The sequence below is a fragment of the Medicago sativa genome, chromosome 7 (assembly GCF_051527215.1).
Source record: "Medicago sativa cultivar Bolivia chromosome 7, Bolivia_mono, whole genome shotgun sequence".
Classification (NCBI taxonomy): domain Eukaryota; kingdom Viridiplantae; phylum Streptophyta; class Magnoliopsida; order Fabales; family Fabaceae; genus Medicago; species Medicago sativa.
In genome coordinates this window covers 4,846,394-4,918,089 of record NC_140755.1, presented here as the reverse complement: position 1 = coordinate 4,918,089, position 71,696 = coordinate 4,846,394, and the positions used below count along the sequence as shown (strand labels likewise).

At 34.5% G+C, this 71,696-nt stretch overlaps 8 protein-coding genes, 1 long non-coding RNA gene and 2 pseudogenes across 12 annotated transcripts in view; 8 read left to right on the top strand and 3 right to left on the bottom strand.

Moving 5' to 3' along the window:
• The window catches only part of LOC146903703 (uncharacterized), a 402-nt gene extending 359 nt beyond the window's left edge, over positions 1–43 (top strand). The window contains exon 1 of the mRNA XM_085725231.1: positions 1–43. This exon is cut by the window's left edge and continues 359 nt beyond it. Coding sequence (XP_085581357.1) covers positions 1–43 — 43 coding nt within the window.
• A 1,062-nt stretch (positions 44–1,105) lies between these two features.
• Positions 1,106–2,572, top strand: LOC146903702 (uncharacterized). The gene is made up of 3 exons (XM_085724797.1): positions 1,106–1,295; positions 1,497–2,074; positions 2,189–2,572. Exons 1-3 carry the CDS (start codon positions 1,244–1,246, stop codon positions 2,303–2,305), a joined length of 747 nt encoding a protein of 248 aa, XP_085580923.1. The 5' UTR covers positions 1,106–1,243; the 3' UTR covers positions 2,306–2,572.
• Positions 2,573–6,061: 3,489 nt separating this feature from the next.
• Positions 6,062–8,675, top strand: LOC146903701 (anaphase-promoting complex subunit 11-like). Its single transcript, XM_085725226.1, has 4 exons — positions 6,062–6,067; positions 6,176–6,402; positions 6,573–6,691; positions 8,308–8,675. Exons 1-4 carry the CDS (start codon positions 6,062–6,064, stop codon positions 8,421–8,423), a joined length of 468 nt encoding a protein of 155 aa, XP_085581352.1. The 3' UTR covers positions 8,424–8,675.
• Positions 8,676–13,580: 4,905 nt separating this feature from the next.
• Positions 13,581–16,343, top strand: AHG11 (Pentatricopeptide repeat (PPR-like) superfamily protein). Its single transcript, XM_085725286.1, has one exon. The coding sequence runs from the start codon at positions 13,675–13,677 to the stop codon at positions 15,493–15,495; it is 1,821 nt and encodes a 606-aa protein (XP_085581412.1). The 5' UTR covers positions 13,581–13,674; the 3' UTR covers positions 15,496–16,343.
• An 11,200-nt stretch (positions 16,344–27,543) lies between these two features.
• Positions 27,544–27,855, top strand: LOC146903699 (uncharacterized). Its single transcript, XM_085725192.1, has one exon. It carries the CDS (start codon positions 27,544–27,546, stop codon positions 27,853–27,855), a length of 312 nt encoding a protein of 103 aa, XP_085581318.1.
• An 18,881-nt stretch (positions 27,856–46,736) lies between these two features.
• Positions 46,737–49,358, top strand: LOC146903698 (pirin-like protein 2). Of its 2 annotated transcripts, none has more exons than XM_085729959.1 (7): positions 46,737–46,948; positions 47,093–47,139; positions 47,258–47,296; positions 47,400–47,428; positions 47,663–47,725; positions 47,841–47,941; positions 48,438–49,358. In XM_085729959.1, exons 1-7 carry the CDS (start codon positions 46,839–46,841, stop codon positions 48,922–48,924), a joined length of 876 nt encoding a protein of 291 aa, XP_085586085.1. In that variant the 5' UTR covers positions 46,737–46,838; the 3' UTR covers positions 48,925–49,358. The 2 variants fall into 2 exon arrangements, with proteins under 2 accessions (XP_085586085.1, XP_085586084.1); XM_085729958.1 differs by having other exon boundaries at positions 47,090–47,139.
• Positions 49,359–53,707: 4,349 nt separating this feature from the next.
• Positions 53,708–55,853, bottom strand: LOC146903697 (uncharacterized; annotated as a pseudogene).
• A 583-nt stretch (positions 55,854–56,436) lies between these two features.
• Positions 56,437–59,243, bottom strand: LOC146903696 (protein FAR1-RELATED SEQUENCE 5-like; annotated as a pseudogene). Its single transcript, XR_015020431.1, has 2 exons — positions 56,960–59,243; positions 56,437–56,887 (listed from the first exon to the last, which is right to left on the bottom strand). The product of XR_015020431.1 is annotated as a protein FAR1-RELATED SEQUENCE 5-like (transcript).
• A 1,644-nt stretch (positions 59,244–60,887) lies between these two features.
• Positions 60,888–62,622, top strand: LOC146903695 (pentatricopeptide repeat-containing protein At4g21300-like). Its single transcript, XM_085729957.1, has one exon. The coding sequence runs from the start codon at positions 61,002–61,004 to the stop codon at positions 62,235–62,237; it is 1,236 nt and encodes a 411-aa protein (XP_085586083.1). The 5' UTR covers positions 60,888–61,001; the 3' UTR covers positions 62,238–62,622.
• A 709-nt stretch (positions 62,623–63,331) lies between these two features.
• On the top strand, positions 63,332–66,303 carry LOC146903694 (uncharacterized). 2 transcript variants are annotated; one of them, XR_015020430.1, is made up of 7 exons: positions 63,332–63,548; positions 63,752–63,832; positions 64,185–64,247; positions 64,403–64,518; positions 64,901–65,009; positions 65,097–65,295; positions 65,483–66,303. It is a non-coding gene; the product is annotated as an uncharacterized LOC146903694 (long non-coding RNA). The 2 variants fall into 2 exon arrangements; XR_015020429.1 differs by having other exon boundaries at positions 65,363–66,303.
• Positions 66,304–69,124: 2,821 nt separating this feature from the next.
• On the bottom strand, positions 69,125–70,365 carry LOC146903693 (uncharacterized). The gene has a single exon (XM_085726829.1). It carries the CDS (start codon positions 70,254–70,256, stop codon positions 69,264–69,266), a length of 993 nt encoding a protein of 330 aa, XP_085582955.1. The 5' UTR covers positions 70,257–70,365; the 3' UTR covers positions 69,125–69,263.
• Between the last annotated feature and the right edge of the window lie 1,331 nt (positions 70,366–71,696).

The following is a 71,696-nucleotide window of genomic DNA, read 5'->3' as shown; positions in this document are numbered from 1 at the left end:
TCCACCTTGTATCTATAATTTATTATCTAATGAAATGAGATAAATCTTTTCCCTTCAAAAAAAAAATATATACAATAGAGTATACAAAAACAACAAATTTATTATTTATTGAGTAAATACCCAAATTCGTCCCTGAATTTGCACGAATCGGCCAAAAACGTCCCCCAATTATTCGAAATGCACGCTTGGTCCCTGAATTTAACAAACGTCAATCAAATTAGTCCTTCCGTCCAATTGCTCCGTTAGTGGTGCTGAGTTGTCTTCCTGCATGGCTTATTGGCTTGTATACGTGTCTACAAGGAAGCCACGTGTACAAGGACCAATTTGATTGAAACACACAAAATTTCAATTGTACTTTTGAATTCAATTTTTCCTGCTTTTCCAAATTTACCCTTGTAATACCTATACCTTTTTCATGATCACATTTCAGCCAGAACATCAAAAACATCCCTGTCAGTTCTCCTTCCCGCCTAACCGTTCATCATCTTCATCAGCATCATCTCCGGCGAGGAATTGTTGCAAAAGAATCGGTTTTGATAGAAGATTTCGTCATTTCATAAGGTAACGTCGTTCCTGTTCATACTGATGTATAGTAATAGCTGTTATAGGTTTAGAGTAATCTCAGGGACTGTTTTGATAATAAGTAATATAATCTCAGGGACTGGTTTGATAGTAAGTGACATAATTTAGGGACTGTTTTGATAGTAAATAATATAATGTAGGGACTGTTTTGATGGATAGTGATATAATTCAGGGAATTTTGTTTGTAATTGTGAACATTGGCAGGGTTTGATTCCAGCCATGCAGGAAGTGATGCCAGGGGTGCCACATAGATATTGTGTGATGCATCTTTGGAGGAACTTCACAAAACAATGGAAGGATAAGGAATTGAGAGGAGTGGCATGGGAGTGTGCAAGGGCAACAACTCCCACTCAATTCAACCGCATTATGGAGAGGGTGAAGAGGCTTAATGAGAAGGCATGGGAGTATCTTAATAAATGGCCAAAGGAAGCATGGACTAAAGCATATTTTAGTGAAAATTGCAAGGCAGATAACATAGTGAACAATGCTTGTGAGGTTTTCAATGGAAAGATCTTGAACTATAGAGGGAAACCAATACTCACTTTTGCTGAGGAAGTTAGGTGTTATGTAATGAGAAAAATGAGTCAAAACAAGATGAAACTTGATGGGAGAGCTGGACCACTGTGTCCTTGGCAGCAAAGCAGGCTAGAGAAAGAGAAGAATGCTAGTCACAATTGGACACCACTGTGGAGTGGTGATACTCCAATGCAAAGGTATCAAATAGAAAATAACTACAAAGTGAAGGTGGATGTTGATCTGTTTAAGCAAACTTGCACTTGCAGATTTTGGCAGTTAACATGTAAATGTTGCATTTTTAGACTTATTTTGATGGTTTATATTTGATATACTTAGAATGTTGTAAATGTTGTAAATGTTGTCTTTTACATTGGCTGTATTGTTGATTGTATTCACAGGAATGCCATGTATGCATGCATGTTCAACACTTGCTCTGAGAGGCTTAAAGCCAGAAGAACATTGCCATGCTTGGTTGACCCTTGGATCATATAGGGCAACTTATAACTACTTTATCCAACCAGTGAATTCTCAAATATATTGGGAACCAACTCCTTATGAAAAACCTGTGCCACTAAAGCTAAGAAGGGCTGCAGGAAGACCAAAGAAGAACAAGAGAAAAGATGGCAATGAGGAACCTCTTGGTGGGAGTCAAATGAAGAGGACTTACAATGACACTCAATGTGGAAGGTGTGGATTGATTGGTCATAACTTAAGAGGATGTAATAAGCAAGGTGTTGTTAGGAGACCAAAAGACTGGATTGATACTAAGCCAGAAGAAGAAAATGTTGGAGGGAATGCAGATAATGCTGGAAATGATGGAGGTGTTGCAGAAAATCCTGGACATGTTGTAGTTGGAAATGATGGACATGGAGGTGTTGCAGAAAATCATGGACATGTTGTAGCTGGAAATGATGGACAAGTTGCACAAAATGTCAGTGTTGGAAATGTTGCTGGAAATGAAGCAGTGCTTAGACAGGTATGAATGTTAGATTGTAAGGATCGATTTTCTAGTAAGTGTGGAAATTCAGGGACTAATTTGATTGAAGTTTTTATTAAACAGGGACTGATATGATTGAAACTGTTGTTGCAGGGTGTTCCTGCAAGGAGGTATGGCATTAGAGGTCCAGTTATTTCAAATGAGAGGCCTAAGCAAACACCAGTGAGGGGTCCTGCACCATCACATCCAACTGCTCCTGGCGTTCTTTGAGTGCCATATCCAAATTATGGTCCATCCGGTTCAAGTCAACCTAAGTTCATGGAGTTTATCCCAACCCCCGGCTTTCCAAAGAAGTGAAGCTTGATGCATGCTTAGATTGCGCTTTTTGGAATATTTTGCTTTGGTTACATTATGCCCTCTAGTTGGGTTCTTTTTGGCTATGTAATATTTAAGAAAATCCTCTATGACTTATGACTTGTTTATGACTTATTTAATGATATTTCCATGGATGAAGTTGTGTGTTTTGTCATTTTTAATTCGTTTGCTGCAAATATATGCATCAAGGATCAACTTGGAAATATGTTTATATAATTCAAGGTCTTATTTGACGTTTTTTTGAAATAATTCAGGGATCAATTTGATAGCAATTCAAAATTAATAGGGACTGTATTTTAAAATATTTTTTGAAATCAATCAATTTCGTCCTTGAAATTTTTTGTCATTATACATCAATTTAGTCCCTGCTTACGTGGCATCTGACATGGCAACCCATCTGAGAGGTTAACGGCCACGTCATCACCGTTAACACCCCAAATGGACGTAGGGACTAATTTGATTGACGTTTGTTAAATTCAGGGACTAAGCGTGCATTTCGAATAATTGGGGGACGTTTTTGGCCGATTCGTGCAAATTCAAGGACGAATTTGGGTATTTACTCATTATTTATTGGGTGCAATTTTTAACAATTGATTACATAACATAATAATAGAAATACCTTTTTCTTTGAATGAATAGAAATACTTTATCTACGAAATAAAAATATGGAAAATGGAATGAAACACGCGACAAAGAAACACAGTTTCTTGTCTTCTGCCATACTTACTCTTGATTGTTTGTCAAAACAAAATTTTCTTTTGAATTTATCAGCTTATATTAAACACTTCTCCTCCCTACCCTAAAAAAAAATTAAAAAATAAATACTTCTCCATTCAATAAGACCCCTTTCATCATCCCTCAAAAAAAAAAGATCCCTTTCATCAACTGAGTAGTTTAATTTTTATCAAATTCAAATAGGCCAAGTTTATAAGTTACTTAAATACACCTAAATACACGATTTTATGTGCATAAATATGCACCATAAACACTTGTGATGTGCCATCAGTAAGATCCTCGGTCATCAATTTTAATCAACTTTTTTTTTGATTGTACAATTTTAATCAACTTTAATTAAGCCAAGTTTCACAAATCAGTCCAAGTACACCATTTAATCTTACAAAAAATTACCTGTGAGAATAAATCTAAAAAAAAATAGTTTGTTTTTGCGACTATTCTTCTACGTTGAAATATTAAGATATCCTAATTTTGGCAGCCTATTAGCACTCACAACATTGTTGAAACAAAATATAAAAAGCCGCACCTTACAATAGCTTCTAAACAATTGATAGAAAACAATTTACAAAAGGAGGACCAAAAAACATAAAACCACCAACATATGGCCAGAGTACTTATGGCACAACGGACACATCTTTGTGAATTAAACTTCCGTAAGAATACTTAATTGGCATCAGACTTTCCAAGAGTATTGTAATTCAGAAGCTTCTCAATAAGGTCACATGGATAAAAACATGCACATGCAACAATATCAAACCCAAAGCATCAAATGCATATCCTTCAGTCATACTCTGCGGTCCTCTCTGCTCATGCCACACCAAAGAGTACTTCAACCTTCTTTAGAGTTTTGCTTAATTCAGTTTTACTTGGAAGAAGAGATATCATACGTAAAATAAAATTAAAAAAGTAGAGAAGATTATAGAATTGGCAACATTATGTAAAGCATAATAATGGTAATAATATGATCATCTTCATAAACGATTAGATATAAAATATATACATTTTTGCCAACGCAATGTCTATAGTTTGTGGTTAAGAGTACATTTCTGCATACTCTTATGTACTCAAGCCATTTCCTCTACATTCTTGTGCATCTGTTCTCGCCTAACAGATGTAGTCATGGAAATTCCGCCGTTCTTAACACGGTCCATATCTGAAAATGTCCAAATCACATATACATACAATTTAACAAAATTCGACAAAATAACCAAAACAACATATACTGAAGCAGTTCAGATTATATAATCCAAACTGAGAAACTATTTCAGATTATATAATCTGAAATGGTTCAGTGTGCAGGAAAAAAAATCAAATCAGACTAAATCGAATCAATGTTAACTTACCTTGTGGTTGATGTTTGAAAAGGCTTAAAATGTGAATTTTTTTTTTTTAGCAAAAATTCTTCAAGGATCGGTGGATCACACAATGTGAAAGTTTCACATTTTGGGAGAAGTTTTAGGGCAAAAACAAAAAGTGTTGAAACGAGGAAAATTAACTAATTTTGCATTATATATAGGAAAATTTCAGATTTTCTAATCTGAAAACCACCAAAAAAGAGTTTAGTTATAGTTATATAACCGGAACAAATGATATTTTTAGGGGAAAAATAGAACACGTGAGAAGAGGGAAGATGGGAAAAAAATAATCTAAAAATAAAGAAACCCTTTTTCAGTGAGTCCACAGATCAACCCAATCCATTTGTGCAGCGAGAAATGTTCTTCTCCCATATATTTTTGCTCATTTCCGTTCTACGTGAGTTAACCTACGCTGAAAAATACACCTATGTGAGTTAACTCAAGTTGAAAACAGCTATTTGACGGAAATGAGTAAAAACATATAGAAAAGAGAAATTATCTTGTTAAGCAAGCTAAACGGTCAAACTAGAGAGACAGACTTGAAACTTAAGCCCAACCGATCTAAAATGGCGGGTTAACCCAACCCGGCTAGAATCTATTTTGCCACGCTTTCTGTGCGCATGTTTACTGCTTGTCATTCAAATGGTCGATGATGAGTCAAAGACTATGGAGCGATACAGAAAGAAAATGCTTCAACATACTTCAATCATCAAAAACCAAAACTTTGAAAACATTACTTGAAATCCACGCTTTCATTCTCCGAAACTCTCTTCATGACAATCTTCACCTTCTCACCAAATTCATCTCTTCTTCCACTTCTCTCGCTCTTACTACTCCTCGCAGAAACCACGCTGTTTCCATTGTTCAACACGCTCGTCGTTTCTTCAACCACACGCCACCCCATAAACGCGATGAATTTCTCTGCAACACTATCATCAATGCCCATTAATGTAATACACCTATTACATTAAAGTTTTGGGTCGATATGTGGTGTCAAGTCTCTTATTTAGTCCTGGACGTTTAGCCTATTGTTGATTCCAACGCTCCCCAGACTCCCCAACAAGTGGTATTAGAACCTAGTTAGGCTTGGTGAGGGAGTGGGAGTAGGATCCTAGTGTAGATAGAGCTAGTGATGTGGGTGGCTCACACTTGAGAGGGAAATTGTTGGATTTCAAGTGAGTTAAGTCCCACATTGACAATAAATGGAGAAAATGTTGAATATATAAGAGAGGGTACACATACACTTAATGCCTTAAGGTTTTTGATGGAGATGTGGTGTCATGTCTCTTATTTATCTTGAACGGTTATCCCATTGTTGCTCTCAAACTCCCTAATAATTGTATAATATGTTCGATGGGGGAGAGGGAGTGAGATTCTCATGTGAACCAGGCTATTGACGTGGGTGACTCACAATTGAGGAGGAGATCGTTGGGTTTTAAGTGTGAGCAATTAAGTCGCACATTGAATAGAAACAAACGTTGGATATATAAGACAATATGTTCATATACCTAATGTTTTAAGGTTTTATATAAAAATGTGATGTCAAAGTCACTAAGTGGTCATGGATGTCTAGAACGTTTCCGCTCCAAACACTCCTAGTTTTAAAACTATACTACATTTTAAACTCCTTTCGTATTTGACCAAAATATAAATACGTTTGAATTTGTGGGACTAGACAAGACAAAGGAAAAGGGTCGTCGAAGTCAACACTGTTAGTCCTTCTCCTTTTCAATTCAAATCTTCTTTGTTCCAAACCCTAACTTCATTATCAGAAAATGAAAGTCAATATCTTGCGTATCCTTTTCATTTTTGCATTCAACCTGTTTGTGCTTTTGCTTCAAATCGTGTTTTTCTTGACTTAGTTTTCTCTCTATTGGATTGGATTTCTGCTGGTGTTAAAGAGTAAGTTATCTCTAACTAACTTTATACAGGTTGTTTGGCTGGTGTGGTTCTGGTTGTGTTGCACTTTATCTTCAAAATCTGTGTTGTGCCTAGTGAAATCAACCTAATATTTATTCATTAGTTGTAACTTATTAGTAATTTTTCTAATTCTCTTATCTCATCAAATGTAGATGGCATGTTGTTGCTTCATGGACTTGGGATGCACAGGATGAAACATGTGGAATTTGTAGGATGGCCTTTGATGGATGCTGTCCTGATTGTAAACTTCCTGGGGATGACTGTCCACTCAGTAAGTTACATTATCTTGGGATTTGTCTTTGGTTAATCACTTCATCTAATAATCTTTATTGATTGTGAATTCTATACTACTCAAGAAGTAGTTAAGCTCAACTGCTTTGTTGATACCTGTTTGTGCTTTTAATTTATTCTCACTAGTGTGTAGTAGTTCCTGTTTGTCCACTTTTCTATTGTGCTGAATTCTGAAATGTCATTGAAATATGTTGAAATGGTTTCTTTATGAATGACATGCATTGCGAGCGTAAATTAATTTTACACTGACAACCAATAAGAATTAACCCTTTTCACTTTATACAAACAATTTCAAAATAGACTTATAAGAGTGTTATGAAGTGGTAAAATAGTAAACTCTCATTTGGATTGGTGTAATCGAAATTTACACTAACATTATATGTTCTTTAATCTCATTCTTCACAGATCAAAATCATTTCCTGAAGTGTTGTTAAATTCCATTGTTTATTTTATTGAATGAAATCCTTTGTTTTAACATTTAGATAAATTTATATGAAATTGAAAGTTTCGTGCAACCAACTACCGTGATATATATGTTACCATGAAACTATCATGCAATTGTCAAAGAAAGAGATGAAAAATACTGTGTAATGAAATAGATGCTGTAAAAAGCAGGGGAATGTGAACTGAGCTGAAGAAAAGTAGTAGGAGAAAGACTAAAGAAACATGCTAGCATTAACTAATTTCATCAATATTCCAGGCCTTTGTTCCACGTCTCAGTCAAGTCGATATAGGCCTACAACATAACCAATAAGTACACAATCTTGTGGTGCACATGCACAACATTCTTCTTAACAGAATAGGCATAAAAAAGTGACTCATTCTAACCGAAATTTATGTTGATTCTTCTCTAAGATGACTATGTTGGTGATTTATTCCCTTTAAAGTATCTCATCCATTTTTGGCCTAATTTTGTTCCTCTTGACTCTTATGTGAGAAAATGCGCTTACACTATCAAATGATTTACCACGTCATTAATATATGGGTTTTTGTTGTTCTTTTTGTGCCATTACACTATCATGCAATCAGCCAACTGGTTTCAACTAAAAATCACTGTAGTGTGCATTGAATATTGCATTGTTTATAAGTTTTGTATGTTTCTGACCTTGTACACAATGAGTTCCCCTTTTATTGCCTTTTGAGCTCTTTACATGCAGGACAGTTAATCACTCAACTCCTTTCTAATTTTACTGAATGTAGATAAGCCTGGATACCTATAAACAACATTTGTGGTTTCATACACATATGATTATGCATTAGTTTAAACTGTTACTAAGATGTGTTATCACTGACATTCATGGGAATTATTTATAAAGCTTTATGCTCAAGGAGTTCGAAACAATTGCAGCATGATTGAGAATTTTTCAAGGGAGCAATAAGATGACAATTCTTTTATGAGCTATGAATTCATCATTGAAAATTAGTCGTCACCACTTTGATGTCTTCCTCCTTTCCCCGGAACATTGCATCAATACATCGATAATTTGTATTTCTGTTTGTTTCAAGATTTGAGTTCATGAAGTTCCTGACATATCAAATAATATATTCTTTAATTGTTTGTATTAGTATTCTAACTCCTTTTCCCACTATGTGCAGTTTGGGGTGCATGCAATCACGCATTTCATTTACATTGTATCTTGAAATGGGTGAATTCTCAAACCTCACAAGCACATTGCCCAATGTGTCGTCGGGAATGGCAATTTAAAGGTTGAAAGCACATATGACAATGTAATTTTGTTTTTCATGGAAAACTAGGGTAGAGACTAATCTTATTAAGTAACTAAGATCTTTTTAAGGGCAATGTAATTTGATCATTTCTATTGGATGTATTGCTTATGAATGAGGTGATGTATTATAATATCTCCATTGTTTCCATGGGATTGAAATTAGAGTTTCTAAATTGGTGCATGTTTGTTTTCTCCACAAAGGATGAAAAAATATATGCTAGCAACATATTACGCTTATCTGTCATTTCTTTTGAACCTTTTCACGACTTGGTCGATAAACCTCTATTACTTTCCCAGTAACAGTTGATTTATTCAAATGCATAGTCTTTAAATTCTCTCTATATCGTGGATATAAAAATGCCACAAGAACAACTTTCATAATTGTATTGTTTTTGCCACTACAAGACTCTGAATTTTGTCATACCAAGTACTTTTGGAAGATGATTTTCTCTAATTGCAGTTTAAAACAAGTTTCATTACTAGTTGTCGAGTGGAAATAGGATTAAACACTCATGTCTAGAAGCATATTCGCTCATTTGGATTAGCCAAGAATGCTTGATGGAAATTGGTAATTTCCATGGTTCATTTGAAGGGTGGAAAAGGTAGAGCCCCAGATGGTGAAAAACTGTCTTGTAGAAAAAAGTGGCCATGAAAAGAGAAGGTTTGCTACTGCGAAATGAATCTCGGGATATTTACTAGTTACAAACCTATTGTGTGTTCAGTTGCAGTACCATTTTGAATTTTTCCATGCACCTTAGCTGTACCATTTTGAATTTTTCCATGCACCTTAAATCGTCAAAGTTCATTAAGGAAATAGTGAGTTTTGTATATTTGGATGAAGAAAAAGTACAAAAAGAAGTTGAATATATGAAAATGGGTGGGTGATATAATAATAGAAGAAGCAGAGTGATTTTTGTATATTTGGTAGAAGGATATAATTGAGTAACCGATGCAGCAATGCCAGCCTATGATCTGTACAATTAAAGGAAGGGTTGAATTTGGAAATATTAATGCAAAGATAAATGTACAGATATTAGTTGTGCAGCAGATTTGGTAATAATCAACCTTGTGCTATAGTTGACTCACAATATGCATCTAGATTGATCCAATATAACACAGTTACATCTACCTTTGACATGGTATTATTATTGACATTGTTATACCTTCTCCTTTTATGCTATCATCTGATATGTTATGGGATCTTCAAATGAGAAGCTGTTGGTTTTTAACATTTGTAATGCTCCCATTTTCTCCAACAAGGAGTACCATGCCTTTTGTTAACCCCTAGAGAGAATCTTGAGTCTGGGCATATGAAGTTAACCATGAGAACATCTATGAGAGGGAATTTTCCGCCAAAACGGCACCTATTTTCAAGTCAATGAGGTAAAGTGGTGTGAGATCATATCATCAAATTTCTCCCCCTTCAATATATTTATGTTTCTAAGTCAAGAAGTTAAAAAATAAATGTCATTTGAGGTAGGTTTTTGCAGACCATGAATCAAGTCTTCACCCTATTAGTGTTTCCAAAAGTTGGATATGGAACCTTGTAGGAGAACAATGCATTTTGGAACCTCCATACCAATCGTATTCATAGGTAAACACTTAAAAGTTAAACTATTATAGTATATCACAAACAAGTAAGTTGAATATGAGCTTTTTGTTAAGTAGGTTTATCAACACAAGAAGTTCAACAGTGCTTCTGTAGAGGTAAGATTTAGTTCCCATATTGTCTTCTGTGATTGATTTTGTAACCTAAAGGGACATAGTTCGAATTTCATATGAGACAATTGTAATATGGTCATTGGTGTCACTTTGTTTAAACAGGTTTACTAAAACAATTATTTCTTTCTTTTTGGGTAATTCTTAATAAAACATATGATGAAGAAGCATTTTTTTCTGATAGGAAGAAGAGCAACACACACAATCATCTACAATACAAGAAAAGAACATGTAGCAAACATGTTTAAACAAATTACTAAAAAAAAAATGTTTTACAGGGTATATCGATCTGTCGGTGTGCGAGGATTTGAAAGGAAAACACGAGCACCCCGTCCTCTGATGGCAAGACTGCATTTCCCGGCTAACAAGTTGGCCAAGAACAAGGATAAGAACACCAAAAAATAATCCACGACGGCCAGCTTATAAGGATCGAATTAGATGTAGAACAACGGATCCTGAATGCATGTCACATTTAGTCATCCTGTAACATGTGAAGAGACTTGTGAGATATAGTTAGAGATTTGTTAGGACTGATTAACAAGATTGGGCCGTTTTTTCGAACCAGGAACAAGAATGTATCATGGTAAAAGGTAGGCTCTTAGCTTTGATGAAGATGAATGTGATACATAAATACTCGACATTAATTTCATGCACCTCAAGTTAACATTTATGTTTGCAAAATTAGTCCAAATTATATTTATCACCGTTCCTTTCATGATGCAGAAAAATGTGGCACTAACTTGCAAGTGTACAACTATTTTACATATGCATCCAATGATGTGATTTGGTAACACATACATGTGTAAAATAGTTGTATACTAATTAAATTCCTAACTAATTTATTCCTCCAAATAATCATTAAAAATAAAGCTAATTCCTCTGAGGTGTGTGTTTGACGCAGTGATTAAGAAAAAAACTTGTTTTGTAAAATTAACATGTTTAAAACTGAATTTGAATAAACTTCATTTTACAATATTACCCTATTGTTAACCTAACCTAACTATTTTTGCTATTATTTCTGATCAAATAGAAGTTCAGAACTAAAATCAATTTGATTAAAAAGCAAAAATGTTCATAAAAATGCATTTGGACCAAAGTAAAGTGATTTGAGATGAAGAATCTTACCTTTCAAGTTTTGTAGAGAAATATGAAGTAGATGATGAGACCATAAGTGATGAACATTTTTTTTAATTGTTTAATCTAATGGCTAAAATGAAATATGAGATTTGAATTCCAAGTGTTGAATATCGCAATGTGTTATCCACCAAATGAAGTTTGGTTACGGAAACAAAAATTGCTTTTTTGACATCAAATACTTCTTAATAACACATGTAAATGATGTTTTTGTCCCCAACGGTAGTTAATTACCGTTGGTTTTGTCTGGCGGTAGTTAACTACCGTTCACATGTAAAGCTTAAAAAAAAAACTCCAACGGTAGTTAACTGAATTTTCTACTTTTATTGCATTAGGCTCCAATGGGTAACGGATGAAAAAGAGGGAAGTATTGAAAATGCTATGAAAGTGAGACTAACTCTGATTGGTAGATGAAAATGGGTCAAGAGTAGTCACGACTAGTCGTGTTAAAATGAAATGAAATGAAAACTCACTGCAACACGTTTTCTGAGATTCTATCTTTACCTTTTTCTTGTAATACCATATCTCCTTAACTTATTTTTGGTGCTATAAAAAATTGCAAGATTATCATGAAATCTGCTGTTGTTGCCACGACACAAAAATTGCATGCTAGCCATGTGCACTAATATTCAGTATTCCTGTTTCACTTCATACAACAAATACCCAATCCCAAGGACATAAGTAACCATTGGAGCCTAATGCAACAAAAGTAAAAAAAAAAAATAGTTTTCATGCTCCACAGTAGTTAACTACCGCTGATTTTTTTTTTAAGCTTTATATGTGAACGGTAGTTAACTACCGCCGGACAAAACCATCGGTAGTTAACTACCGTTGAGGGCAAAAACGTCATTTCCATGTGTTATTAGAAAGTATTTGATGTCAGAAAAGCAGTTTTCTATGGAAGCACATTTTTTAATCTCTTGATGATGGTAGGTGAGCACAAACACGTCATATGGCCAACCTCAAAATTGATCCATCGGTTGTGGCCCCTCGTCCCAGACCACAACGACTCGTCATCATCATCATCCTCGACATTCGTCGCCTCTTTAGAAATGTAAGTCAACCTCCGCCTCCACATGATGCTAGTGGGGTCCAGGCTCATTCAACTAAGGTGGTCCAGATCAGGGGCGAATCTTCGTGGGAGTCCATGGTAGCCATGGCTCCCCCGAGATATGGTATTAATACTATACCAGTCATACTTAATCAGGCTTTTCATATGTGTCACGATGGAAAGAGTTCGAGTCCTTCTGACTCCTTTTTCTACGTATTTTATAATGCATTTTTATTCGCAAAATGAGTCTTGGTAGGACTCGAACCGCTGCTCATGGAGTAGTATTAAAACGGAATGAACCACCACACCACATTACAATTTGGCATCTCCAACATCTTTAGTCAAGATCCGCCACTGGTCCATATAAATCAGCATTGCAACCCCTACCCCTGCTTGTGCCTACTCCCCCTTCCTCTACATTCTTCTGCATCTGTTCTCGCCTAACAGATGTAGTCATGGAAATTCCGCCGTTCTTAACACGGTCCATATCTGAAAATGTCAAAATCACATATACATACAATTTAACAAAATTCGACAAAATAACCAAAACAACATATACTGAAGCAGTTCAAATTATATAATCCAAACTGAGAAACTATTTCGGATATATAATCTGAAATGGTTCAGTGTGCAGGAAAAAATAAATCAAATCAGACTAAATCGAATCAATGTTAACTTACCTTGTGGTTGATGTTTGAAAAGGCTTAAAATGTGATTTTTTTTTAGCAAAAAATCTTCAAGGATCGGTGGATCACACAATGTGAGAGTTTCGCATTTTGGGAGAAGTTTTAGGGCAAAAACAAAAAGTGTTGAAACGAGGAAAATTAACTAATTTTGCATTATATATAGGAAAATTTCAGATTTTCTAATCTGAAAACCACCAAAAAAGAGTTTAGTTATAGTTATATAACCGGAACAAATGATATTTTTAGGGGAAAAATAGAACACGTGAGAAGAGGGAAGATGGGAAAAAAATAATCTAAAAATAAAGAAACCCTTTTTCAGTGAGTCCACGGATCAACCCAATCCATTTGTGCAGCGAGAAATGTTCTTCTCCCATATGTTTTTGCTCATTTCCGTTCTACGTGAGTTAACCTACGCTGAAAAATACACCTATGTGAGTTAACTCAAGTTGAAAACAACTATTTGACGGAAATGAGTAAAAACATATAGAAAAGAGAAATTATCTTGTTGAGCAAGCTAAACGGTCAAACTAGAGAGACAGACTCGAAACTTAAGCCCAACCGATCTAAAATGGCGGGTTAACCCGGCTAGAATCTATTTTGCCACGCTTTCTGCGCGCATGTTTACTGCTTGTCATTCAAATGGTCCATGATGAGTCAAAGACTATGGAGCGATACAGAAAGAAAATGCTTCAACATACTTCAATCATCAAAAACCAAAACTTTGAAAACATTACTTGAAATCCACGCTTTCATTCTCCGAAATTCTCTTCATGACAATCTTCACCTTCTCACCAAATTCATCTCTTCTTCCACTTCTCTCGCTCTCACTACTCCTCGCAGAAACCACGCCGTTTCCATTGTTCAACACGCTCGTCGTTTCTTCAACCACACGCCACCCCACAAACGCGATGAATTTCTCTGCAACACTATCATCAATGCCCATTTCTCACTTCGTCAATTCAATCACGGTTTCACTCTCTACAACCAGGAGTTTTCTAAAGACTGTTTTTTTAGACCTAGCTCTTATACATTTACTTTGATTTTAAAGGGTTGTGCTGTTTCTGATGCTAAAAGAGAAGGTTTTCAGATTCATGGAGTTGTTTTGAAAAATGGGTTTTGTTTTGATTTGTATGTAGGGACTAGTTTGGTTGATATGTATGTCAAATTTGGTGATGTGAGTTTTGCTAGGAAGGTGTTTGATGAAATGTCTGTGAGGAATTTGGTTTCGTGGACTGCTGTTATTGTTGGGTATGCGAGGTGTGGGGATATGGTGGAGGCAAGGAAGCTTTTTGATGGTATGGTTGATAGAGATGTTGCGGCTTTTAATGTCATGATTGATGGGTATGTGAAGATGGGGTGTATGGATTTGGCGAGGGATTTGTTTGATAAGATGAGGGTTAAGAATGTTATTTCTTGGACTAGTATGGTTCATGGTTATTGTGAGGATGGTGACACTGATGAGGCTAAGCTTTTGTTTGATTGTATGCCGGAGAAAAATGTGCTTAGTTGGAACGCGATGATTAGGGGGTATTGTCAGAATGGACGGTCACATGATGCATTGAAGTTGTTTTGTGAAATGAGGGGGAATGTGGATGTGGAAATGAATGAAGTAACTGTTGTGAGTGTTCTTCCTGCCGTTGCTGATTTAAGTGCTTTGGATTTGGGTGGTTGGATTCATGGGTTTGTACAAAGGAACCAGCTTGATGGCTCTGTTCATGTTTGTAATGCTTTGGTTGATATGTATGCAAAATGTGGAGAAATTGGAAAAGCGAAATTGGTTTTTGAGGAGATGATGGAAAAAGATACAGGTTCGTGGAATGCTTTGATAAACGGTTATGGAGTCAATGGATGTGCAAAGGAAGCATTGGAGGTGTTTGCGGTGATGTTAAGGGAAGGATTTGAACCGAATCAGATAACTATGACTAGCTTGTTATCTGCTTGCAATCATTGTGGTTTGGTAGAGGAAGGAAGAAGGTGCTTCGAAGCAATGGAGAGATTTGGAATTGTGCCTCAGATTGAGCATTATGGTTGTATGATTGATCTTTTAGGAAGAGCTGGATGCTTGGATGAGGCTGAAAATTTGATTCAGACCATGCCTTATGATCCTAACGAGATAATACTGACTTCGTTTCTGTTTGCTTGCTGTTACTTCGAAGATGTTTCAAGGGCTGAAAGAATTCTAAAAATGGCAGTGAAACTGGAGAAGGAAGGTGCTGGGGACTATGTGATGTTGAGAAATCTGTACGCCACAGAACGGCGGTGGGCAGATGTGGAGGATGTTAAAGAAATGATGAAGAAAAGAGGATCAAATAAAGAGGTTGCTTGGAGTGTTATTGAAGTTGATGGCAGATTTAGAGAGTTTGTGGCTGGTTATTACTTGCATTCGCATTCGCATTTGCATCTGGAGGTTATTCAGTCAACATTGGGGCAGTTATGGAAGCACATGAAAGTTGAAACACTTTGCTGAAATTCAAAAGACAAAAGCTGGAAGAGAGAGAAATGTCAAAAGGAAGTTGGAATTTGAAAAGATGGAACAACATGTCTGGTTCTGTATCTCTTTCAAAATCTTTAGTCCATTCAGGAGCAGGATCTTAAGTCAACCACAAAAAAGATAGTGATCACAGACCATATGACCTTTCCCATGTGAGTTATCAGAGATGGGTTGTTCTATGCCACAAGATAAAAACAAAATGATATACTAATGAGAGGGAAAAGACTAGGTACTGATCAGAAATTCAATGTAATTCTCTGTAGAACAAATAACAATACTTGTACCCATATTTGAGTACTCTGGAACAAGATTTTATAAAATACAACACCTGCATACCTGAATGAATGAGTTCACCTCATTTTGGCATTTCAGATTTATAAAGCTCTGTTAATGAAGTTGTTATACTTAACAAAACTAAAAAAGAGACCTAATCAGAAGTCATGGAACCGGAAGATCACCGTGCAAACCACATTATTGGAATTCAGTTCACTGTATTGAGCATTTCGATGAAAGTGTGAGTGAATAATGGAGCAATTCTTTCACTGGTGATGCAGAAAATGAGTTCCTGTTGTGTGTCCATGATTCTGGCCATAGGACACTAAGTATGTTTGCTGTTATGGCCTTTTACTAATTGAAAAGTCCCAATTGATGAATGAAAGTTACTTCCTGTTTAGTTAATGTTTTTGTAATCCTTTTACTGTATAATATTTAACCGGTGGTACTGAGGATAACTGATGAGTTGCAACAAGCTGGTTAGAAATTGTATGTAAGTTATCCATATTGTACTGTGTAAGGGAAAGTACCACAGAAGTTCAACTCCACAACTTGTTCTTACACGATACAACAGAAGTTCTTTAGAAAGTGAATTAAATATATAAACTAGTGAAGTGCTTCTTCTGATAAGTTGACTTATATATATATATATATATATATATATATATATATATATATATATATATTTCTTCATTTCCAGTAATTCTCAAGAAATCTATTCCTTATTGCGTGATTAATATCCAATCAAACTAGCACTATTAGGGGAGTTAATTGACAAAATTTCCATTCAGTTACTGAAATAATAATCCCCAAGTACATCAAGAAACAATACTCCCTTAAGATACACATTAAAATTTTGCAACTCATGCATCCGCAAGCTCTTGAAGAAATAATCACTGTATATTCAATGCAATGAATTATCTTCTGCTTCAACTCTAGGGGCCAAACTTACTTCATACCCTCCTTGTGTTCTAAGGGGAATGTGACATGAATGTTGAACATGGTTTAGTAGAATGAACATTAGGTACACCATTTTTAATTACCATGTCAGTCTGAAACTTGAGCTGGAGAAATGGCTTTATGCTTTTCAACTGAACCATACCATTATAAACATCATGCAACTCTTCCTTAATTGCTTGATTCTGAATAATAACTTCATTCCGGTAACTCGATTACCATAATCGCATTGGTCACTAGTGGAATGAAAAATATATAAAAGAAATACCAATGAGTTGCAACTTTTCCCTCGTTCACCATAATCGCATTAATCCGGAAAGTATATTCCGGAAACCAAAGGTGCATTCCGGACTGTATTTTCCGGACTGCGTCAGTGTCATCGCCGGTGGTCTGCACCAACGTTTTTGACAGTGGTCAAGTTAAAAAAACGTGTTTTACCACGTTTTTTGACTGCATTTATGGCTTCCCAACCATTTTTCACCCACCTCTCCCTATAAATACCCTTCCAAACCCCACCATTTCTCACCATCCCTCTCCTCTTCTTCTTCCTTCTACAACCATGGTTTTCCATCGTTGGCCTTTCATAGATAAGGGCCTCGTTGAAAACTTTCAGGGTTTGTATGAACGGTCAATGAGGATGGAACCGCGCTGCAACGAAGGGCGGTTCATCTAAGGGTCATGTGGGTCAGTGTGGTTCTTAGCTTCGCCTGTCTGAGCGTAAGTCTGAGCACCCCCCACCTCCCTCAGGGGCATTTGTTTCTTCTTCCCACCCTCCTCTTCCCTCCTCCTTCGGTTTTCCTCCAATAGCCAAGCTACTGCTATGTCCTATCACATAGCAGTGGTTAGGCTCTTAGGAGATTAGAATTAGGCTCTTAGGAGATTAGAAATAGATTTAGGATCTTATGTAATAAGTTTAAAAAGCTTGAAAATTATTGTAATGTATTGTTCATATATTAATAAAATAAGTTGTTTTTATGTTTGTGTCTTTTTATTTCTGTTTTTTATTTTATTCGCATTTTATTTTACGAATTGTAGAGCTTAAAATTACAAAAGTTCTGCTAAAATACTATTTCGGATTTTAAAATCCGGAATCATCTGAAAAATACAAACAATTCGTTCCAGAATATGAAATCCGGACCAGGGGTAAAATTGGAAAAAAATAGGGCGCGCGAGGAAAGGCATAGGGTGGGAAAAGTAATACTCTATATTCTATTGTATCATCCATATCCTGATGGTTTCTCCAATGAGTCACAAATGGGCAATAATGTCATTTTGTTCATTTAATTATTAGGGTTAAAACAAGAATATGCCAAGTTGTTATTCAAAGCTTTCTTCTTTCTCATGCGGCGCGACTGTAAAAAATAGATCTCATGCTTTTCAAATCTCTCTCACTCTCTCTCTTCCATTTTTGATAGGATTAACGTGGCTGGCGGTGAAGGGACAATAGACGGTGCAAGGTAGGTCCAATGGTGGAGGAAAACCCCTTGACCCGGTCGGTTTTGAAAAACCGGCGAGTCACCGGTTTTTTCCGGTTTTGGCCGAGTCTTACCGGTTCTCGCCGGTTTGACTGCATGAACGATCCGATAACCAAATCGAACCGGTTACCCCTCCGGTTTCTGGTCTGACCGGTCAGACCGGCCCGGTCCGTCCGGTTTTTTAAACTATGGTTCTCCGTAATACACTATTTAGTATACTCTTGCCAATAAAGGCCATAGCGGGGCTATAATATTGTGGCGTAACGGAATTTGAACAAATTGACATTTTGTGTTTTAATAAGTGATGAAAAGAGTATGATTCCTGCAATAAAGGGAGAAGATGGCGTGAGATAAAAAGGGAATAAATTTCTTAAGCTTTGTTTGCGAGTTTGAAGGGAAAGAGAGGGGATGACTTTGGAAACGGAGGAGAACAAGCAAAAAAATACATGATATTGGGAGGGGAAGATTTTGGTTTGGAGGTTTATTTTTCTTCAAATATAAAATCTCTCTCATTTGAAGAATTAAAAAATTATGTTAGAGGAGAGTTTCAAGAGGGTTTTGGAGAATTTATATGAATTGTTCCAATTTAATCTATGTTGTTATAATATTCCTAAAATTAAAAATATATTAATCATAAACATTAAATTATTGTTATCTAAAAAATACTCTTTTAAAAAATGTGAAAGTTTTTTTTTTCCATTTTCTCATATATACACACTTCTCTGTAAATGATGAAGAAAAATATTATAAATGTCATATTTAGCTCTGGAAAATCATTTTTTAAACAAAATAATCACTTTTAAGAGTATTGCATCAGTTTGTTAAAACTTTTTTAAAAAAAATCTAAAAACGGCTTCAAATAAAAAGATGTTAAGAGCACCTTCTCAAAAAATATATTTTTTTAGAGATGAGAGAAAATTAAATGTCAAAAGATTAATCTAATTTTGCAGAAAAAAAATCCCTTTTATATAGATTTACCCAAACAAACTAAGTTATATATTAAAAAAATGATTTTTACTACGATAAACAAACGCAAAATAAATTCTGATTTTTTACAAAATCTCTAAAAAATAATCTCTAAATTATTCAATATCAAAGCCCGTTTGTTATAGTCTTTTTAAGGAAAAAAATAATATTTTAAAAAAATTTAATCACTTTTTAGAGTATTGCATCCGTTTGTTACAACTTTTTTTAAAAAAAATCAAAATCTAAAAATAATCTAAAAACAACTTCAAATGAGAAGTTGTTAAGAGCGGGAGTGGTTATGGTGCATAAGGAAATCCTTATGCACCGTGCATAAATCCCAGCCCATTCAGTGATAGCCCAACATAATTGCTTCGTACACCCCAACCCATTTTGTCATACACCCCCAAGAGAAACAATACACAAACTCCTAGAACAGTAACCGTTACTCTGGTTCCAGCAGGGGTATTATCTCTTTCTGATTTTTTTACCTCTATTTACTAAGATGTATTGCTATCTACTGGCACTAAATCTGTAGTCTGGTTGTATTTTTTTTTTTTTAAGGAAAACTACAATTTACACCATCCAACTTAGCATTAGGACCATCTTCATTTTAGTCGTCAAACAATAAAAATGTGCACTTTAGCCTTTCTGTCAACTTTCCTTCAAACATAAACTTAAATTTTCATGCTCAAATAACAATGACCATTTTTTGTGTGAACTTTGTTGACGGGAAAATTCCTATTTACCTTCTCCAGTTTAGGTTCATGTGCCCTCTGGTCATTAAACTTACAGATGTTTAAAAAATTGAATTGTTTGAAGATAATGTCAATTTATTTGGGTTGATTTAGTTATCACCAGTGGCTCGATTCTAGGAAACCATAAGTATGGTTTAATGGTTTTGATAGTCATGTATGTGAAACCAAGATAATTGTGTAATGATTTTTAATGAAATTATTATTGTTAGATGGTTTTGAATAATGATTAAGATGTTATACACTGAAATTATTACTGAAACCATAATTATGGTTTAATGGTTTTGATAGTCTTCTATGAGAAACCAAAATAATTGTCTAATGGTTTTGCTATGGGTATGGTTTCTGTGAGTTGTACTCCAAAACCATTTTGCTGTGGAAATGGTTTCTGCGAGTTGTACTCCAAAACCATTAGATGTACTTAATGGTTTTGAATTATCTTTTTCATCAATTCACAACAATTGAATAATTCAAGAAATGAATTGAAGATGTATGAATCTCTCGCCGTCGTGTGAATTGAAGCTGTTGATCTTTCGAATCGAACCATCAACAAACGGAAATTTGTTCTTCAAATTCCGAAACTTCTTATGTTTGGAATTGGGAGAATTTTCATCCTCATGTTGGATCGGTACCGGAAGGCTTTCGAATCGAACCATCAACAAACTAACGAAACGAGAACGAGCGACAGATTCTCGTTTGGATGGATGTAGTATGGATCTGGATAATCCTATTTGTTAGAAGAGGAATTAGGTTTCGAGGAAGAAACCTTCGCCGGAGAAGACAGAGGAGACGAATCCGCTGAATCGGAGAAGACAGAGGAATTAAGTTTCGAGGAAGAAACCTTCGCTGGAGAAGACAGAGGAGACAAATCCCGCCGTCGACGGCAAGATCAGAGGCGGAGGAGTTGATCAGAGGCGGAGGATTTGGTGATGTTGCGGCAGATTGCAATGGTTGATTCAAAATCGAAGTTAGGGGAGAGGAAGGGTTCGGGTTTGAACCAGAGAGGGTCAGAGAAGAGGTTCGTGGTGGTTCTGTGATGGTTAGGGAAGAGAAACGTGATAGAGACATAGAAAGAGATAGGGAAAGGGAAAGAGATGTGTGATCAAATCCAATGGTTGTGAAACAGCTTCTTAAAAAATATTTTTTTTAGATGAGAGAGAAAATATGGATCAAAAGATTGAATTAATTTTGTAACAAAAAATAATTTTATATAGCTGTATCCAAACAAACTAAATTATCTTTTAAAAAAAATGATTTTTATTAGGGTAAATAAACGCAAAATAGATTCTGGTTTTTCATAAAATCTTTAAATTATTTTATTTAAAAATCACTTTTATTTTAATCTGTAACAAACGGGCCCTTAAAATTACTTTTATTTTAATCCACAAGAAACAGACCCTTTATGTTTTTATAATAATGTTAAATTTTATATCAGAAAAATAATAATTGTTGTTTTAAGGTAAAATAACTATAGAAAAAAAAACAATTAGATTAATAATTTGTCCCGCAAGACAATAGAAACTTTGTCGATGTAGAATCTTATGTTTTTATAATAATTTGTTTCGCAGAACATTAATTGTTATTTTAAGGTAAAATAACAATAGAAAAAATAACAAAAAAATAAAAAACTAAAATTGTTAAGGGGTAACGCATCTTAAAATATATTATACTAATGGAAAAAAAAAACAAAAGGAGAAGGGGGACATAAACCAAAACCTTCTCAAATAAAAAAGCGAAGCAAAACGGGGGACAAAAGTCAAACCCAAAGAAGAAACATGAAAAAGGAAAAAATAAACAAAAAGGAAAATAAAAAGAACATGAAAGGAAAAACACAAGCAGCTACTGTATCTTACCCCCAGAGCGAGTATTATGAATCTGAAAACCCTTTTGAACCTTTTTTTCTTGGCCTTGGATAAAATAAAAATAAATAGATTTTATTTAAAACCACCACCTCATATTACGTGGCAATGGGGTTCCATCCATATAAGAGATATGTAAAGCTAATGAGTATAAGAAAGTGAAATATAAGAAACTCGCCCAACTTGCTGTTGTCAATCCACATGCCAATGCACGAATTACACGTGGTATCTCTTGTTCGTGAAGGAAGACAAATATTGAAAAAGTAATATGGCAGAATATAAAAGTGATGATCGCAGCATTACGTGAAACAAGACTCGCTTCAATGCTTGATATTACACTTGATAGGAGCAGAGTGTATATGGCTATCACGGTATTGTTGTTAGGGTTAGGGTTTGGGACACGGCGTAGTGTACCACCACTAGAACCATGACCCGTGCGTCTTATTTTCATGTAGAAACTCACAATATTACTTAAGCCAATATTATAGCATAGTAGAATAAGTCATAATAATTATAACAATAAGTCGTAAAACATAGAGAGTACAAAATTTATGATACATTCCAAGCCATGAATCATAGGAATAGAATAACTTTAATTCTGTTAAATAATAGAAAGTACACAATCTGGGGAAAATTGTCAGGCATAAATAATTAACAATGAAGAAGTTTAATTTCGGTCAATCCTTCCAAGTACACAATTTAGGATACATTGCGAAAAAATTCGTGATAAACTACATTAGAAGTTACATCATTGTCTTCACCATCATCATTAGATATTAATATCTTCAAACCTTCTCTTGAAGTAACCCTTGACAAACCCACATACAATTGACCATGAGAGAAGATAGGCGATGGCAAATATACGCCAACATGTTTCAAAGATTGGCCTTGGCTTTTGTTTATAGTCATTGCAAAAGAAACGGTAAGCGAAAATTGCTTTCGTTGAAAATTGAAAATTATACAATTTTGTACGTAATTCATGGGTCTAATTTGGGATGACAATTAATACAGCAATCATGTGTTATTCTATTTCAAAAATTAAAATTATATGCAATCATGTTATAAATGACAGTTACTACAATCTGTAATGAAATGACTTTATGGCGTGTATTAAAGGTTAAGTGTCGACATAAATGCTTTAGAATGAGCGGGAAAATGCTAGCTTTAGAGTTAGGGTTAGGGTTAGCTTGACCTGACAAGCTTAGTAAGTAAGATAACCAAGTGCTATTTGAAATAATAAAACAGCAATGAGTATGAGCATCACAGCAGTGTGATGTTCCGCCATGAATTTCCCAAAATATGATGACATATTCATTGCACCAATGATAATCAATACCAATGATAAAGTCATTGTAAGCACAACTATTTTCTTAAACCTCTTATCGTCGTTCATCATGTACCTACATATATAAATTAATTTTGAGATTATTTTCCTCATCTTTTCAGCCGAAAGAAATTAAAAGCAAAATAATACAAATAAATAGTATGAAGGTAAAACAAAGGATTTGAATATACCTAATACTTTGATCCATTAATTTTGGCAGCACCAGAGAGTACAGAGAGATTCAGGTTGACTACTCTTTTGTTTTTCTTTTTTACTCTGACTGAGGGACTTAAATAGGTGAAAATTGCTGTTGACACATTAGAGAAGGCTGCGACACACATGTAAAATACGTTTTTGCCCCCTCGGCAGTTAACTGCAGAGGAATTCCTCGGTAGTTAACTGCCAAAGTTTTCTGAACATAAACAGATCGAAACAGAAGCAGTTCCAGTTGCATTCTTTTGCTTCAAACACATCCAAATTCACTCCAAAGCACATTTTCACGAATTGAAAGCCAATCATCACCACATTATCACAAGTAAGTACCCTTAATCATTGCAATGTTAATGTTCGTTTGTTTAGGTTTATTTTTTAAAAAAATTAGAGTAGTTTGCATGTGGTTAGGGTTGATTTTAAAATTGACAATTTAATGATTGCATGTGTAGTTTTTGAATTGATAAACGAATGTAGTTGTTGCCTATGCTGTTTAAATGACAATGTGGCTTTGAATGGTGGCAAATGAACACAATTTGAATATGTTTTATACTTTGCACACATAGTGTTTGATAAAATGCCTCAATGACAATTTGAATATTTTTTATGTTATGAGAATTATATTGAATGATGTTTAGGTTATGATGGAAATGTTGCACACAAATTATATTGAAATGATGATTATATTGGATGGTTTTAGGTTTAGTTATGTTTATGTTTATGGAAATGTGAATGATGTTGAAATGATGATAATAATGATTATATTGAAATGATGGTTATATTGAATGGTTTTAGGTTTAGTTAGGTTTATATGAATGATATTAGGTTATGGAAATGAATGATATTAAGTGTATATTGATTTTTTAGTGTATGAATGATTTTAGGTTATGGATGATGGACATAATGATGATTGTAATGATGATTTTAGTTTAGGTTATGAATGATGGACATAATGATGATTGTATGACTAATTTTATGATGTGTAGATATGGCCGATCAGGAGCCCATTGATCCATCTAAGATGATTGGTGGTAGGCGTGCGATGACTCAAAGCCACCGGAGGGAGAGGCAAAGGGGGCACATCCCAAAGAGGGGAAGAGGTCTGATGACATGCTGTCATTACGTAATTTTTAGGACTTATTGTGACATTTTGATAGAGTTCTCATGCAATTTATACTATTCTGGAGTGCAAAAAGCTTAAATATTGAAGTCTGTTCGAAGGAAATCGCGCCACGCCAATTTCAAGCCGTGCTGCGATTTTTGAAGCAAAATTACATCCTCCCTGTTTGAGGGAAATCGCGGCACGCCTATATACATGGCGCGGCGCAATTTTGATGGGTCAGGCCCATGACTTCTATAAATACTGCACTCAATCTGAAGAACAAGAGTTACGATTTTGGAGAGCAAAGTGCGATTTTGAGACATCGGAGACGGCTAGAAGGGCGATTTCTTCAACCTTTTACCAATTCATGTATGTTTTAATTATTTCATTGATTATGCTATTTGTAAACTCGATTATGAGTAGCTAAATCTCTTAGAGATTAGATCCGAGATGAATCTTTGTAACCCTAATTGACACATGTTGCTGTGAAACTCTATTTTGTTTATGAATTCAATTCTAGTTTATTCAATTCAATTGTTCTTAATGCTTTTTATATCTTGATCACATATAACTTGATTTCGTGAGAATGAATGACCACTGACCATGGCTTTCAACTTAGACCTAATTGAATTGTTCTAATAAACAGGGTTAGTCTAGGAATAGATAATCGTTTGTTAGTGATAATAGGTTAACGTTCAGTAAAACCTTCAAGAATTATTAGACCACCTAAGGAATTAGGGGCTGTAGTTTAAGAAGAGGGTCCTAACTCAAGGGATTGATTAGGGCTATTTTGTTAATCATCGTAAACTAGAAGAGGATTCATAACAAATAGGTGCAGTAGACCAATTAGGGGAACTTAGAGGATTCGACGGATCTGATTTAATCTCTCTCCATATTTTCTTAACAAATCTTTATTTTCTGTTACTTGATTTAATTAAAATCAAACCAAATCTACTGCCTAGTGGCAAAACAAAATAAACTTTACACATCCTATTTCTATAACGCAATTGAATTATTGAAGTTAAAAACAGTCCTCGTTGGATCGATATTTTTACTACTTCGATAGTATTTGTTGCACTTGCCAAACGTCTATCAAGTTTTTGGCGCCGTTGTCGGAGGGCGGATGGTTCAGGGACTTCTCAGGCATCTGAGGCTTCTCAGGCGCATCCTGAACAGTCGCAGGTGGTTGACCCGACCCAGGAGGTGGAGTACCTGAACTATCAGGATCACCATGATGTGATTGATGGTGGGTACGACGAGCAGCACATGCCAGAGCAGCCGCATATGCCAGGGGAGCCAGACGAGGATGACATTGCTATGGCGGCTGCCCCGGAGGTGTTGCCTACGGACGCTCCCTTTCCTGGAGGACCGCAGGACATATCTTTGCTTCACTCTTATGCCAATCATGTGGCATTGCCGCTTTGGTATAATAAGGATGACGTAAGTATTGTTTTTTTAAATGTTCTTTCTTTATGTTTAATTATGTGTGTGTTTGTTTAATTATTTTCTTTATTTTTTCTTTCTTGATTTAATATGTTTTCTTAAAATGTTTTCTTTATATGTTTTCTCCATTTTATATGTTTAATATGTTTAATTATGCGTGTGTTTGTTTAATTATTTTCTTTATTTTTTCTTTCTTGATTTAATATGTTTTCTTAATATGTTTTCTTTATATGTTTTCTTAATATGTTTTCTCCATTTTATATGTTTAATATGTTTAATTATGTGTGTGTTTGTTTAATTATTATTAATATGTTTTATTTATATGTTTTATTAATATGTTTTTTTTATATGTTTTCTTACTATGTTTTTTTTAATTATTATATCAACTTTTATTAATATGTGATTTTCTTTATATGTTTTCTTTATTTTTATTTTAGCATTTATTAAGTTTTAAATGTTTACATTGTTTAAACTATGTTTATTTTTCTATTTTTTCAGTGTCGCAAGAAGCGTGTTGTAAAGCCAATTAATCATGGCCCCAAGATTTTGAGTCTCGAACGTCCAAACCCCAATCAGAGATGGTTTTGGGATCCGCTTAGGGCGAGTGGCTTACATGACTTGGTCTACTTGGGCTACGCCACTGTGCCTCACGCTTTGCTGATGACTCTATGCGAGAGGTGGCATCCCGAGACCAGCACTTTTCACATGCCTATGGGGGAGATGACTGTGACTTTGGATGATGTCGCATGTCTTATGCATGTCCCGATTGAAGGGCGGATGTTGGGCCACCGGAAGAAGATGCTGAGACATGAGGGAGAGACACTACTGATGACTCACTTGGGCGCGTCGAGGAAGGAGGCAGAGAAAATCTGCAATACAGAGTATGGTGGATACATTAGTTATCCAAAGTTGAGGGAGTTTTATACGACGCACCTTGGTAGAGCCAACCTTTTGGCGGATACACAGGATCCAGAGGAGCTGGAGGAGTTGGAGAGGGTTAGGACTTATTGTGTGAAGTGCTACCTTCTATACTTGGTTGGATGCCTGTTGTTTGGGGATAGAAGCAACAAGCGCATCCAGTTGATTTATTTGACGACTATGGCGGACGGCTACGCGGGGATGCGTGCTTATTCGTGGGGAGGGATGGCACTTGCATACCTTTATGATGAGTTAGCTCATGCCTGCTTGCCCGGAGACAGACAGCTTGGGGGAAGCGTGACACTGCTCACTGTAAGAAAAATTAAATTTAAATTTTATTTTGTTTGTTAACTATTATTATTTTGTTATATTTTGTTATATTTATTTTGTTATATTTTGTTATATTTATTTTGTTTCTTAACTATTATTACTATTATTATTTTGTTAAATTGAAATTTTATTTTTTTAGTTAACTTTAATTTATTTATAACTGTGATTTGTATGGTTTGTGCAGGCATGGTTTTTGTCGCACTTCCCTAAGTTTTACACTGTTGATCCAAACCCGGACTACATTGAAAATTTACCGGTTGCGGCGAGGTGGACTCTTCAGAAGGGTCATGGAGAGGGGGCCACGTATCGGATGGCACTTGATCGGATTACTTTTGATGACGTATGCTAGAGGCCATACGAAGGGCACAGGGAGTACCAGCCTTTCGAGGAGGTATTATGGTATTCTGGCTGGATCATGTGCGGCGATATTAGGGTGTACCGTCACCTCCCGGAGAGGGTATTGAGGCAGTACGGATACGTCCAGTCGGTCCCTAGACCTCCGACGGATGTTGCAGAGCTAACACCGGCTGAGATTGTGCAAGCCTTCATCGACTTCCGCCCTCGCACGCTTAAGGCGGCTGATTGGGGTGAGCAGGCAGGAGAGCAACCATGGCGTATGGCAGAGGGCTATGTACAATGGTACACGGTTGTGTCTCACCCTCAGATTTTGCCACTTCTCCCGGGAGATGTTCCGAGGCCTCCAAACGAGGAGCAGATCGTTGCATAGCAGTGGGAGCGGTACGAGGCGAGAAGCTCCCCTGACACCTATGACATGGTTAGCGGCGCTGTTGCCCATGCTGATCAGTTTTTGGGTCAGGAGGTGACGAGCATGACCCCTCAGGAGCTGTATGCGGCCTTGCAGGATGTTAGGCAGCAGATCGCGCCGATCATTACCAGGAGGAGAGCCCAGAGACCGAGGAGGAGGCACCAGCAGCACCAGCATGACCAGGACCAGCAGTAGGACATCATGTATTTTCAGGACTTATTTTTAGGATTTATTTTTAGGACTTGGTGTATTTTCATGACATTTGGCCGTTTTGTTAGTACTTCCAGTACATTTGTTCTTACGTTGTTTCGATGACATTTTTTTATGACACTTGCTCGTTTCCGTATTATATATTCAATTTCAATTATGTTTGTAATTTTATTTGACTAGCTTTATGGTTTGGCATCGAAACAATGTGTAAAAACACATGTAACATGTTCTGCCTTCAACAGGTTCTGGAAATTCTGGCTTCAGGACGACTCGGCAGTTAACTGCCGAGGAAATGATGAAATCGGCGGCAGTAAACTGCCGAGGTTTTCCTCGGTACTAGACTGCCGAGGTATTCCTCGGCACTTGACTGCCGAGTTTTTTTTTTTTTAATTTTGTTTAGAATAGAATTGTGTTAGAAAATTATTACGAATTCTTTAAAAATTATTTTATGTTATTTAAAATATTGCGATAGAGTGAATTCGAATAAATTTTGCGATAGCGTGAATTCGAATAAATATTACAATAAATATTGCGATACAGGTTTCGTTACATTACATAAATGGGGCATTCCAACTACAACAACTGTCTTACCTCTGAAATGGGGTAAATTCAAACTTGCCAAACGGCGAGGACTCAAGCATTTCGCTCGCTATTCATGCTTTCCTTTGAAAAGAATAAATTTTTGTCAGGCTTGATTTAGATGAAGGTATTCAAGTGCCACCGAAATGAGGTCCATTCCTTGACACCTAATACCTTCATCTAAACCAGCCTAACAAGAATTTAATCTTTTCAAAGGAAAAACATGAATAGCGAGCGAAATGCTTGAGTCCTCGTTGTTTGGCAAGTTTGAATTACCCCATTTCAGAGGTGAGACAAATGTTGTAGTTTGAATGCACCTTACCCTAACTAATGACGATCTTCTGGTGGAATCAAGCTGTTGATGATATCTTCAGTTGATCTCAGCAACGTCACCCGCATATCGATCCACTGGAACTTGGTGTGCTCCCAAAACATGCTCGTCACGTTTTCGTCGTTCTTTAACTCCACCCAAGTGAATGATACGCTCCCCTCGTCGAGCTTTGGACGTTTATACAGAATATTTTGCACCCTCCTTGTGTCTCTGGGGTTGACTCCTTGGTAGAATTCATTCAGTTGATCCTTGAGACCTCTTAACGCTACATCAAGGCACCGAACCTTCAACCTATGAGTTTCTCCGCCGTTGAATGTTGCATGAACGTCGATCCATCCGGCCATTGTTTCAAATCTACACACATAGAAATTTAAAAGAATCAATGAAAAACTCATTCAAACATTGCAAATTATACATAGACTCTAAAAATCATAAAAATAACCCTAAAATGTAATTGTCTAAAAAAAAAAAATTAACGTAAAATATAGCAAAATTATTCAAATTATATTTACTCTTAAAATAAATCATATAGTCTTACTAAAATAAAATTAAAAATATAAAACACCAAATTAAAAAATAACCCTAAAATTTTTAAATTATAACATAATCATCATGCAAACATTTTAACAAAATTAATCAACTAACATCTAATCTAAAAATGATTTATAACATGTAAATATAATTAAAAACTAAAATAAAAAATTAATTTAAAACACCAAATTAAAATATAACCAATAAACTTTAAACTATAACATAAACATCATACAAACATTTTACTCTAAAAATGAATTATACTATGTAAATCTACTCAAAAACTAAAATAAAATAAATATACTCAAAAACTAAAAAATAAAAACATTTATAACAACTAAAATTTAAGTTAATAGCATTATAATTACTTACTTGTGATTTTGTTGAATAAATTTGGTTGGATTTGGTTGGGTTTTTTAGAGAGATTTGTGAGAGAGATTTGAGAAAAAAAATTTGAAGATGTGATGAATAATGGAGATGAGAGAGCTTCTGCCAGACTTGTAGCAGAAAACTTCGGCAGTTAACTACCGAGGAATTCTTCGGCAGTTAACTGCAGCCTGATTTTTAATTCCTCGGCAGTTAACTGCCGAGGGGGCAAAAACGTATTTTACATGTGTGTCCCAGCCTTCTCTAATGTGTCAACAACCATTTTCTAAATAGGTGTGTGCCCGTAACAAACATCACAAGATGAGTGGAGAATAATTTTGATTTTGATTAAACAAAAAAATATAAATGTTTGTTGCTTTCAAGTTATAAAAACAAACCAAACTATTATCTATTTCAATGACACCAACAATATAACAAAAAAATATAATCTAAATTCATTTTCTTTAACGACACCAACAACAATCTTCATTATAAAAAAATAGTTTAAAGGTAAAATTGGGATAAAGAAAAAATAAGTATAAATATACTTATCTAGTTTGTTACACTTTTTAAATGATAAAAGAAAAAAACCATATATATATAATATTCATATCGTATTTGTTACATTTTTTAATATTTAAATTTATTCTTATCTATTTGTTACATGTGTTATTTGTATTGAAAATTGAAGGGGAAAAAAACCATATATATATATATATATATATATATATATATATATATATATATATATTTCTTTCAAAAAAAATTATATATTAATATCTATTTTTTTTGAGGTAATATATATTAATATCTTGTTTGTTACATTTTTTTAATATTTAAATTTATTCTTATCTATTCGTTATATGTGTTATCTGTATTGAAAATTGAAGGCATTTTTGGAAAGAGAAAAAGTCAGTCCAAAAGAGTTGAAAAATGTTATTTTCTTTATATATAGCATAGATTCAAAATTTTGTTTTTAGTCCCTAAAAAAAAATCTCACTTTTTAGTCCTAAAACATTTTCCTTTAACAAATTTAGGGACAAAATGCTGATGGAATATCTTTGACATTGCTCAAAAGTTCATATTTGTCATTTGCTTTGTTTGTTGTTTTGATGATGATTTGTTATCTTTGTGAGGTCAGAACATTCTCATTAAACAATCTCACAAAACACATTAGTAAATAACAAGATAATAAATGTAATATGTTTGTTACCTTTAAAATATCAAATAAGGATTTTGCTTTCAACAATCATGATGAGCGAGGAATGATTAAGTTTACATAGATGAGTTCCAATAGGATGTTTGTCATATTTTTACCAGTAATTATGCAAGAAAGCTTGAAGATAGAAAATCAAGAATCTAACATCCCAATATTTTATATATGTAGTTCTTAATGATTTTCTTGATTTATGATTTATTCCATCATTTATTTTATGTGTAAGGAATTTTAGAATATTGTAAATCCTTCTTTTGTTTAATTATTATAATAGTTTATTATGCATTTCAAATTATCTACTTGATGTGATTATAATAGCTATTAATTTTAGTTGCTAGATCATCTCTATGCATTAGAAGCCATGCGTTTTTGGTTTGGGTCTTAATTTCAATTCAACCTTCTTATTATTCCTTGTAAAATTAGTGAAAGATTATGTATGTCCACCTCTTTAATTACGTGGGTTATTGTGGTGGTTACTCCATTCCTTTTTCCACTCAATTTATTCTACTTATTTGACTATGAGTGTCTCCTTTTGTTGCTGAGTCAAAACACTAGCTACTAAATCATTAGTCACGTTGCTGTGGTTTACTTACTAGTTTTATATTGATCCAATTTTTAGATAGCCATGGGTGGACGTAGAAATTGTTAGAGAAATAAGGAAACCTTCACCATGTATGCAACACCTTACTATGCCAATTTATAGGGCCACTTATTAGTATCTTTTGGTAAAAGAAAAAGACTAAAAACGTGTGTGCGCTAGCTGGGGTGGTTAGTTGCTTAGAATGATAAAAACAAATCATAAGTGTACATGACTTGGTCTTCTGGACCCCCAACTTATATCCCTTCTTATACGAATTGTTACTTTCTGAAGAAGTGGAACACTCCACTTTGTTTCTCCATGAGAATACATTAACAAATAACAACCCATGTCAATTCTCCACTCCTTCGACAAACAGATTTTCTCTCCCTCAATCGATATATATAACTATTCGGTCTCTTCTCTTCTCTCAACGGCCTTCTATTAAACTATAGCAACATCACAAAAATATTTCACACGAATAACACTTCACACAATTTTTTTAATACTCCCAAAAGTTACATCTTTGCCAAGAAAAACAAACAGAAACTTTCATGCTATTTTCTCATATTTCATCCCCAAATGTCTAAGCCCATCAAATAATCTCCTATAATCATTACTTCTCAAAATTCTTGGAAGTCAAGGTATCTTGTCTGTTTCTCTTTTCATTGATTCCTGTTGGAACACTAGTTAATTGTAGTGAAGAAAATTGGAAAGAAAAACACTATGAAAAAAACTAGTGTGTGGGTGTGACTTAAAAATGTCCCACATTGAACGGTCACCCCAACTAGTAAGTGTTTATATATGGGAAAAGTGACCTCCAAGGGTGTGCCCTTGGGGTACCCAATTTTGTGAACGGGTGAACGCTTAAAAAAAAAATTAATATATATTTTTTGTCACTTGAAAATGTTAAATTAATTAATTAATTAATTTAATCATTATCCGTAAGCGCTACGCGTAACAAATAAATTTGTTACGACCCGACCCAATCCAAAAGCATATCCAGAAACTTCCGGATATATCCAATTAAGAAACAAAACGCGTTTGCTTAAGGATTAAGCATACTTAATCCCCAAGTCACTCGTTTTTTGTTACAAACTCTCCCTATAAAAGGAGAGCTCGCCCCATTTGATTCTTTACACCGAAAATTCACAGTCGATGCTTCCTGTGTTTTTTCCTCTCTTCTCCCTCCGACTTGTTTTTAACAAGTTTCTTCTGCTTCTACTCCTTTCTGTCCCTTCGGTATTAAGAGTGTTCTTAAGACCATAGTCCCTTGGTCTTAAGTTCATAGTCCCTTCGATAATATATGATTCTTCGGAATATAGAGTACTATTAAGATCATATTAAAGAATGATCTTAACAGTATATATATATTATTTTAAAGATAAATGGTGGTATCACCATATTTGAGTGGTTGTAGTGCCATATTCATGTTTTGGAGAAGTTAGAATGGTGGTAACACCATATTTGAGTGGTCTCAGCACCATAATAGAATGGTAATAATACCATATTAATTTGAACGGTTTCGAATAGAGTGGTTACGTACCGTATCGAGTGGCTTCGATCAAACGATTGAGCCATATTTTGAGGGTGTAATTCTCGAACGATTTTTCTACAGTGCAGTAGTTAATCGAACAGTTGTAGCTGGGCTTGTTTTATCCTGGAGGCGGCGTGGTTGATAGTCTACCTTGCACAATTTTGGGTAGTGCCACGAAACGTCTTAAAGAGAGCGACCTGGTCGTGACTCAACCTAGTAACAACTTCGGTAGATGATAGAATTTGGAAATTCAAATTTAACAGTTTGGAAATCCAAAAACAACAATTTTAAGACGTTTCTATATGCTATGTCTACCGAAGAAGTTACATATTGAGGTTAAGTTGTCCCTAAATACATTTAGGATAAACCAAACTATAGATTTACATCTTTCGAATGAAACGATGAAGTGATTGTTGTTTCAATCAACAACACTAAAAAATTTATTTGATGAAAACAATAATTTGTTACTAAACAAATTATTTGTTACAGAACCAAACAAGTTTAGTTTGTTACAAAACATAAAAAAATTGTTTGGAGCAGAAAATAAAATAATGCAAGGTCGTTATTTTGTTATGGTGAATTCTAAAAGTGTTTTTTAAACAACAACACTTAAATCCATTAGAGAACAATACTGGTCTTCGAACCATTCAATTGAAGTATGTGACTTCTGTGCTTGCTAAAGAACTTTTTATTTACATCAAAGTATTTGGGTTGATGTGACGTCATCTAATTGGTGACTATTAAAAAAATGGATTGTTATGTGCTAATAATTGTTTCTGGATGCACTCGGTCACATTAGTGAATTTTTCAATACTGGAATGTACTTGGAATGATATGAACATTGAAAGAAAAATAATAATGTCTTTTGATGAACTAGAAATTATCTGAGAAATTTGTTCAAAATGTTTGAAACAAATATTAGAAAGAATCTGAATTTCAGAATTCTATTGAATGAGACTAAGTTGACTCAGACTTAAAGAGAGACTTGTCTATCATGCATTCTTGTGGAAAAAGATTGCACTTTGATGGCATGTTAAAAATTAAATTCTCCTTCTATGTTATTAGTTGTGTGATTTTAATATTTGACATATCAAAATTGATCACGAACAAGTGTTTAATTTTATACTTGAGTAACTTGGACTTAATTCCAAAGTTATATAATTAAACAATTTTATTTATTGCAGTCAAGATATATGAATCAAAAGTTCATATAAATTAGAATTTAGAGGATATGAATCTCTAAACATAATGATATGTGTTAATTTGATGACACATAAATTAGAAATGATAAAATGATATTTTTATCATATTTATTGATGACTGTGAACTTTGGAAAAATAAAATTGATATGCTTGAATGTTCAATTTTTTATAACGAAAATTGAAATGTATAGAGTACCCAAGTCTAAGAACAAAAATTCTAATTAAGAAATTTTTGAAGAAAAGACAATCCAACTTGTCTTATTTTTGAACTTGGGATTATCTGAACTATACTTAGATTCTGGACCCCAAGAGAGTTGAATTCACTAGTAGAGCCTATGAATATGTATTCATCGGGTATGCGATAAATAACGAAACATATAGGTTTTATGACCTAAATGTTAAAGTGATCATAGAATTTAAAAGATGTCGAATTCTATGTAAATATTTACCCCTTTAACTAAAGAATAGTGGAGGCACTAGTGGGGGCTCTAATGGGAGCACGACATTAGTGGGGGCAAAATAAATTTCCCTTTAAAAATTAAGAACTAGTGGGGGCACTATATCTAATCACATTCATGTAATTAGAAATAGTTATGAAAACATCATACAAGATGTTATAGAATCTCAAGGAGGTAAGAAAGCTAAAATTGCCAAAGAGTATGAACTTGGTTTATACATTGGAAGAAGATTCATTAAGCCTTAAAGAAGTTATATCCTCATTGGATGCTGAATTATGGCAAAATCAATAAACGATGAAATGAATTTTCTAGAGTCTAACAAAACATGACACTTGGTTGACTTGTCTTATAGTTGCAAATCCAATCGTTTGTATTTGGATTTTTGAAAAAAGAACTAAAACCTGATGGTACGGTTGATGAATACAAGACTTTCCTTGTAGTCAAAGGTTTTAAACAAAGAGAAAAATATAGACTTCTTCGACATTCATTCACCAGTCACGAAAATCATATCCATAAGAGTACTAGTCCCTTTAGCCGCCGTTTATAACTCGATAGTACTCCAAATGGATGTGAAAGTTGCCTTTTTATGGTGAACTAGAAGAACAGGTCTATATGAAACAACCTGAAAATTTTTGCAATTCATGGACAAGAAAACAAGGTCTGTAAGTTAGATAATTATTTGAATGGTCTAAAATAAACTCCTGAGGAATGGCATGAAAAATTTGACATTCTAATGTTATCAAATGAGTATAAAGTGAATGAAAGTGACAAATAATATTTGCACGATCATATGTCTCTATGAAGACGACTTGCTCATATTTGATTTAAAGATTCATGTTATGAATTATGTGAAATCATTGTTTATCAACAACATCGATAAGAAAGACCTAAACAAAAATTGAAGTAATTCTTGGTTTCAAGATTACTAGATCAGAAAAGATAACTTTTTTGATAAATCTCACAAAGTTGAGAAGATCTTAAAGAAATGTAATTATTTCACCGTAAACTTGAAATCACATATTATGATCCAAGTGTAAGAACACTTGAGATGGAATTAGAAAAACATAATATACGAGCATCATTGGCAGCACTTAGGTATGCCACTGAATGTATTAGATCCGACATTGTCGATGTCGTGAAACTCTTGTGCAAGTTTACTAGTAGACGGATGGGAAGCATTGCCATGCTATAGAAAGAGTCATGAGGTGCCTTAAGAAGACTATGACTCTAAGATTACTTCACTAGGAGTAACATATTGTACTTAAATGGTACAAGATATAAAATAGAACATCTTTCAGATGAATATTTAGCGACTAGTGTTTGCACATTGAGCATCACTAGAGGAGTTGTTTGTTAAAACAAATGATATTGACTCAGTCCACTATGGAATGAATCTGAGATGAGAACACTAGAGAAAAATAGTGAAGAAGCAAGTTGGCTAAGATCCTTGCTAGCTGAAATCCCTTTATGGGAGAAACTGTTACCAGCTGTGTTAATTCATTGTGATAGTACCGCGGCTATTGCAAAGATTAAGAATCGTTATTACAATGGTAAGAGACGACAGATAAGGCAAAAACATAGCATGATTAGAGAGTGTATCTCTAAATGGAGCGGTTGGAGTTGATTTTGTACGTACGAATGAAAACTTAGCTGATCCTTTGACGAAAGGATTTAATAGAGAGAAAGTCCAAGAAACATCCAGTAGGATGGGACTAATGCCTATAGCCCACAAGTGATGGTAACCCGACCTACATGACTAGAGATCCCAAGAAATAGGTTCAATGGGTAAAAACAAGTCATGAAGTGGTAGAACATGCTATGAGAGAAAGAATATAGAAAGCATGATCCTGCAGCGAAAGAAGGATGAGGTAATAGTAACTCTTAATGAGATCTATACTCTATGTTGAGTGGGGTACACAGCTACAGGAGTACCCTTGATAGACTCACCTATACGAATGTGGAACTTAGGCCGATCCTATGGAATTTCGAGGCAGAATTCCTAGAGCATTCGTTAAAACCAGGATACACGTGCAAGGCCTTAAAACGCACGGGCTTTTAGAATACACCTATGAAAAGGTTTGTGTGTGGATTCTATGTTTGAGATAGAGTTCAATGCTGTAAGCAAATCTTTATATATATAAATGTTAGACAGTCCTGAAAGTTTCCCTAATTAACCCTAATCCCGCCTTTTTTGCTGGAAATTTTTATGAAAAAAATGGATTTGCAAGGAATCAAACCAGGTACCTTATGCCATCACTTCATAACTTTTACCACTTAGCCACAACCATGTTTGTTGAAAAATTGTTGCTTCTCAAATAGATATGTAAGGTTTTTTTTAAGCCACTAACACCTTGACGGTTCTTTAGCAGTTACTTTTTTTTATTATTGGTAGTTCCTTTATTTTATTTTTCCAGTTACTACATAGCAGTTTCTTTTTCTTATTTTTTTTCCTTTTGTCACCGAATAACAACGTCTTTTCATTGTTCTTTTTTTTCCTTTCTGTCACCCCATATCAGTTTCGTATTATTTTCTTGGTGCAAACTTTTGTATATTATTTTCTTTTGATTACAATGTTCTCTATGATTTATCATTTTAATTGTGTTGATATCCACCTTTGATTACTTCCGCTGAGCATTAGTTATATGAAACTCTACAAAACCCGTGCGATGCACGGGTAAGAGTCTAGTCTTGTTAAATCAGAATATCTTCCACTATGCTAAGGTTCAAGTTGTTGGCGACACCTTTGTATATTAGCAAATCTTATGGAAACGTTTTACGTTATTTCTCGAAACCATTTTGAAGTCAAGTGGGGGATTGTTGGAACACTAGTTAATTGTAGTGAAGAAAATTGGAAAGAAAAACACTATGAAAAAAACTAGTGTGTGGGTGTGACTTAAAAATGTCCCACATTGAACGGTCACCCCAACTAGTAAGTGTTTATATATGGGAAAAGTGACCTCCAAGGGTGTGCCCTTGGGGTACCCAATTTTGTGAACGGGTGAACGCTTAAAAAAAAATTAATATATATTTTTTTGTCACTTGAAAATGTTAAATTAATTAATTAATTAATTTAATCATTATCCGTAAGCGCTACGCGTAACAAATAAATTTGTTACGACCCGACCCAATCCAAAAGCATATCCAGAAACTTCCGGATATATCCAATTAAGAAACAAAACGCGTTTGCTTAAGGATTAAGCAGACTTAATCCCCAAGTCACTCGTTTTTTGTTACAAACTCTCCCTATAAAAGGAGAGCTCGCCCCATTTGATTCTTTACACCGAAAATTCACAGTCGATGCTTCCTGTGTTTTTTCCTCTCTTCTCCCTCCGACTTGTTTTTAACAAGTTTCTTCTGCTTCTACTCCTTTCTGTCCCTTCGGTATTAAGAGTGTTCTTAAGACCATAGTCCCTTGGTCTTAAGTTCATAGTCCCTTCGATAATATATGATTCTTCGGAATATAGAGTACTATTAAGATCATATTAAAGAATGATCTTAACAGTATATATATTATTTTAAAGAGAAATGGTGGTATCACCATATTTGAGTGGTCGTAGTGCCATATTCATGTTTTGGAGAAGTTAGAATGGTGGTAACACCATATTTGAGTGGTCTCAGCACCATAATAGAATGGTAATAATACCAAATTAATTTGAACGGTTTCGAATAGAGCGGTTACGTACCGTATCGAGTGGCTTCGATCAAACGATTGAGCCATATTTTGAGGGTGTATTCTCGAACGATTTTTCTACAGTGCAGTAGTTAATCGAACAGTTGTAGCTGGGCTTGTTTTATCCTGGAGGCGGCGTGGTTGATAGTCTACCTTGCACAATTTTGGGTAGTGCCACGAAACGTCTTAAAGAGAGCGACCTGGTCGTGACTCAACCTAGTAACAACTTCGGTAGATGATAGAATTTGGAAATTCAAATTTAACAGTTTGGAAATCCAAAAACAACAATTCCCATACTCCAATCTCTAATCCTAGAGTTATTATTTTATTTAAGTCATTTTCGTTTTGTTCAAACTTGTCACAGTAGAATCACGACTGCGCCGTCGTTCACCGTTCGATTGGGCTAATTTTTGGACAGCGTGTTCTGAACACGTGGTTCTTCGTTTTTAACGGCCTAAATCTTCAAAACAAGGTCTAGAGCAAGAGAAATCATGCATGTATTGAACCTGCAAATTTAGAGGATATTATAGTCGTTTGATTGGGAGGAAAGCGTGCGAGGTAATACTTTTTCCCATACGTCCATACTAAGTGCCAAGGTTGTGTCATTAAGTAGTGTAGCAATTCTTGTCTTTTAAAAAGGAAAATATTTAAAATGTATTTTCATGGTAAAATTTAATCCTTTCTAAAAATGATTATTCTTAATTATGTTTTATATGAAAGTTGTGTATGAGAATATAATGTGATTTATTTTATTATGTTTTATATGTTCTTGTGTGGCCGAGAAAGACATGTTATCTTTTTGATTAATTAAGGAAATGAAAAGAGATGAAAATGTGAGTTTGTGAAATGATTAACTTTTGGTTTGTGTGCATGATGATACACTAATATTTGACTGTATTTGCCTTAGTGGCGGGTTAATATCATATTGCTTTGCGGTGCCTAAGTGGCGGGATTTAGTCTTGTAACACCCATACTAAACGTATTTAGAAAGTTTAGCATGAGTGTTATCTTTAGTATTGGATACATTAAAATTTACAACATAATTTCTTCGAATGAATATATTATACAACAATACGCGTTCGTACAATATCAACATACAACACTATTCGTCTATATATAGTAACAACATCCTTAAAAGTCCATGACATTCTGCAACGGGTACGAACGAGCACATGCTGAAATATCCATCCGGCTTCGAGCTTGCAATCCAACCTGTTTATCTGAAACAAATAAGGATTGGGATGAGACATAATGTCCCAGTGAGTTCTACCTAATCCTAGGCTATAGGTAACCTCCGGGAAAACCTACGGTCTCCACGTGTCTACAATACAACCTGAAGGTTGATTATACGTGTGTGGTCATGCTTTCCTAGACGGTCATGCATACTAGATTCGTCATAGGTTCATCTTAACTTGTCATATAGGTCTTGCTTACATCATACGTGTCATGGCGGTTAGAGGGAACCTAAGGCCGCTATGCCAAGGTACGCCAAACACACCGATGCCTAAACATAACATATTCATGACACGATCCTAAACCGGACGATCGGGGAATCCTAAATCATCATCGGTATAACATTCATATCTTGCTCTTTCTCATAAACTTATACATGTCTAATATCATATCATAATCATACATAGACATAATCATTCATACATATATGTTAGCGTTGTACAAACATATTATCTAAGTTCATTTTACGGAGTAACCCTGAGAACAATCTCATACATAACCGATAAAAACCTAGCTAAGGCACATCGAACTCCCTCAGTAACGTGCGAGCCCCCCTTTGCTGAGCTTATCCCGTTCTCACGACACCTACGTCTTACATACTCATTTACCACGAATCCTTAAGCGATCCTATTGTGATAAACTACACATACATCATAGTCTTAATCATACATACATAAAAGGTTAAACCTATACATACTTGCTCGCTAACCACGGGTCCGTGAACTACCCGTTTAGTGGTAAGCTACCTACATAGACATTCTCATCATAGTGAAGGGATTAACTTATCTATTCACGGCTTAACATGCTTGCATGGTCAATCTTATTCATGAGCGAGGAGAAAATACTAACAATTCGCATCTTATCATACATAGGACCCATGCATAACATTCTAGTTCTCGACCAACTATGTCGAGGCTCTACATTCATTCCCTTTCTTAGTTCATCACTACCCGAGTAACTCGGCTTAAACTCTCTTATGCCATTCTTGATGCATATGTTAATTTGACCATGATTTTCATTTCAAGAATCGTTTGATGTTATGTGCATTGATTAGATGTTGTTTAGGGGTTATATAGTTGAAACACATCATAAGAGAAGCCTCAGAATGCACTACGTCCCCTTAACAAGCCAACAAGCCATAGATAAGTGGGAAATGGCATAACCAACTCGCTTATGGCGTGTTGCTGTTCTGGGGAAACTCTCTATAAGCGAGTTTTAGGCTGACCCAAACATCATCCAATCTGATCTTGTAATGCACCATACACATCCAGCAACTTATATAAACATCATAAAACATCTTACATGACAATTTTAACATAACATAACAAGAATTGCTTTGGGGGTACTAAAACTAAATCATGTAAAACTTAACATAAAACATTCTCACACTAGCATACATGAACCCAAGGGTGTAGAATTCTATCTATAGAACTCACCTAACATGTTTCTTGAAACTTCTTCAAGCTCCAAACTTCTTAGCTCCAAACCCTAGCTCTTGACCTTGATCCATCCATGATCCTTAACCCATCAATCAAGCCAAGCTCCAATCCCTTTTCTTAGTTTCTCCTTACTTGTTAATTTACTATCATTCATGCTTTGATTACCAATTGTATGATTTTGGAAGACTTGAGGAAAAAGATTGAGGGGAGAGGGCGCCACTTTTTAGAGAGAAGGAGGAGAGAATTCAAGTTTCTAAACCTAGAGAGAGAAAGAGCAATTGCAAATGAAATATTTTGGGCCAATTTCTCTTATATATCCCTTTGTGGCCAAGTTACCATAATACCCTTCATCTTAAACGTGTTTATATCGACACTGATATTTAACTCGTGCTTGATTGATGTCGTTTGATAAATATTCTCCGTCATACTCGTTTTCCATGAACATTAGTCCTCTGACACATTTGACTAGTAATATTCCATTAGCTGAAGAGCGGGATGTTACAAGTCTTCATTTTTATGATCATGCATTAGCATATACATCTGTGTGGTGCCTAAGTGGCGGGATTATATCCGGATCATGTAGTTTTTAGAAGCATGCATCTTATGCATCATATCATTTGTGTCTGTTATATATTTGTGTTTTGATAATTGATTAAACTATTTTACTGCAAAGGAAATGCGTGTGAATTTTACCATGAACGATATAACTTGGATGTATTTTTCTTAATTCTTTTTGATTGAGAAGTTTTGATATTATCTATTTTATGACATTGTTTCTGGTTCTTTGAGTATGAACCAATTTGGATAAGGAAATTGACCCTTACATTAATATAATGTTGTAGGTACCAAAGATGATATATAAAGTTTGAAGTGTGATGAAAGCATACGTGGGGGCAAAAATTGGGTTTTTGATTGAATTGTAACTTTAGAATAAGTTTTTGAAGGATAATTATTTTAAGAATTTTAGTTAAATTATGTTAAGAATTTTGTATAAGTTTTCCTAATAATTTATTGTTGATGATAAAAACAAATAGTTGTGTTTTTAGAAAAATGAAAATGAATTAGTTGTAATGTCTTGGATCAAAATTCGGGGAGTTACAAAGAAGATGTTAAGTTGTGGCATTGTAAATATTGTCATCTTAATTAGAATGAATTGAAGATTTTGATCAAGAAAGAAATGGTGAAAGGTTGGCCATTATTGAAAGAAGTTGAAGAAAATTGCAAGGATTGCTTGTTGGGTAAGCAACACAAAGAAGTTATTCCAAAAAGGTCAAAATGGAGAGCTATTGAGAGACTGAATTGATTCATTCAGAAATATGTGGCCCTATCAAACCAAGTTCTAATGCAAGAGAAAGGTACTTCATCACGTTCACTAATAACTGCACCACGAAAACTTGGCCATACATCTTGAAAGAAAAGTCAAATGCTTTTGAAGCATTTAAAAACTTTAAAAGTCTAGATGAAAAGGATTTTGGATGTGTGATCAAGTATCTCAGGATAGATAGGGGGAGAATACAGTTCATCGGCATTCAATAAGTTTGTAGTTCCAATGAAATCAAGAGACAACTCACCACAACTTACACACCACATACCTGGATGTCCTTTGTCGAAATATTCTTTTATTTTTATTTTTATGGAAAGCCATATTTTAACTTCGCAAACATGCTTGCAAAATAGCATGTAAGAAATTCACCTTTGAAGTCACTTTTCTCGACTTTGCATATATCATACAAGGTTGAAAATAGAAAGAATCTCAAATTACATGGTTAGAATATGTGCTTTTATTTCTACATGGTTATTTTTCAGACTTCGCGTATATTTACATGGATAGGTTGAATAATTAACCTTTATTTTTTTTCTCAACCTTATAACAAACATGAGTATGGTTATTCCCTAACAATGTACTTCCGAGAATGTGTTTATTAGACTTCAAACAAACACCCAATTAATAAACAAGTAATATTACACTAGTATCAATTATTGTTTTTTCAAATGCCTATGTAACCTTGTGTGTTTGTAAAATATTCAACCGCAAGTTATTCATGAGTAGTGAGAGAAAGAATAATATGAATTCTTTTTTTTGGTTACAAAAATTTTAGGGTGAGGGGATGGTGCCCCAGTCCAAGGCAGGGAAGACCTTCGGGCTCAAAGAGCACTTACAAAGGTAATTACATTTACCTCCCTCGAAAGGCACTAGCGGGGCTCGAACCCGGGTTCTCTCGGATTCAAGACCTGTCTTGAATAATATGAATTCAAATAATAATAGAATTCTCTCTTTCTTAAACATTCGAGGATCTTTGTTACTTGAATGTGGGGAAATAATCATATTTTCATCGTTTCTTTAAATTGTGTTCTTGAACATTTAAGCTTTTTATCACTGCAGGTGCTTTGAATCTCGATATCAGTCATGTTGATTCCATGTCTGAGAAAGAGATTTCAGTAATTGACGGCACAGATAATTGTTGGGTTCTTTGGAACGATAAATATTTCGCCGCAAATGATACATCTAAATTAGAGAAGTTGATTGAGGCAATGATATTGTTGGTTAACATTGTTCTTTTGTTTTTTAGATAAGCAAAAATTAATTTCAAAGATTGGATAATAATTATACCAAATATTATACAAAAAATCACTTAATATATTTTTGACACCTAATTTAGACTGGTTTTCAAAATTCTCATGGAAAAAGAATCACAAAAATGTCATTTATAGCTATGGATATTTATCCTTAGAACGTTTGTCACTTTGTCCATGTTTACTTTTATGCTTTTCTAATAATGTTTAATTCTATGTCATTTTTTCCTGAAAAAATATTTGTAATTTTTTGGTAACATCACAATAGAAAAATAACAATTCCCCTAAAAAAAATATTAGAAAATAACAATTAGAAAATTGAAATCAAAGAAAACTAAAATATAAAGTAACTGCTGAAAGAGCTAGTAGAGCATGGCAATGAGGAATGCTATATAGTACAATAGAATTTCCATACAAATATAAATCATTATAAAGGCTGAATAATAAAATAAAATAAAAAATCAATGATAAAATAAATAAATTTCGATTAAACTAACATCAATTGTTTTACTCTAGAATGAGGTAATTCAAACTTGTTAAACGGCAGTTCCCAAGCATTCACCCGACATTCCTATTGTTCCTTTCAAAAGATTAAATTTTTGTTAGGCTGGTTTAGATGAAGGTATTGAAGTATCAAGGAATGGACATCATTCTTTTGACACTTGAATACCATCATTAAAACCAAGCCTAACAATAATCTAATCTTTTGAATGGAACAATAGAAATGTTGGGTGAATGCTTGAGAGATTCTGTTTAACTAGTTAGAATTTACCCCATTTCAGAGGTAAGACACTTGTTGTAGTTGGAAGGCTTTATCCAAATGTAATGTAATGATAGAACATATTTAGGAGCTTTATGTAACGTAACGTAATGTAACTTTTATTCGAATTTATTGTATAGGCAACTTTTATTCAAATTCACGTTGAGCTTAATTAGTCTTTATTCGAATTTATTTAATACGCAATTTTTATTCGAATTCACGCTGGAATTAATACATAAAATAAATTGAACAAAAATAATCATAAAATAAATGTGAATTTAAAAAAGAATGGAACAAAAATAATACATAAAACATCTCATTTTATTAATATGATTGATACAATTACAATAATTGATACATTTTATTCGAAATTACTAAATCTACTTCTTTGGGGTAAAAAGAGACCAATCATGGGGTAAAAAGAGACCGATCTTCACGGGATAAAAAAACATCAACCCTTGGGGTAAGTGTAAATCAGGTTCTTTTTATACCCCAAGAAGATTTTTTTACCCACGGTAAAAAGTTTTAGGGGTAAAAAAAAACAGATTTAGTTTTACCCCAACGGTTGACCTCTTTTCACCCCAGGTCGATCGGCCTATTCTTATCCCTCGATCGGCCTATTTTTACCCCTCGATTGACCTCTTTTTACACCAAAATAAAGACAAAAAAAAGGAAAAGAATAAGGGGAGAGAGTGAGAATGAGAGATGGTGTAAGAAAATGAGGAAGTTTGGAGGGGTATTTATAGGTTGGAATGGTAACATAGGTTATAACTACAATAAATGTAGTAAAAAAAACTTGTAAAACTTGTAAAAAAGACGTGTAGAATTAAGGTTGAAAAGCATACCACCGGCCAAAAAACGTTTGTTTTTGAGAGCAGACCATCGGTCAACTTGCGTGAGTTAACTTGTGCTTAGGGCAGTGGTGCGTGACTTAAGTCACGCAGAGCTATAAGGTGTGTTAGTTATGTCACGCTGCGTGACTTAACTAGCGCAGAGGTCTAATTGGAAATTCAGTTGGGCGCGAGTATTTTGTGTTGGATAAATAACAGAAATCTTTTTTTTTTTTATTGTTTTGTCTGTCTATTAATTTAATTCCACGTGTTGTGCTTTTCTATCATGCCTTTATTTACACCTGTATTATTAATTTAAATATGAAAAATGTATTAGCCAAAAAAAATTAAAATGTGTTAAAAGTATTTGGTGTATATATAATATCGAATAACTCCTTATAAAAATATAATATTAAATAATTATATATTTTGAACTATGTATATAGCCAAATTTTAGGCCTCAGTCTTCCGATTCAATGCAATTTAATATAGAGAATTTTTTTTAATAGAGACCGGTTCATAAAACCGAGTCATGCGGTTCGACCAATGACCCAATACCTTTGTCGAGTCAATCACCGATCCGGTTTTTAAAACTATGATATATCTAATGTATTAAGATTTTTGGTAAATAAGTAGTGTCAAAGTCTCTTAGTGATCCTTGATGTTTAGCTCATTACCGCTCTCCGACGCTCCCTAGTTTGTCCACCAAATGGTATTAGAGCCCCAATTAGGCTATGTGGGAGAGCGAAGTAAATGTTTTATTCTATTAATATTGTAGTTTAATTAAAGTTTCTTACTAAATTTTATTAAACTTACATTGCCACGTCAGGCTCTCCAACGGATATATATTGGATATTATATTTATGGACAATATAAATATGAAATTTTTTAAGAGTATCTGAAATTAGTTTACCTTCTATTTTGAAAGAAAAAAAACTCATTATTAGAAATTCAAAATAAGTAATGATTTTTTTTTTTGACAAAATAATGATTTTCTTTTGTAAAACCAATAAATGAGAAATTAATATAAGCATTTTCTTAGCATATAGAAGGTGTGATATTTTGTACCAAAACAAAAAAGAAGGTGTGAAATGTGTGCAATTTTGTTCATAGTGAAGATTTGGAAAAACAAAAAGAAATGCAATCATCATGATGACAAGATATTGATGTCATATGAATGAGGAAGTGGGCCCCACCCGCCCACGCTTAAATGTCAAATGTCAGAACCAACCAACTCAAATGCAAAAAAACTTCTTTTCTTTTTCTGCGCGTTACATTTCATTCATTTCTAAGACTATATATATGTGTCATCTAATCCATATGTTGTTCACATTTCACATTCACATATAAAAAACACAGAAGACACACGCAAAAAAAGCTTATAAGAATCTTTTACTACTGAATTTGATTATAAGATCTGTATCTTTTTCAATGTCAGGAATCTGTTCTGCTTTTAACACCCCCAGGTTTGTTCTTAACAAGTTTTTAGCCAAATCTCAACGTGAAGGAGATGGTGCTGTTGTTAGAAGAGGCATTGGAAGGTATTGTTATTTATATTCTTTATATATGATATATGAATATGTTATATATGCATTTCATTTTCTTGACCATTTATTTTTCTTTTGAATAATAACTTCTTGTGCATTCATTTGATATGATTATTTATGCGATGTGATTATCAGAAGTGAGTTGAAGAACTTGGATCCTTTTCTAATGCTGGATCACTTCTCAGGTACAATATAAAAAAGAATATTTGTGTCTGAGATTGAGACTAAGGCTTTGTTTGTTTTGTTGGCTTTTTGTGTTAAGTGTTAACTAAGATCTGTTTATTTTCTTGTTTGACTTTGCAGTATCTCCTCCTGGAGGATTTCCTGATCATCCACACAGAGGTTTTATATTTGTTTATATATTTTCACTTTCCTTCCTCAATATTTTATACATATATTGATTGTTTTGTCTAATAATATCTTGATTTGCATATCTCTTTTGCAGGTTTTGAGACAGTCACCTACATGCTAGAGGTATGTATCTAGTATATTGACCATCTTTGTGTTTCCGATGTTTAACATGATACCGACACATTTAATTATATGTAGAGAATTTATTTTCTTTAAGCTATTACCAAAATCTATATAGTGTCGGTGTCTGTGTCACTACTTCGTATATGTATTGTCTTGTTAAATTTAATTTACCTTCAACATTGGTATATTATTGTCATTTTATTTGTCTAAAAAGTTTTACATTGCTTGATTCAGGGAGGTATAACTCACCAAGATTTTGCTGGCCACAAGGGTACAATAAGAACTGGTGATGTTCAGGTAGGTAGTTACCAAAAACACTAATTGATCATAAAGAGTTATACAAAAACATAAGAAGCTTAAATGGAATTTGGTTAGTTCTAATCTTTCTTATATATTTGTCTTTTTTGTGCAGTGGATGACTGCAGGGAGGGGAATTATTCACTCTGAAATGCCTGCAGAAGCAAAAAACAATGGACTGCAATTGTGGATCAATTTAGCAGCTAATGACAAAATGTAATCTAATATTTATTTAATTTTAATTATTTTAATGGTGCAAAGTATATTTTACGGATAATTAATCTCCGTTGGAGAATCTGGCTAATCAATTTTAGCACGGTCTCCCCTTCCAACCACATTTTTTTCACTCACAAAACTCAAACTCGAGACCTTATTTAAGAAGTCTAAATCTAGTTTCACTTGAATCAATGTAATGCAATATATATAGTGTAAGGTTAAATATTTTACATTTTTTGTTTTTAATCTATGTTCTCGTATTTAGTCTAACAAATTACAAAATTGCATATATTTAGTCTTTTTCAATTCTTCTCTAGGGACTAAAAATATAGAATTATAATCTATAATCTATAGGGATAAAAATTGGATACAAAGACTAAAAAAATTGAAGCTATTATAATATAAAATATATGGCACCATGACAAAGTTTTGAACCGATTAAGGTCATTATTTTTACTTTTTTTTACTAATTTACTTTGTTTAACTTTTGATTCAGGATTGAACCAAACTATCAAGAACTTCTAAGTGAGAACATACCATCAGGAGAAAAAGATGGTGTTGAAGTGAGAGTGATAGCAGGAGAATCAATGGGAGTGAATTCACCTGTCTACACAAGAACACCAACCATGTTCCTTGATTTCACCATGATGCCAGGAACTCAAGTTCATCAAACTATTCCTGAGTCATGGAATTCATTTGCATACATAATTGAAGGAGAAGGTGTTTTTGGTTCACAAAATTCATCACCAATTGTGGCTCACCATATCATTGTTTTCACTCAAGGTGATGGACTTAGTGTTTGGAATAATAACTCTTCAAAGCCTTTGAGGTTTGTGCTCATTGGTGGACAACCATTGAATGAACCTATTGCTCAATATGGTCCTTTTGTCATGAATACACAATCTGAGATTGAGAAGACTATTGAAGACTATCAATATGGTAGGAATGGTTTTGAGATGAGGCTAAATTATAGGTCTCAATAGTTAGTTATTATTATTAAGACTTTTGTCTACTTAGCTAAGCTAAGCTAAGATTATTTCATTATAGCATTTAATTTATATATATCGTCCGCGTAAATTTGTTCAAACATTGTCAATCAATCACAATCATTTTAATATTAAAAATGTTTGACTTTTATCATAACGATTTCTAAAATCACGTACATGATTGATTGTGATTTATTAACAGTTTAAATTATTTATATTGGCGATGTATGAAAATTAAACTCTTTATTTTATTTATATGAAATAAAAAAATAACAAGGTTGCTTTTCAGCTATCCTTTTCAATGTTATAAGCATAGCTATCAAGGTAGTAGGAGCTGAAAAGATATCTTTGGTTATTATTGTATCATTTCCTTTTCCATGTACTAAGTTTCTAGAAGATTTAAATTGCTGCTGGTGCAAGTGCAACTATAATTTGTCTCTCAAGTCATCATGGGTCAGCTTATCTTGACCTTTTTCCCCCTTTCATGACCACTTTCTCTCCTAATAATTAGTTCATTTTCAATGAATTTCTTCTTTTGTTCAAATGTTTATTTCTTTTGGGTAGTTATGATGGAAAAGAGCAAATAATTTTTTTACATAATATTACTACAAGTTGACTTTATGGTTACTTGAAATAAAATTTGCTTTGAAAGAAATATATACTACAATGATTTCAATGTCAAAAAATTTCTTTTAACTTGAATATCTCCGAGCGCGACCGTAAAGACTAATTGCTTGAATAAATAGGACTTCAATGAGTGACAAAACTTTTTTTTGATATTTAACACTGTTGTATTTTTAAGGTTGGATTTAAACCTAAAACCTCTATTGAATTTTTTAAGATTTTCTTTGAGATTTTATTGGTAAGAAAAAAGTTTATGGTAATGGTTGTGGAGGGAGAACTGAGATGGGGATGGGTGGGTGTGTACCACGTCCCACCATCTCAGAATTTTAAGATTTTCTTATAAAATTTGTTTTGAGTGTAACCCAACTGTGATGTATTGACAAATTTAAGCATATTGCTTTTTTCGACAAATTTAAGCATATTGTTTCTAGAACTTTATATTATGGTGTATAAAAATGGCCAATTTATTTATTTTGACATCATTATAAGGACAGACTAGGGGATACTTGAAACGTTTTAAAAAAAAAAATGGAAAACTACAAAATTGTGCTATTGTATATTTATTTTTACAAATATCAATTTTTTTGTCTTTTAAAGGAAAGGTCCCTCAAGTGGCACCACACCCTTTGTCATAGATTTCATAGAAGAAGATCACAATGTCTCAAGCCCCCATTTTCCTTCAATCCTATGAATATGAACTCATGTTTACATTAAGATATTTAAACAGCAAAATATAATATGGTTGTAATTTAATAATTGTTTGTTTGCAAAGAGCTGCATAAGCTCAGTGAGCACATACATAGTGGAGGTGGTGGACAATCCATGTGATCATAAAAGTTGATCTTGTGGTGAACTCTTCCATAGTGGGATTAAGGATGTGGTTTGGGATGATCAAATATGCTCTCTCGTAACTACATTGTGATAATAGGCTCCAAACTTTTTACTCCTATTACAAATATACGTCAAAATCAAAAGAAAAAAACTCAGTACATGCAATTCTCTGGCAAACCTTCAAAATGTAAGTAACATTGACAAACAATAATCAAATGAGAAGCTTATAAATTATACCACCGATTAATTATATCTAAGAAATCACTAAACATGACATAAATGGATGTCCACTTCATTAACTGAAATTACAATCTCTATGTATCCCCTAAATCATACCTAAGTTTGATTTTTCTGACTAACTTTCCAATGAGCATTTGTCCATTGGAAGTTCATGAAGCCACCATCTCTGGTGACACTTCAACCGCCGCTGCCAAAAACGTTTGCGCAAATATTAGAAAACACTTGCGATGTACCAACTAACCAACTAAACGATGCATCAAGGAGGGTGAGTCTGTTTGTGTCAAAATCTCACAAAATGAATGCATGAATGGAGTTGGGTCCGTGGAAAGTCACACCTTTGGGACGTGGATTCTCTGAATTTCAATTCTCAATGTTGGAGGGATGTGTGTCGTGTTTGGTCCATCGGTGTTTACAACTTGAACTCGGGTCTTGACACTTTCAAAATTGCCCAGTGATTTCAGTCCTTATGATAAATGACAAACCCACACACAGGTTTGGATTCATCTTCTTAATCTCCCACAAAAAAAAAAATGTATTGGAGATCTGGTACACTTTTTGAAATAGCATCCGGTGTTGGAACTCCTTTGACAGTAGATGAAGCAAACAAGAATGTACTTTTGGACACTGCAAGTATCTTAGTGGACATGAACCTTTCTGACAAAGTGTTTGAAGACATTTTGGTTGAAAGAGATGGGTTCGTGTTTTATGTTTAGGTGGATTATTAAAAACACCATCTTTTTGTACAAATTGCAAAGTTATTGGTCGCACGATACATAATTGCAACAAACTTTATGATGATGTTAATGGTCCTTGGTTAGGAGATGGCAAAGATGAGAAGTACAAGAAACAGTCCAAGATCTCAGATACTACTGATCAAAATATTGGAATAGGAAAGACGGATAAAGGAAAAAATCTCGAATTGTTAAAGGCTGGGTTCAAAAGGTTGTTGATCCGAAAGAGAACGATGTCTTGCATGACAAGTCACAGAATGTGCAGAACAAAACTATGGCTCATGACAAGGAGGCAAACACCTCTTTTCATTTTGCTTTAGTGAATGTTACAGATGAGATAGTCCAAAACAACCTGGGGAAAAATTCATCACCAGTCACACAGGAAATTTGCAGAGGAATTCAAGGTCAAGGAAAACCATGCAAGAAATTTCCAGTAATGCAATGGTGCATAATCAGCATTCAAGTGCTGATAATAACATTCACGTGTCTAATGCAGAGCACTCTAACCATAATGATGACGGTAATGTTCACAACAATGAGGAACAGACTTCTTCAACTCCTTTGGGGAATGAGTATAGTTTCGTTGCAGACAATCCTGACCCTCGCACTAACAATAACACTGATACAACCTCAGAAAAGGACACATCTGTATCTGAGCCACAAAATGATGATACCACAAGAATAGATGCAGACCATACAACACAGAAATCCCCCTCAAAAATTGCTCAGATGGAGGAACCAATTCCTGATAGTCAACCCAACAATGCAATGGTTGATACCAACAATAAGGATGATCAAGCTACTAGAAGCGAAGCAGTACACTCAACACAGGAATCTCCTTCAAAAGCTGCTGAAGAAACAGTGCCTGATAGTCAACCTAGTATTGACATGGTGGATACCAATAATAATGAGTTTGGTTTAGTCCCCTCAACGTTAGTTTGACAGATAATTCAGCCTTGTAAGTGTCTGAGTTGAGAACCTTCCTGATAACGTTGTTGTATATCTCTCTAATAACCATCTCAAAAGCTGTCTTCACATTTGTAGAGTCCAAAGCAGAGGTTTCCATGAAAAATAAACCTTCTGATTCCGCTAGGCTTTTGCCTTCTTCAATGCTCATATCCCTTATATTATCCACACTTGTTTCCCACCAGCACCATTGCCACTGTCGTCTCGCGATTATCTGCATCACAGTTATCAAACACACAAAATGGTACTTCAGCCTTCTAGCTATACATAAAGTTTCATTATAATCAAACAATTTTAAATTACAGTGAACAACCTCAATTAAAGACGCAGATGTAAGTAAGGGCCAGTTTGCATAGCCACATTTGAGCTTATCTACTGGTATAAGCACTTGTGACTTGCGAGAGATGTTCATAAGTTGTATTGAGCTTATATCTATAAGCTCTCCAGATAGCTTATAAAAAAAAAACTTATAATGAAACAGTTTAACTTTATGTTATCTTTCGTTACAGAAATAGCTTATAATGAGTGCTTATATATGATAAGCTGTTATGCTGTGAGAAAGAAAATTACCTTGTTTTTCAAAACAAGGTCTATACATAGTTTTGTAGGTCTTCACAACAGCATCGGCCATATTTGCTCATATTAATATCAACGTTTGCAACGTAAGCGCGACCCATTCTTGAAGCATGAATCATATAGTATTGTCTCTTTCCTATTAATTTCTTTCCTTCCTGTAGAGTGTGGGATTGATTAATTTGTAAACAATTAAGATGATATAATTAATACTGTCAATTTCACATAGCACAATCAAGATAACATAACCTAACTACCGAAGATCATAACTAATGCAAGATATAAACAAAAAGCACAATAATAACAACATACAGATACAATACAACTAATGGTAATGGAAAATCAAATTGTGCGCAACAAAAGAAATTAAAAGACAAATTAAACAATAGAAAGAAAAGAAGAAGAAAAAACTATATGTATGTATCGATGAATTTAGATTTTTAAAACATATAAAAGGAAAAAAGTGACAGACTCAAAAATCAAAAGCATCACATAACAGTAAATTAATTATGAGATCAGGTCTAGAAATAGAAAGTGAAGTAAAAGAAGGTACTGACTCTTGAGTTCATTGAGCCGTCAACTGGCGCTATCAAAAGTGGTTCTCCGGCTAATATCATAAACAACGAGAGCACCAACAGCCCCTCTGTACTAAGCACAAGTAACAGCACGGAACCGTTGTTGACCGGCGGTATCCCAATCCTGAGCCTTAACTTCATTAGAATCAATTTCTAATCTATGCGTTTGGAATTCAACACCGATTGTAGCTTTGGAGTGAAGATTGAACTTGTGGCGAGCATAGCGTGAGAGTAGGTTGGATTTACCGGCACGTGTGATTATGCTTCACCTTTAGGCATCAGCCAGATAGGATTTCAAACTTGTTAGGATAACGCCAAGCACCACCAACAGTCAAAACTGACTCGGGATAACTCTGAGTACTAACCATCAAAACTGACTCGCTACTTTTGACATTGTCCTTTTCTAGCTTCTAGAATTTGACGGTTTAACTTTGAGACGATATGCAAGGGTGGATTCATTCCCTTGGAAGACATTTCATGGTACAATATAACCACTTTTTTCATGTACCCTCCGTTTAACAAGCCAGAAACTAGAGCAGTGTATGTTACATTATCCGGTTGTAGTCCTCTCTTCTTCATATCCTCAAAGAGTCTAGTTGCAACTTGAAAGTTATCGTCCTTTATGTGTCCATCAATCAAAACAGTGTAAGTAAAAACATCTGGGCTTATATCCATTTCACTCATGTCTCTCAAGATAGGTGAAACCTTGCACATTGCATCCTTTCCTTTTGCCCATTGAGAAGAGAAATGTTTTAATCTCCCATCGAGTAGAACTGTGTAGGTAATAACATCAGGTTTGATCCCTCTCCTCTTCATATCCTGCAGGAGGTCATGTGCCTCTTGCAAGGAATTCATTCTACAATAACTGTTTATCATAATTGTGTAAGTTACAACGTCGGGAGTAAATCCTCTCCCGAGGAAAAAATCAAACAAAGAGCGAGCACATTCCAAATTCCCTGCCTGACACAATGCAACTAGTACTTTAGAATACATTACTTTGCTAAGTTGCTTAACACCGGGACTTTCTTTGACAATATCTCCTTGGTTTGAAATCTCACAGAAAAGTTCATATGATTTTTCAATAAGGTTAGCTTCACAATAACCGTTAACCATGGCAGTATAGATTTCGACACTTTTATGTTTCAGACAGTTAAAATATGCCTCAGCTTTTTCAACCTTGCCTACTGAAAAACAAATCTTCAATGATAATCCTATGTGTAGTGAAGTTCGGCTTCACACCTTGACTCCCCATATAAGTCAGAAGGTCCATTGCGTCACAATCAAGATAATGTCTAAATAAACCGACGACTAGTGCATGATAAGCAACAACATCAGGTTTAAATCCTTTTCCCTCCATTTCTTTGAAATAACTATAGGCTACATCAGGTTTACCCTGAAGACAGTATCCATTTATAAGGCTTGTGCAGTGTATGATATCTATATCGATATCCATAGACTTCAACTCTTCCAACATACTTGCTGCATCATCCACCTTACCCAATTTACACAAAGAATTAAATACAATATTATAAGCTACCTTGTCAAGAATCACGCTCGATTGCTTGATCCTTTCAAACATATCCACCACTTCTGAAGCCCTTCCCATCTCGTTCAAGCAATGGAGGATGCTACTAAGAATGACACAATTTGTCTTTATACCCTTCGAAATCATGCTATCATATATGGCTAAAGCCTTATCCAAATTACGAATCTTACAATAACCATGGACCAATGCAGAATAAATATACACATCATCAGGAACAAAACCTTCCTTTTCCATCTCCAAAAGCACACTCTCAGCTATATCTAATTTCATTTCATCTACAGGAGTGTTTGTCATTCTGCAATCTTGGAGCACCTCATATCCCCAATCAGACCTTTAATTTTTGCAGAATCCCTCTATCAAAGTCACATAGCAATAAGAATCAGGATTCACTCCAGCTACCTTCATTTCGTCAATTACACCACACGCGTGCTCCAGATCACCCTTCCTGCACCGCTCCTTGATAACAATGGCATAGGTGTATTGGTTGAAGATCAAACCGAAACTCTTGAATTGCTCAAATAAACACAACGCTGTATCGACTTTATGATTATTAACCAAGCGGTTAATAAGAAAGTTAAAAGAATGTATACTTGGCAAAATCACAAAACTCTTGCTAGTTTGTAACAAAAAATCAATAGCTTCATCAAACATGTTACGACTAACACAAGCTTTAACAAACCCATCAAAAGCTCTAAGCAAGTAATGATTTTTTTGATTCAAGTCAACATTTTGAAACAATGAATCAAAGAAATCATTGATTTTAAAGGATGGGTCTTTCTTAGAATGAGCTATAATATCAATAAACAAAGAATCAAACTTTCTAGTCCATTTCCAATGGCAATAACACAATCAGCTGTGTGGGTGTTGGACTGGTTAGAGATGGAGCATGGTTTTCACACCAATCTCAATCCAGTGGTAGAACTTATCTAAAACAATTTGTTGTATTCACCCTTAAATGACTATGGACTTGATCTATTATTTGTTGTGTGTCAATCAGCTTGACAATGATGCTGTTCGGATGTGGACTGCTATTGCGTTACTTCGTGGACCACATAATGAACTACATACTTTCTTAGAAGAGAAGTCAAGGGCTTATTGGAGCACACTTCCTAAACCATGAACACAGACAATTTCAATGAAAGTAGCACTCTTCATTAGTGCATCTGATTGTTGTATTAATATTATATTACTTAAGTGTATCTTATTCAAGTCACTATTTGGACAAATTGAACTTTAGTTTATTCAAGCTATTCAAGGTTGACAACACAACATTTTAGCTCAAATATACAATGTTTGAAAACACAACATTTTGAAACAACAATGTTGAGACTTGATTCTCAATTCTAAACAATTATATCATCAAAGGTTCAACGTTGCATACATATCTAACATAATGAAATACATAGGTAGAGACCACCAAAGAAAAGGGCCACCTGTGTGCTGCTCCCTAAAACCATTAATCGCATACCCCTGCCTCAAATTCACATAAGGAAACAAAGACAAAAAACCAGCAAGAAGCAAGGCTGCTACTCCCCAATACCATGCCAGCACCTAGCCTTCTGTTGAAAGAAAACCAAAACCGACTGCCAAAACAGCTGATGCGCCTCCAAACAAAAGAACAATCTCCACCAAAACAACAACTATTATCTCAAGATGCATTCATTCGGGTTCCAACATCATTCATAGTACAAACAAGTAGGAAGCAATACACATTACTAAAACAACATTATAGAAATTTCATTGTCTTCTCAATTCTAAACTGGAATATGATTAGAGGTTCAACATCACAAAAATATCTAATACTACATAGGCTATGAAGATCAGGAAACAACAACATACTCTCATCATACTTGAACCAATTTAATTACTTGAATCTGAAAAACAGAAGAATCAAGGTCAAAAACAAACCATAGTCAATAAATAATTGATAATTATAATAATTTTACCTGTTCAGTGACAGCGACATTATTCATTCTTCATCTTCAATATAATCTTCATCACCGTCACCAATATCGGTTGATTCACTTTCATCTGCATGTCTTCCTGGATTCCTTAAACCTTGACAAGTCTGTTTATTATGTCCCACAAGACCGCATGAACCACAGTGAACCTTACGCCTTTTGTGTTTGCTTTGTTTTTTGGATTTACCTCTACCACCGCGACCTTTGGTATGGGCATTTACCGGGTTTTGCAAAAACCAGTCATGTCGTTCTTCCGGAATAACACTTTCCTCCGTTTCCAATCCATATTTTCTTTTAACACGCTCATAGTGATCGTTCAATAACTCTAGAGTTTGAGCGTAAGCATCAGGAAATTTGCAAACAAAACTATTCACGTCCCTACATCTTTGGTTTAGCGATTTATAACGGCAAACCGTCATTGAATCCCATCCATTAGATTGCCCTTGAGCTGAGTAGTTAACTAAATCCTTTGCATTTTGTGTCCATCTATCCAATATCAAACATGCAGGAAGTTCATCCATGTTCAAGTAAACCACAACATGAAGTATATGATCACAAGGGATTCCAATGGATTCCATCCTCAGGCAAGAGCATTTAATTTCCATAGTAGAAGGCCAGTAAGAAACATGCCACTCACACCAAGATCTTCTATATTTAGTTACAATATAAATAAAACATGAGGCAGTTTGTTTACAACTAATTACCTTCACAGTAGACGACCTTTGCAGAATAGAACGAAAAAGGAAGAATACATTTTTGGTGTACAATTTTGATGCCGATTTCTCCAATTCGTGAAATTTTGTTTGCAACACACGATCACCATGCATTGAAGAAAAATCAGCTTCAAGCTCCTTGAACCTTAAGTACTCTAGGCACTGATTGAAATGTTATAAGAACTCAGCCAGATTATTGCGATTGTTTACAAATGTGCCTATTTTAGCATGCAATCCTTCACAGCGGGACGTTGTTCTAAATCCACCAAAAAATTTGCCACGTATATGTGCTGACGACCACATATCCTTCTTTTTGTACAAATCTAAAACCCAAACATTATCCTAAACGCCACACTCTAATACCATTTCATTCCATTTTCTTTCAAAATCAACAATCTCATAATCAACCAGCATACATTTCTTAAACAACGACGTAAACCGTGGATTCTTAACATTGCTAGTAGCATTCCTTATAAGGTGCCACACACACAATCTATGATGAGTTGAAGGAAAGACTTTTCCAATAGCCTTCCTCATTGACAGATCCTCATCAGTTATCACGGAGACCGGCATCTTCCCTTTCATTGCTTCTAAGAATGTTTTAAGCAACCATACATATGTTTCTTCAATCTCATTCGCAACAATGGCAGTAGCAAATACTGTAGTTCGGTTGTGATGATTTACTACAGAAAAGACAACAACCGGACACAAATAACGATTCTTCTTATATGTTGCATCAAAAGCCAATACGTCACCAAATAACTTATAGTCAATTTGACTTCTACCATCGCACCAGAATAAATGTTCCAATCGTCCTTCTTTATCAACTGTGTGTTTCCAGAACAATGTTGGATCACCATACTTCAAGGAACGTAAATATGACAATGCAGCTCTTGAATCATTCCCTTTATTCCGTCTTTCTTTGTCAACTTCATTGTACATGTCTTGAACCGAAAATGTAACATGTTGAAAGCCTCCATACATATGTTTCTAATGCCAGACTTTCTAAAACTATTCATCAGAAGTATGTCGTCATCATCCATACCCCTATGGCCAGATAGAAAGGAGATAAATTCTTGTTCAATAAAACTGTGGTTGTGCTCATTGTTAATATACATAATATACCAACGTTGAGTATGCTTATCAATGTGCACAACACAATTCGCCTCACATCCACATCATGTGTCTGCCCTAGCTTCACGCATACGAATTTTGTTATTATTAAACCTATCTACTCTAAACCCTTCTCTGTAGCAAACAAAATTTTGTTGGACAACTTCATTTAATTTGTTCCTCCTAACCTTGCTTTTACGGGCAGAAAATCCATGCATTCTAGCATACCAATTGTAGAACGTAAATGCAACTTCTAGATTTGGAAATTGGTAGTTCTTCATATCATCTTCAGTTAACATCTTGAAATTAATGCCACCCATATCTTCTAACCCATTTACATAAATCCCTGAAGTTCCTTCGCATCCGTTGTCCAAACCACCATGTCCATTACTTCCTTCGCATCTGTTGTCACTTTTCATGAATCTTGGTCCGATTCCACAATTGAATCTCTGCAACAATAATTTTCTTTTTTCATATACATATTCGAAATGAGACTTCAACTATAAAATCAGTTCAAATCTCATACGCAACAACATACCTGATGTGCACTTCCACTATTGCTCATATAATGTTCTCTAGAATTGGCATTGGTATCCATTCCAACATACAACAACAACTAAGTTTAAACTGCAAAAGCAAATAGGATATGTCAAAAAAAGTAAACTCCAAAGATTAAAAAAATGGATGAAGGAAAAAAAACTATGGGAGGGCAGAAAACACGTGTTAGCTTGAAAGAATCCCAAATGATTTACTTGTCAATAAGTAGCAGTCTCAAAAACATCAAACAAAAAACAACAAAGGTACAACAATGTAGAGACCCATACAATGTATCTAAGGTACAACAATGGGAAATTCTTCAATAACGAATTTGATTCTAATCTTTTCAATGATACACTAACTATCGTAATTCCTAATTGCAAATTAAGCATTGATCACTATCAATATTTCCAACAAATAAATAAAAATTTGAGAACAAGTATGTAATACAATAGTCATTGGCGCAGCCACGTAGTGGCCAGGGGGTTCAACTTCACCTTCTCAACTATTCAAATTTACACCTATCTTACTATGTTTTTATTGTCTTGAACCCCCTCAAAAATAAGCCTTCCGCCATATTGCATCGACTCTCTCCTCTCTCACTAGGAAAAAGTTGGCAAAGTTGTGTCTGTGCACACACTGTGACAGTAATGCAATGCAGACTGTCCAAAGTCTAAGTCAAAGTAGAAGATATCATTTTATTTAAATTAAATTATGTAAAAAATTGGACATAATTCCAAGGTTTGGAGAATTAAACTGGATAATATAGAGGTTACATATATCATATATGTAATATATGAATATTTAACTTAACACACAAATTCAGACAGTAATCAATTAGATTACTCACCTCAGTTCAACATCTCACGGTACAAACCAACATTTTAGGTGTTCTTTGTGAAGGAATTCTTGTTAATGGTACTCACGACGTGGCAATGATGATCAAGGACCAATAGTCCTTAAGTATAGTTATATAGGTCCTGACCAAGTGACAATGGGGATCATAGTTATTTTGTAATTAATTGAATGTATGATTAAATGATGTTCTTTGTTAAGACATAGTATTTTGTAAAGACTTGCTTTTAAGTGTTATAAACTCGCGAATTTTCCTACTCTTTGATGTTGATTCCGTTACCATGGACAAAATGTGTCATCGACCAAATGAGTCATTGAGTTCGCACGTGCTTTTGTGATATCCTTATGTTTATTCTGCCTAGGAATGTCAATGGGTATCAATAGATACGGGTAGTATGATATCCGTCCATGGCCCGTGAAATGATATTTATTAGGGTGTTAATGAGCAAAAGTTGATGTGAAATGAGCAATTTTCTAACAAATTATTTTGTGTTTGTGTACTAATTTTTTCAGCAACAGCTTCAAGAGTATGAAAATTGTTCCAACAAGGGTTGAATTCATATTTTGTTTTCTTAAAAACGTGATGTTACTGTTGGTGGTTTTTACCATGTGGTGATAAGCATCAATGACTCTAGTTTCTATTTTAGGGTTTAGGGTTTAAGGTTATTAGGCCGACTAGATAAACAGTCTGTAACCCAGCAGATGACTCAAGTTTGTTCTTTGTCAGCCGCCGGAAACCCTAAGCAGCTTTTGCTTCTTTTTCTCATATTTTCCTTCCCAATAATCTCATCTATCGCAAGCAAGCAAGCATGAATTCAAGTTTATCAATATTATTGCGTCGACCACACCGCATCCTCAAAATCTTCTCAACGACGATGACGGCATCACAAATCCACACTCCCATCAACAAGATCAAAACCACCACCGCCAACAATATCACTATTTTCAGAAATCAAAATATGTATTATTCAACCCTAAACCCAAATACTACCTCCCCCAAAGATTTAATCCATCCATACGGCTTCTTGCACGAAGGTTTAGACGGGAAGATATCAACCTACAGTCTATTCGTTCCCGTTCTAGATCGCCTCACTCGTTTCAAATCAGTTGAAAATCTTATATCAGACTTACAATCTGTTGGTCTTTTCAATGATGATTCTAGCACAAACTTGTTATCACTTTTGGCCTATGCAGGTAAAAAGGAGATGGTCATTGATGCTTATCACCACATGGTAAAATCTCATGGGTTTGTTCCAAATACCTTTGCTTTAAATTTATATGTGGGTTGTCTATTTGGAACTTCTCAAAACCTACATGCTTTTAGTGTGTTGGAACAAATTAACTCTCCAGATTTTTCCACTTTCAAGATCACACTTTATCACCTCACCCGATTAAACGACATAACAAATATTTCATTTTATCTCAGACTCATGTTGAGTGTGCCTTATTATCCTGACAATGTTACTTTTAACAAGGTTCTGATTTCCTTTTGCAAAATTAACGATGACGAGGTCAAGATTGATGTCATGGCACAAGTGTACCAACTTTTGGGTCTAGCGGTTAAGTTAGGAGTTGAAATCTCTGCCAATGGTTGGACTTCAATCATTCATAAGTGTTGTGAATTAGGGAGACTTCATGATGCTACCAAATTGTTCTCTTACATGATTCAGACTCCTTGTTCTCTTGATGTTGTCCCTGTCACACATACTGTTTTATTTAAGGCATTTCTGGATTCCAACAAGGTGGATGATGCCTTATATTTGTTCATTGACATGCTTACTGAAGGTTTTACACCAGATAAAGATTATTTTGCAAAACTAGTAACTGCTCTTTTTGCTGATGGTAGAATGGATGATGCAGTTTGTGCGTATGGTAATATTGCTGTGATGTATCCTCATAGTGATGTTCATCTTGATAGTCACATTCCTCTTATGATAATAACTGAGCTTATAAATGCTGGTATGAATGACAAGGCTGAGATTGTTTTAACTTTGTCCAGAAATCTGAGAACCGAGGCATGTCTGCCAAGTGAAGGAAACATGTAATGTAATGTGATGCTTATCTTCAAAAGGCTAATCTGATGCTAAAATGTGCAACAGATATTGTGATATAGAGCTTTTGGTGTTCTTTAACTAGCTTATCTTCTATTTAGTTTATTTATGTGTTTTATTTCAAATAAATAATTACCCAATTTCAGAGTTCTTCCATGTTTTATCTCTATCTTTGTGCTTGGGGATTTTGGGGGCACTGACGCATCTAGTGTATTGTGTGTCTATTACTGGTTCAAAAACTATCTTCTTAGGCTTGGGTTCAACTTAAGCGTTGGAGAATTTCTTGAATGAAGGAATAATAATAATTAAGAGTCTGAAGTGTGAGTATTACTTGTTGTATGTGGCCTTTCTTGAATTCTTTATATTTTGATGTTGTTAGTTTGTTGGCTGTTTTTGCAATGGATTCTATTTCGTATCCTTGCTAACGTTATGAGTATTATAACTATTTTCCCTGAATGTAGATTCTGTTAGTCAATTTTAGGGACTAAAGTGACTAACGGAGTCTATATTCATGGACTAAATTGACTAACGAGTTTGAATTTAGGGACTAAATTGACTAACGGAGTCTACATTCAGGGACTATTTTGCAATTTATCTGCATTCAGGGACTAAAGTGACGATTCCTTTCCTATTCAGGGACATAAGTGACTAATCTCCCAAGAAGGGGAATTAGTCACTTTAGTCCTTTTTGTGTCTTTACAAGATGAGGATTGGCAGAGGAGAGAAGATTGTGGTGCATCAATCTTTTGCTTTTGTATAAATTATTACTACCAAAGAGTGATCTGATCTTGCAGAAGCTTGTGGTGGTGGATGAGTGATGAAAGTGAAAGAAAAAAAATATGGTGCAAAGAGCCTATGATAAAACTATGCTCCTTACTTAGGGCCCGTTTGGATTAACTTATTTTAGAGCTTATATAAAACAACTTATGCAAATAAATAAGTTTTTATGTATTATTTATCCTTTATATCTAATCCTAGCAAACATGCTTACCCTAATTCCCTAACCCTAATCCTAATTTTTTGGCTCCAAATCGTTCCAGCCGTTAGAACTGATAGTTGCTTACCCTAATTCCCTAACACAGTGCTGATTGAGCATACGGAAAATCGAAACCGTTGCCGAAGAATATGCTATGTGTGGTGGTGACGAGGGTAGAACTGATAGTTGCTTGGGACTTTTTTTTTTTTTTTGAAGAATTAGTTGTTTGGGACTTGATTTTTGAATGATTTGAGGAAAAGGCGATGTAAAAGAAGGAAGTGGCTTTTGCTATGTGCTTGGATATTGATGTTGGATCTTTAAAATTGATGGTAACCGACTCGGATGAAACTTGATCACTAGTCCATTTAGTTTAGTTTTTTCTACTTATTTGTTCATTCTATATTATATTAGTTGAAGTTATTTGTCCTGATGACTTGAGTTTGCAAAACTGACTAGAGTAGATTATAAATTACTCTTTTTTTCCTCTTTAACTTTTTAAGCATGTTTACTATATTCAAATTGCTTATTTCAGTTGTTCTTTATGAGGGAATGTAATCAAATTTGAAGGCTATGAAAGAAGGAATTGAGGAACACAAACTGATGATGTTGCATGGTAAGAAAATCAAGTTAAGAAGGCTATGAAAGAGGGAATTGTATGATTTTATTTTATGCAAACCAAATATCTGATTTTGATGTGCATTTTCTTTTATCTTTAAATCAAATATTTTGAATGGTCCCAAAATTTCTCAAAGTGAGTATTGCATCATGGTTTCTTGAACCCATCAATGTAAGTAAGATAACAATAAAAGTATCAAAAAATTTTGGTGTTAATATTTCTGTTTCATACTCTCTCATTTACGTAACATGTATCATGAATGTATTGAAATGCAATGCATATTTTCCTAACTGAATGCTATTGTCACAAACTTATATAACATAAGTACCATTTCTTTTTACTGTTTCAGCCTTATGAAATACTCTTGGGAACAAGCAATTACCACTGGATGTGGAAGACATAAGCAACAAAGGTAAAACAAATTACTCTGTGAATCCATTTCTAATGTTCCTAAGCCTCCCACCACCTGTTTGATATAATGCTTCTATGAACTTTCACCTATGATTGATTTTTTAGTTTTGATAATCTTTTAATTCTCACTTCCTTTTAGTTTCATTTAAATTTTAGATGTAGGCAGTTGGGAGGATTTCATCAAAGTTGGTCTGTTTGTGGCAAGAGGTGCGGACAAAACACAAGTGTATGAAATTGATTTTGTAGCCGGTTAATATCTGCAGTGGCAAGAGGTGCGTAAGTCTGCTTCCTGCAATTGTAATATAAGGGTGGTTAAAATCAAATGAATGGTTTTTCTATGTTTCCGCTAACTAAGTTATGACAAAAACTTTATAATACTATTACCATGTTGTATAGATGTCTTAAATTTTAGTAACTCTTTATATTGATGTGACATTAGTTTTTTTTATTCATGTTGAAGGAAACCTGTTAAAAAAATACCAATTAATATTTAAATGAATTTAGTAAAGTTTCTCTACATGTTTTGTCACCCTTTCTCGCATTTTGTCATTGATTCCAAATTATAGTAGTGCATTTCTTTATCCAATCATGATTGATTGATTATTAACTTGAAATGAATCTGATTTGTTCTTCAACACGAGTTTTACGTCATAGGTTCAAATTTCACAAGATCACCTCTTGACTCTGCACACTAGAAAATAGCAAGGATTTTTACTCACTCAATTTGTTGCTTGGGTGTGCTTGGTGTTTGTTGGCTTTAAAGGTTATTTCCCTTATGCTGTTGTGACTTTATGGCTCTATTTTACGTTCATGTCTGCATAATTGCCATCAACTATGTTTTACATGACAGGCTGCAGAGTGTTATTCCTCCTTCACGTGCTTTCATTTTCTGGAGACTGTTTCACAATAAAATCCCCACTGATGAAAATTTGAGGAAAAGGGGTAGTTGTATTGTCTCCATATGTCACTTCTGTCTGAAGCAGTCTGAAAGTTCAGAACACATTTTCTTCAGATGCCCTGTTTCTCTCTTTGGGATTGGCTTATGAAAGGTACAAATAGACAACTTGATCTTTCGAATTGCTGCAATCTGATTTTGGGTACTTCGGGCATTGGTAGCAAACTGGCTCAGCAACTTATGACATCTGCCATTGTTCATGTGCTATGGATTATATGGATTGAACGCAATAAAAGGTACTTTCATGGTATACATGCTAACATTGGAACCCTCATTAATAGGGTCATGTTCGAGGTTCTTCTCAGTTTTGATTTAGTTCTTGCGAGAGGCACTTCCTATATGACAGACTTTTGCATAGCACAGCTCTTTCATGTTCCCTTACGGCCCCCGAGAACTGGTGTAACAACTGATATTTTCTGGATTCATCCTAAGATGGGATGTATCAAGATCAATGTGGATGGATCCTCTTATGGCTCACCCTCTATTGGCACCATTGGTGCTGTTTTAAATATCTGGCAGGCAGGTTTTTTAGGATGCTTTGTGCAAAATATAGGCCATGCTACACCATTGGAACTGAATTTAGTCCGTTGATGTTTGCTATTGAGAAGGCTGTGGAACAAAATCTGAGTGTTGTTTGGTTAGATAGTGATTCGTTGATGGTTGTTAATGCTTTTAATACTAACGGTGATGCTGGTGTGCTTTGGCGATTGCGGGTCAGATGGAACAATTGCAAACAGATGCTAATCAGCTTGGCTACAAATGTTCTCATGCATTTCATGAGGGCAACATGGTTGCGGACGCTTTGGCAAAAAACGAACGGGGGTTGGCTCTTTGCACATCACAATGGTGGAAAGACCCACCACAGTTTATTCTTTCATTGTTAAACATGAGCAATTAGGTTTACCTTTCACTAGATTCACTGTGTAATCCATTGTGCATATGGTGTAGGCCTTTCCTGTTTGTTAACATCATTCATTGCTTGATAAAAAAAAATTATCATCCATATATATAGAAACTTTCTTATAAGGTAACTCTGGTGATCAAATTGTTAAAATTTTTTGTTCGTCCATTGAAATTAATAATACATGATATTTCTATTTAATCTTTTGTTTGCATTCTTTTATTAATTCTATAAAGAATCTTCCTACTCGGACTTATTGTCTGCCTACTTGAGTACATGTTATCATAAACAGGTTCTTTAAAAATATTTTAAATGTAGTTTTATACCATGTATCATAAATAGATATTGCAGCAATGCTTACTCATCGAAAAGTTGTTATTACTAGCTGACCAATAGTTTGTCTTTTTATCTCATCTTGATTATTATTATTATTATTGTTATTATTATTATTATTAAATTTATTTTAATTGATATACTTTGCATGCTTCATACTACAATTACAGGGGTTTTATTGAAATGAGATGCATAGTTTTTGTGGAAAGGGTCGTTACAGCTATTGTCATTGAGATTATTTTGAACACTTTGCTTCTGAAATACAATAGTTGTAGTCTAGAGAGTTAAATTCACTGCATGAAACGGTGGTGAATTGCAATGGAGCGACACCTCTTACTGTTTTGCATGTAAATTTAAATGTAGACTTGACTTATATAAATGCACTCACAATTTTTCAAATGTAAGGGATTGTCAACGCATATGGACCTTACTATCTAATGTTTCATTGCTTGCAAATACTATCACAAATGCTTCTAAGTTTCTTGCTTCACTAATATCGGTGCAATTGATTTACACATAAGTGTATGAAAACTTATTTTTTTTATTTATAGGAAAGTTTTTTATTCAAATACTCCATTTGATAGGAAGTTTTTTATAGGAAGGTCCTATAAATAAAAAAATAATTTTTTCTCCCATTCATCCATTCAGATTATGTAGCTGCTAATATTCCATTCCATTCATCTATTCATGTGATGAATATAACAACTGCATTAATACGACAAATGTGGTGTATAGATATTTTTTGAAATGTGTAAAACCTGACTTATAAAATCAGGTCATATGTATTATTTTTGGATTTGCATTTGTTATAACTTTGTGTAACGTTGAATATTGCATTGCAAGGAATGTTTGCACGGGTGGATGATCTAGTAAGTTTTAAAGGTAGTTTATGAAGATGCAATTTTCGTTAGTGAGAGCTTAAAAATTAAAATAAAAAATTATTTATTTACATAATCTATTTTTCATAAGCTCAAAATAAGATCAAACCAAACAGGGTCTTTATCTAATGGACAAAAACAATTTTTCCATGGTGGGAAACAACTCCCCTTTCCCATACTAAACCCCACCTAAAGACAAGCATCCAGATGCAAATTATGCAACACCGTTTTCCTTCTCGATCATTTACTTTTCTTTCCATTATTTTTTCTGTCACCATATTTTTAACATTTTTTGGTGAATAATTCTATTTTTACCTTAAATACGTTTATATTATTTTTGAAATATGTTTATATAATTATTTGTAGAGTTCATGGTGTTTTTAGTTTCTTGCCAAACAAGGTGAATCTGTTTTTCTTCTATCTCTCTCTCTCAAATTTTTACGATTTCAATTAAATTATGAAAACCACCTTTCGGAAACAAATAAACTTTCCCCTTGAGTGAGGGTCGATACCAAAATTGAGAGAGGGTCGACACCGAAACATGGGTTTAAGGTGGAAATTGTAATTGAGAGCTTTTTGTCTCTTTGTTTGTTATATTTAAATTGGTTCAAGTCCGTAAGCTATTTGAGAGTTTTTAAATGTCTTCATGCTTATTTGGTTTGGCGTTTGCCACTACCAAATGCACGATTTCTTTCCCATTGGTTTGAGTCCATTATTCTTCATGAAAGTTGTATATGTTTGTGTTAGCTTCAATTCTCCATTGGTTTGAGTCCGTTATTCCCTCTAGAACTTGAGTTATGATTTAAACACCACGTTTGGGTCATGCTGCGTTTTTCAGGAAATTTGAGCACAACCTTTTTTTATGGACTCCAAAACAACTATGAAAGCGATAGTGAATCTAAGCAAGCCGTTAGCGTGTCAAGTAAAAGTAAGGGTCCTTAAAAGATATGTCTGATGAAGAATTGTGCTTAGGCATAAATAGGAGTGATTATCTCAAGGTAATGACGAGTCCAAAACATAAACTTGTGAGAGTGGCTTAAGACAATAGAAGATAGTAATGATTAAACTATATATGAAAATATGTTCCTAAACTTAATGAGTCTAAAAGAACAAGATGATACAATTATGGAGGGATGTGTGTTCTAAACATTAGGGTTGGAAATAGGCTAGGCCAGCAACAACAACAACTAAGTTTAAACTGGCATTGATATCCATTCCAACATACAACAACAACTAAGTTTAAACTGCAAAAGCAAATAGGATATGTCAAAAAAAGTAAACTCCAAAGATTAAAATATGGATGAAGGAAAAAAAACTATGGGAGGGCAGAAAACACGTGTTAGCTTGAAAGAATCCCAAATGATTTACTTGTCAATAAGTAGCAGTCTCAAAAACATCAAACAAAAAACAACAAAGGTACAACAATGTAGAGACCCATACAATGTATCTAAGGTACAACAATGGGAAATTCTTCAATAACGAATTTGATTCTAATCTTTTCAATGATACACTAACTATCGTAATTCCTAATTGCAAATTAAGCATTGATCACTATCAATATTTCCAACAAATAAATAAAAATTTGAGAACAAGTATGTAATACAATATTCATTGGCGCAGCCACGTAGTGGCCAGGGGGTTCAACTTCACCTTCTCAACTATTCAAATTTACACCTATCTTACTATGTTTTTATTGTCTTGAACCCCCTCAAAAATAAGCCTTCCACCATATTGCATCGACTCTCCTCTCTCACTAGGAAAAAGTTGGCAAAGTTGCGTCTGTGCACATACTGTGACAAGGATACGAGATATAATCCATTGCAAAAATAATCAACAACTGGTAACTTCAAAATATAAAGAATTCAAAAAGACACATCAAGTACTACTTTTACCAATTCTTAAATTGAGTAATTATTCAACAGACATAAATAACATAAGTATCTTTGACCTCTAGAGTTCTCCAACTTTTAGAGATCCATTGGCTAAGGTAAAAACAGTGGCAGCCTTGTCATTCATACCAGAATTTATAAGCTCAGTCATTATCATAATAGGGATTTGATTATCAAGGTGAACATCACTATGAGGATGCTTCATAACAATAGCACGATACGCATTAACTGCTTCATCGATTCTACCATCAGCACAAAGAGCAGCTACTAGTTTTGCAAAACAATCTTTATCTGGTTCAAAACCTTTAGAAAGCATGGCATCGAACAAATGTAACACATGATCCACCTTGTTGGAATCCAGAAATGCCTTAAATAAAACAGTATGTGTGACAGGGACAACATCAAGAGAACGACGAGTCTGAATCATGTCAGAGAACAATTTGGTAGCATCATGAAGTCTCCCTAATTCACAACACTTATGAATGATTGAAGTCCAACCATTGGCAGAGAGTTCAATCCCTAACTTAAACTTTAGACCCAAAAGTTGATACACTTGTGGTATGACATCATCATTCATTAATTTACAAATAATGGACACTAGAAGCTTGTTAAAAGTAATGTTACCAGGGTAATAAGGCACCCCCATCATGAGTCTGAGGAATTGTGAAAGACTGAAAATGTCCATTTTGTCGCAAAGGTGATAAAGTGTAAAGTTGAAAGTGCTTGAATTATTGAATAAACCAAGAGATTGCAAGTCTAAGAGAACAGACTCAAATGATTTGCAACGAGTGACGGGGGCCATTGAATCAAGGGTGGTTAATGAGCTGGGTAAGAGGAGGAAACGGGATAGATGGATTAAATCTTTGGGGTAGGTAGTATTTGGGTTTAGGGTTGAATAATACATATTTTGATTTCTGAAAATAGTGATGTTGTTGGCGGTGGTGGTTTTGATCTTGTTGATGGGAGTGTGGATTTGTGATGTCGTCATCGTCGTTGAGAAGATTTTGAGGATGCGGTGTGGTCGACGCAATAATATTGATAAACTTGAATTCATGCTTGCTTGCTTGCGATAGATGAGATTATTGGGAAGGAAAATATGAGAAAAAGAAGCAAAAGCTGCTTAGGGTTTCCGGCGGCTGACAAAGAACAAACTTGAGTCATCTGCTGGGTTACAGACTGTTTATCTAGTCGGCCTAATAACCTTAAACCCTAAACCCTAAAATAGAAACTAGAGTCATTGATGCTTATCACCACATGGTAAAAACCACCAACAGTATCATCACGTTTTTAAGAAAACAAAATATGAATTCAACCCTTGTTGGAACAATTTTCATACTCTTGAAGCTGTTGCTGAAAAAATTAGTACACAAACACAAAATAATTTGTTAGAAAATTGCTCATTTCACATCAACTTTTGCTCATTAACACCCTAATAAATATCATTTCACGGGCCATGGACGGATATCATACTACCCGTATCTATTGATACCCATTGACATTCCTAGGCAGAATAAACATAAGGATATCACAAAAGCACGTGCGAACTCAATGACTCATTTGGTCGATGACACATTTTGTCCATGGTAACGGAATCAACATCAAAGAGTAGCAAAATTCGCGAGTTTATAACACTTAAAAGCAAGTCTTTACAAAATACTATGTCTTAACAAAGAACATCATTTAATCATACATTCAATTAATTACAAAATAACTATGATCCCCATTGTCACTTGGTCAGGACCTATGTAACTATACTTAAGGACTCTTGGTCCTTGATCATCATTGCCACGTCGTGAGTACCATTAACAAGAATTCCTTCACCAAGAACACCTAAAATGTTGGTTTGTACCGTGAGATGTTGAACTGAGGTGAGTAATCAAATTGATTACTGTCTGAATTTGTGTGTTAAGTTAAATATTCATATATTACATATATGATATATGTAACCTCTATATTATCCTGTTTAATTCACCAAACCTTGGAATTATGTCCAATTTTTTACATAATTTAATTTAAATAAAATTGTTGTGGAGTACAGAATTTTTATTTATATCTCTAAGAACTCAATCCTAAAATGAACCATGAGGCCCCCTATTTAGAACATGACATAATGGCTAAGTGTCCCTTCTCTAAAAGGATTGAAAATGTAGGAAGGAGCATAAAAAGTGCAGACATGAATCAGTCACACACATGACTTATTCAAACCATTACCATGTACTCATCTGGTGCTGTAGTTACCACTTGTAGATTTCTGAGGGTTATTCTTCTTTTGTCTATTGTGTTCCTTTGTAGGCGTTTCTTGAGGAATTTATGTTTCTAGTGATATCACCAAAATACTCACCAAGGGCTCTCAAATCACTTTGAACATTAGAGTTTAGCTCTTGATTGTTAACATCTAAAGTGAAGTTAAGAGATTGAATAGTAGGCTGCATAACTTCTTCATTTATTTCTGCCATATCATTATGTGATGAGGTAGCAATTGCAACCATATCAT

Bases quoted from the DNA above. Each gene is read 5' to 3' on its own strand.
- LOC146903699 (XM_085725192.1), top strand. From the start codon at position 27,544: ATGTGCGGCGATATTAGGGTGTACCGTCACCTCCCGGAGAGGGTATTG.
- AHG11 (XM_085725286.1), top strand. From the start codon at position 13,675: ATGATGAGTCAAAGACTATGGAGCGATACAGAAAGAAAATGCTTCAAC.
- LOC146903695 (XM_085729957.1), top strand. From the start codon at position 61,002: ATGAATTCAAGTTTATCAATATTATTGCGTCGACCACACCGCATCCTC.
- LOC146903701 (XM_085725226.1), top strand. The intron at 6,403-6,572 runs GTAAGTTATCTC...CATCAAATGTAG, and splicing joins ATTTCTGCTGGTGTTAAAGA to ATGGCATGTTGTTGCTTCAT. The intron at 6,692-8,307 runs GTAAGTTACATT...CACTATGTGCAG, and splicing joins TGGGGATGACTGTCCACTCA to TTTGGGGTGCATGCAATCAC.
- LOC146903698 (XM_085729958.1), top strand. From the start codon at position 46,839: ATGTCAGGAATCTGTTCTGCTTTTAACACCCCCAGGTTTGTTCTTAAC. The intron at 46,949-47,089 runs GTATTGTTATTT...TGTGATTATCAG, and splicing joins GTTAGAAGAGGCATTGGAAG to AAGTGAGTTGAAGAACTTGG. The intron at 47,726-47,840 runs GTAGGTAGTTAC...TTTTTTGTGCAG, and splicing joins TAAGAACTGGTGATGTTCAG to TGGATGACTGCAGGGAGGGG.
- LOC146903693 (XM_085726829.1), bottom strand. From the start codon at position 70,256: ATGAATTCAAGTTTATCAATATTATTGCGTCGACCACACCGCATCCTC.
- LOC146903702 (XM_085724797.1), top strand. From the start codon at position 1,244: ATGCTAGTCACAATTGGACACCACTGTGGAGTGGTGATACTCCAATGC. The intron at 1,296-1,496 runs GTATCAAATAGA...TTGTATTCACAG, and splicing joins GGTGATACTCCAATGCAAAG to GAATGCCATGTATGCATGCA. The intron at 2,075-2,188 runs GTATGAATGTTA...CTGTTGTTGCAG, and splicing joins ATGAAGCAGTGCTTAGACAG to GGTGTTCCTGCAAGGAGGTA.